This window comes from Lolium perenne, chromosome 1 (assembly GCF_019359855.2).
Source record: "Lolium perenne isolate Kyuss_39 chromosome 1, Kyuss_2.0, whole genome shotgun sequence".
Classification (NCBI taxonomy): Eukaryota; Viridiplantae; Streptophyta; class Magnoliopsida; order Poales; family Poaceae; genus Lolium; species Lolium perenne.
In genome coordinates, this window is record NC_067244.2 from 220,662,775 (window position 1) to 220,733,448 (window position 70,674).

Below are 70,674 nucleotides of genomic sequence, written 5' to 3' on the forward strand. Positions count from 1 at the left end.
TTCCATATGATGTCTCGTGAGTAGTTCGTTTAGTTCTTGAGGACATGGGTGAAGTCTAAATGTTAGTAGTGAACTATGGTTGAGTAATATTCAATGGTATGATATTTAAGTTGTGGTGTTATTCTTCTAGTGGTGTCATGTGAACGTCGACTACATAACACTTCACCATTTATGGGCCTAGGGGAATGCATCTTGTATTCGTTTGCCAATTGCGGGGTTGCCGGAGTGACAGAAACCTAAACCCCCGTTGGTATATCGATGCAGGAGGGATCGCAGGATCTCAGAGTTTAAGGCTGTGGTTAGATTTATTCTTAATTACTTTCTTGTAGTTGCGGATGCTTGCAAGGGGTATAATCACAAGTATGTATTAGTCCTAGGAAGGGCGGTACATTAGCATAGGTTCACCCACACAACACTTATCATAACAATGAAGATTATTTAGCCGTATGTAGCGAAAGCACTAGACTAAAATCCCGTGTGTCCTCGAGAACGTTTGGTCATTATAAGTAAACAAACCGGCTTGTCCTTTGTGCTAAAAAGGATTGGGCCACTCGCTGCAATTGTTACTCTCGCACTTTACTTACTCGTACTTTATTCAACTGTTACATCAAAACCCCCTGAATACTTGTCTGTGAGCATTTACAGTGAATCCTTCATCGAAACTGCTTGTCAACACCTTCTGCTCCTCGTTGGGATCGACATTCTTACTTATCGAAAATACTACGATACACCCCTATACTTGTGGGTCATCATTAGGCCTTACAAAGTTGCTAGCCCTAGACAGGATGTTCCGAGGATCAACTTCGTGTTGGTTTTTAGGCCTTGTCTAGGATTGGTTTACGATCATCGTGCGTGGCCGCGAGGCTCAATCACGAGTAGGATGTTCCGATTATGTGGTGAAAACCCTAAATCGTAGTAGGTCGTTTTAGCTTTATTCTGATCAAGCAGGACCACCATATATTCGTACACCTCGTGCGAATCATGGGTGGATCGGCTCTTTGAGCCGATTCACAGGACAACCTGAGAGCCGATCGAGGCTCATATTTAATGTTTACGTGTATGCCATGCAGGAAACTAAGCGAGGCACATCCATCACCTTCCTGACCAGGTATAGGTCAGGTGGCACGCCCTTGCACCAGCATCGGACGTGCGTGCCGAATCTTTGCGGGCCGTCGCTCAGAGGGACCAGGGCCAGCCGCAGTCCTGGGAGCCTCCCGGCTCTACTGTGTTGCCCGTCGCTGCTCGCCGGTGGGTTTCTGACCGCAACACATTCTGGCACGCCCGGTGGGACAATCTTCGACATCAACCACCTCGTCATCTACATCTGAGATGGCGGACGGCACTCCAGTCACGTATGAGGATTTGACCGAGGAGCTCAAGAAGAAGTATGACGAGGTCAAAGCAATCCTCGAAGCCGACCTCATCGGCTCTTTTCACAGAACCCGCTCACATGGCATCAGGTGGAAAGGGTTCTCACCTGAAGGCGCGCTCGATGGAGTGGACCTGTCCGCCCCGTCAGAAGAACGCACCAGGTTCCTGCGTCAGGAGATTAACTTCATGGTAGCTCACTCGCTACACCGCCATTCTGAGAGCCTGGTGAACACTTTGGAGCGTGTCGCTCTTCGGGTGATCCAGGAAATCATGAGGCATCAGTGCTCTCCGTCAGGACAAGCTCTCGGGACTTACCAAGGAGAGATGCCACTCCAGTCCCGTCCACCGCTGCCATTCGCGTTGGCAGCACCAGAAGTGCCGAATTCACCGGCATACGCCGTTGACATGGTGGAAGGCACGTACCCTCGGAGGTGCCAGCCAAGATGCTCGTTCAACATCAACATGGTAGGACTTGGGCACCACCCTGGTAAGGATAGAGACGAGGGCAGCTGCTCTCATAGCAAGGACAAGGAGGAAGCCGTTCCACGCGATCGGCCCCGACACTTCCAAAAAATCCTGGTGACAATCAAGAGGAAGGCCGATTCCGGCAATCGGCCCGTATTATCCGTACCACACGCTCTCCCTGTATTTGGTGTCGACCTCACAGGTGACGGAAAGCTAGGGTATGGGTTTACATCGGCTGATGGGCTAGAGGAAGTCGACATCGGTCCTGGGGATAAGCCGCGACCAACTTTTATCAGCAAGAAGTTAGATTCACATCTCAGGGGTCAGATGATAGCTCTGTTAAAAGAATACCCAGATTGCTTTGCATGGGATTACACAGAGATGCCTGGGTTAGACAGGAGCATCATTGAACATCGGCTCCCCCTTAAGAAAGGATTTCGGCCGTTCCAACAACGAGCACGTCAGATGAAGGCCGAAATTCTGGAAGAGGTCAAGAAAGAGATCGAGAAGATGTTGGCCGCCGGGTTCATCAGGCCATGTAGGTATGCTGAATGGATCTCCAGTATCGTTCCTGTAGAGAAGAAGGACGGCCGATGGCGTGTGGCCATCGATTTCCGAGATCTCAACAGAGCCACTCCAAAAGATGAGTATCCGATGCCGGTGGCAGAAACGTTGATCAATGGAGCTGCTGGCCACAAGGTGTTGAGCTTCTTGGATGGCAACGCCGGCTATAACCAAATCTTCATGGCTCCAGAAGATATACACAAGACCGCATTCAGAGTACCAGGGGCAGTAGGCTTGTTTGAATATGTAGTCATGACCTTTGGGTTGAAGAATGCTGGTGCAACGTACCAACGAGCCATGAATTATATATTTCACGATCTGATCGGCAAGTTGGTGGAAATCTACATCGACGACGTGGTAGTCAAATCTGTCTCCATGGAGGGACACTTGGATGATTTACGACGCATCTTAGACCGAACTCGGAAGTTCGGACTGAGAATGAATCCGAAGAAGTGTGCTTTTGGTGTGACGGCTGGTCAGTTCCTAGGTTTTCTGGTTCATGAACGGGGAATTGAGATCGGCCTGAAAAGTCAAGAGGCAGTGCGTACCATGCAGCCGCCCACCACGAAGAAGGAGCTCCAACGTCTCATCGGCAAGATCAATTTTGTCCGACGATTTATCTCTAATCTGTCAGGACGAATCGAGCCGTTCATAGCACTGGTGAAAATTAAATCTGATGACGAGTTTCACCGGGGGCGCAATGAGCAGGCGTTTGATGATATTAAGAGGTATCTGACAACGCCGCCTGTGCTAGTTCCGCCCCAACAAGACAGGCCGTTCTATATCTACTTGTCAGTAGCTGACACGTCCATCGCTTCGGTGGTGGTGCAACTCTATGAGGGCGTTGAAAAGGTCGTTTTCTACCTCAGCAGAAGGATGTTGGACGCGGAGACAAGGTATCCTGAGGTCGAGAAGCTTTGCCTTTGCCTGTTCTTCACCTGCACCAAGCTTCATCACATCCTTTTGACGGCAGAGATCATCGTCATATGCAAGTCAGACATTCTCAAGCACATGCTATCGGCCCCTGTTTTGAAAGGCCGACTTGGTAAGTGGATGTTTGCGTTGTCGGAGTTCGATCTTCGGTATCAGCCTGCGAAAGCAGTCAAGGGACAAGCGCTGGCCGATCTTATAGCTGAACGGATCAATACCAATATAGCAGCACTATCTATACGTGCATGGGCTATGTTCTTCGATGGATCGGCTTGTGAGGATGGTTGTGGCATCGGCATTCTGCTCGTGTCGCCTCGGGGGGCAACATACTCCTTTTCCATCAGACTATCTACCCCTTGCACCAACAATGTCACTGAATATGAGGCAGTGCGTAAGGGAATGGAGTTGCTGCTGGAAGTCGGGGCAGAAGCAGTAGAGCTTTTTGGAGACTCAAAGTTGGTGATTAACCAGCTCACGGATGAATATAAGTGCGAGAGTGAATCGCTTTTCCCATATTGGATGGAGTGCCGTGAGTTGATGACACAGTTTCGGTACATCAACTTTAATTGGGTCCCAAGATCCCAAAACACCGAGGCCAACGATCTCGCTCAAATGGCGTCAGGCTATAAGGACATATCAGACGGGTCAGAAGTTCAGGTGCAGTTCTTGGAACAGGATGATTGGAGAGCCGAAATCTTCAATTACTTAAAAGATTCGGCTCGGGGGGCACCTAAACGGATAAGATACAAGGCCATGAAGTATGCCCTCATAGGAGACGACATGTTCTACATGACGTTGGAAGGGTTACTACTCAAGTGCTTGGGACCAACTGAGTCTAATCGGCTCTTACATGAGGTGCATGAAGGCGCCTGTGGAACTCACCAGTCGGCTCATAAGATGAAGTGGCTAATTAGGCGATCAGGGTTTTATTGGCCCACCATGCTTGAAGATTGCTTCAAGTACTACAAGGGGTGCCAAGCGTGCCAGATGTTCGGGAAGATTCAGATGGTACCCGCATCAGCAATGAACCCTATCATCAAGCCTTGGCCGTTTCGAGGGTGGGGCATGGATATGATCGGCAAAATCCATCCGGCGTCGAGTAAAAAACATGAATGGATTTTGGTTATTACAGATTACTTCACCAAGTGGGTGGAGGCCGTCCCTATGAAGAAGGTGAAATCAGAAGATGTGATCAAATTTGTGAAAGAACACGTCATTCATAGGTTCGGGATTCCCCAAACTATCACGACCGATGGAGGTTCGGTCTTTATTTCTAAAGAATTCAGAAAGTTCTGTGATGACATGGGGATTAAGCTGATCCGATCATCTCCATACTATGCTCAAGCCAACGGGCAAGCTGAAGCGTCCAATCAGAGCCTGATCAAGCTGATCAAGAGAAAAATTGACGAGAACCCTAGGGATTGGCATGAAACGTTATCAAAAGCTTTGTGGGCCTACCGCATGTCATGCCATGGAGCTATAAAAACTTCGCCATACCAGCTCGTCTATGGACAGGAAGCCGTATTACCTTGGGAGATTACGGCTGGATCAAGACGTGTCACGTTTCAGAATGATCTAACAGCTGAAGAATATGCAGCTTTGATGAGTGACACTATTGAGGATGCAACAGAACTTAGACTTTGGTCGTTGGAGAAGATTAAAAAGAACAAAGCCAGGGTAGCTCGGACATACAATAAGAAGGTGAGACCAAAGGAGTTTCAAGTTGGTGATCTAGTATGGGAAGCCGTGTTGCCACTAGGAACCAGGGATAAAACATATGGCAAATGGTCTCCTAATTGGCACGGTCCTTACAAAGTCATCCAGGTTCTGAAGGGCAATGCCTACATGCTTGAACAGTTGGATGGTGCGAAGTTCCCAGTGGCCGTCAATGGCCAACATCTCAAGAAGTATTTCCCAAGCATGTGGGATGATGGGCAGTGAGGTATGGAGGCCGATTTTAAATCGGCCAGTTATTTCCCAAGCATGTGGGATGATGGGCAGTGAGGTATGGAGGCCGATTCTAAATCGGCCAGTAAAAAAAATCACAGCCGATGCACAGACATCGACTTGAGAAAACATGCGGAGACAACAGTATGCGAGTATAGCCGATGCACGGGCATCGACTTCAGAATAATAAAGCCGATGCATTGCTATCGACTCTAGAGGAACAAACTCAGTTAAGCAGGTTAACAGATCGGTTTCAGACCAGAAGTCATGCTATTTGGGATGAATCTCCTAGTGGGGTTGCTGAGGAGTTTAATCTGCGTTTATAGTACAAGCCGATGCCCTGCCATCGGCTCTCTGTACAGCAACTTCGTTCGACGATCGGCAAAGTTGACAAGAAAGCAAAATTAATTGGGGAATATTTTCTTCATTAATAGTGGGATTTCTTACAAAGAAAGAGCCGATTGCTCAGGAAAGAAAGAACAAAGCCGACTACTACTACTAGTCCCTAATCTAAGGGCCGTTGCTGCCCTCGTCGTCGTCATCGCTGCCGCCGGCGTAGCTACTGATGGGCTCCTCATCGTTGCTCCCGTAGCCTTCTACGGGAGCCTCGTCTTCCTCATCGTCGTCATCGCTGTCGTCGTCCCACCAGGCGTGGAAGCGCTTCGCCGGTGGGTAACCTTCGAGGGAGTCGTCGTCGTCCTCCTTCGCCTCTTCCTCGGAGGAGGTGAAATCGTCCCAGGAGAAGCGGTCGTCCTCACTCTCCGCCTCCTCCTCCCCGTCGACGAGGAATTGAAGGTCGCCCTCTCCGTCAGTCAAGGATTTGTCATCCTCGGACCAGATGGAGGAATTGTGTTCCTCCTTGTCCCACGTCGTTGGGGCGAGGATGTCATGCGCCGCCAACGAGCCCCACTCTGGCGTCGGCTCACGGAAGGGAGATGATACGTAGGAGGGGTTCGAGGAGGCAGAAGAGGAGGAGGAGGAAGAAGACATGGCTATGGAGGAATGGGGGTTTTTTGCCGATGGCTAGTACAGAGCAGGAGGGTGAAGGGGCGAACTGCTCGACGCGGTTAAATAATGGAGCCTAGTGGAGATTTAATGCCATTGCAGTTTCCGAGGAAGTGATGCTAAAGCTATCAAATCTTACAGAGAAGTTGAGAAGGCAAGGCATCATGATGAAGAATATTGCGACGGTTCTGCTCTGCCACGACATGACCCGACGAAGAAAAGCAGAGTGATTTTGGAATTATCAATTCCAAATCCAGGGGGGCATGTGTTATCACCAGAATTTGACCGGATCAGAGGTGGGCCGCGATCAAGATGGGCTTGAAGAATATACATGGAAGAACATACGTGAATCGGCCTTATATGCAAAGTTTGGGCTAGTTTGCCCGTGTATCTGTAATATAGTAGGATATGTGTTGATTAGTTAGAGTTTGGCTCGTGCACGGTTGGGATTATTCTCACGATAGAAAGTCTACGGACTATAAATATGTATCTAGGGTTTATGAAATAAACAACAATCACGTTCACCACAAACCAATCTAGGCGCATCGCCAACTCCCTTGTCTCGAGGGTTTCTTCCGGTAAGCATCATGCTGCCTAGATCGCATCTTGCGATCTAGGCAGTACAAGTTTATCCGTTGTTCATGCGTTGCTCGTACTGAAGTCTTTTTGATGGCGAGCAACGTAGTTATCTTAGATGTGTTAGGGTTAGCATTGTTCTTCGTATCATATGCTGTCGTCGTGCAACCCTTAGACATCTAGCCGCCCTTACACCTATCTTAGGTGTAGGGGCGGCACCCCGCTTGATCATTATTTAGTAGATCCGATCCGTTATGGTTGCTCCTTGTTCTTCAAGGATTAGTTTAATATCTGCATAGTTAGGCCTTACAAAGGGTTGAAGGATCCAGTGGCACGTAGGGTGTAGTTTGCTGGCCCTAGACAGGATGTTCCGAGGATCAACTTCGTGTTGGTTTTTAGGCCTTGTCTAGGATTGGTTTACGATCACCGTGCGTGGCCGCGAGGCTCAATCACGAGTAGGATGTTCCGATTATGTGGTGAAAACCCTAAATCGTAGTAGGTCGTTTTAGCTTTATTCTGATCAAGCAGGACCACCATATATTCGTACACCTCGTGCGAATCATGGGTGGATCGGCTCTTTGAGCCGATTCACAGGACAACCTGAGAGCCGATCGAGGCTCGTATTTAATGTTTACGTGTATGCCATGCAGGAAACTAAGCGAGGCACATCCATCACCTTCACGACCGGGTATAGGTCGGGTGGCACGCCCTGCACGGCATCGGACGTGCGTGCCGAATCTTTGCGGGCCGTCGCTCAGAGGGACCAGGGGCAGCCGCAGTCCTGGGAGCCTCCCGGCTCTACTGTGTTGCCCGTCGCTGCTCGCCGGTGGGTTTCTGACCGCAACACAAGCTTGATAATGTTGGTGGGGGATTTTGTTCGGTGCATCCTTCTAGTGTAGTTGCAAACGCACAAGAAGTTGCCGTGAATGCTTCGAGATTTGATGAAGGCGCTTTGAGACTTCGAGATGAGATTGTTCATGGAGGTGCAAGTCCTATGGACATCATTTTTGTAATAATCTTTGCCATCGCGTGGATCAAACTAATTAGACAAAGTCCGAGAAAGCCTCGACACCATTTTCTTTTGGCAAGAGTGCAATATTTGCGGTGTTGAGCCGATGGAAATTCTCCGCATGAAGGTTCTAGAATAGATGAAGCATCCTCATAACATCAAATTTGATAGGCGGCCAACAAGATTTAGAAGGGACCCATAAAGCGATGCATCCTGGGCGGATGTTTTTTGGGAAATACTTGAAATCAGTCGACCGATTGAGGGGAAAAGATCGGTCACTTGTCGTGCACGCCATTCTTTCCCGTGGTCCCGGTCTGCGCAAGTGACTGGCTCCCTTCCCGCCTACTGCTAGTAACTGCCTTTTCTACTCTGTGTTAATGCGTCCCAAGTAGTGGTCTATTGGACCTGTAGGCATATGGCTGGTAGTCCATGTCCGCATCTTTTTGACTTTTCCAATCGTGTAGCTAGCTTGTACAGTTCTACTACTAGTACTAGCTTGCTAATTTTGTCTTCTATAATCATGCTACTAGCTAAGATTATACGCCAAAATTATACTGTTAAAATAGTTGGGGATTTTGTTACAATTAATCTGTAGCAACCATTGCTACAAAAATATTACTTTTTTGTTGTAATAATTTGTGATTTTGTGGAAGTTGTTGAGGATTTTTGTAGTAAATAAACCTACAGCAAAAAAATGTTGTTTAACAACTTATTTTTATATGCGGGGTGATGCTTTTTTTTGTTGTAATTGTATATATGTTTTATACACGGGGCGATGATTTTTTGTTGTAACTGCATATATATTTTATACGCTGGGTGATGTTTTTTTGTTGTAATAATATATATTTTCTATACGCGGGGTGATAATTTGTTGTTGTAATAGTATATATATTTTATATGCGGGGTGATGATTTTTTTTGTTGTAATGATATATATTTTCTATACGTGGGGTGATGCTTTTTTTGTTGTAATATTTTTATACTTTTTATACACGGGTGATGATTTTTTGTTGTTGTAATAGTATTTTTTGAAGTGTGGTGATGTTTTTTTGTTGTAATAGTATATTTTTTTTATACGTGGGGTGATAATTGTTTTGTTGTAATACTCTCTTCCCTAAGAAAACTGCTCGTAAAACTGTTATTGAAAAATAAGTAATATAAGGGTGATTTCCTACAATTTCACCTGAAATTTATTATGCAATATGAATCAAAAGTTGTATACTACAGTGTAAATTTTTTACAATCTAGTGCATGCACCCGTTAGCTAGCCTGCGGAAGCTACCATTGTGCCAGGCATGCAACAGTTACAGGATTCGGTACGCACACGCAGTCCCAATGGGGGATTCGGTACGCACGCTCGTTTGCTGTTGAACTCCCATGCCGATTCGGAGTGTGCGAGATCAGGACGGGTTGGGACTTCCGGTTCCCACTTCGCACACGCTCGCACGGCGACGGCGGCATTCATCAGCAACAGCACCCATCTCGTCCCGGCCGGGCACACAACACACAGCACACATCACATCTTGGCATGACAGAACCAATTCAAGCAAAATTTGTGTTCTTCATAATTAAACTACTCAAAGAGCGGGCGCTACTGCGGGATCAGACACACGGATCAACACTTTCACACTGATTTCATGATAGGAGTACTTACTACACATACATGCATGCGCGGATATACGACCATAACGAAGCTAGCACACCGCTAAATGACGATCCACTGGTCAACATTTGCATCACCAATCCACTACTAGCTAGCTACTACAGTACTGAACTGTGGTAGCACCAAATCGCTAACCCACAGGATCTTGTAACTAGGCTTGTCGGCGTACGATCGTCGATCACCAAATAAACGCCGCGGCGGCAGCAAGGGTGGCGGCAGCGGCACCGGAGACCCTCCAGTCGAGGCCGCGGCCACGCGGTGCAGCTGCGGAGCTATGATTGTGGTGGTGGTAGTAGCGGTAGTGGTGGTGGTGGCTCGACCTCTTTGACTGGACGACCATGCCGTCGCCTCTCCCGCCACCGTGGCCGAATCCCGCACCACCGTTCCCGACGCGGCAGCTAGCGCCCTGGAGGAGCGCGGCCAGGCAGAGCAGCGCCAGCAGCAGCGCGCACTGCTTCCTTGCCCTGGCCCTCATGGTCGATATCGCTCGTCTTCTCCTAGAGAACTGTGGCAATGCCTAGCTAGCTCCTCCGTCGATCTCGCTCGTCTTCTCCTCCTCCCGGTGCTGGTGTGCTGGTGAATGCGCTGCGCGCCCGCTTATGATTAACTGAACTAGAGGTGGAGGAAGGACCCGAGAAACTTCCATCGGCGTGCTGTTGAGTTTCGCCTCGACGCGCATATATACACGGCTAGCCGAAACCTAATCCAACTGGACTCCAACTCCTAAACTAGCTCACGGCAGAGACACTTTCAAACATATATTTTTGCGAACATGATAGGACTTGCACAGCTAACTAACACGAAACCGACTTGGACTAGGACTCACTACGCCTCGAACTAGCATATCAAGCCAGCGAATCCACACGGCACTAGGTCTAGCAGGCCATATGCATGTGGACACTTTCCTAAATAAAACTAAAATCCTAGTAATTAACTTAACATTAACTCTAAAAATCTTCTCCTAATTTTGACTCGGTCATCCTCTTGTGCCCCTTTCAATCTTTTCTCCGCGGGCTTCACATCACTTCTTCTTCATCTTCATCGTTATGTCCGTACATTTAGAAACACACAGTGCACCTCCTTAGCTCTGCTATGTTGTGCCACTGCTATTGATCGGCCTCCCACACTCGGTTCGCACATATATGCCAGCGTTATTGCGGTTCCGACACTCGGTTCGCACTATAGTCCTCTACTCTTCTTTTACTTGCCTACAATAGCCTATCTTTCTACTGCCGCACATCTCCTTGCTTTACGGTAGTTTTTCCTACCACCGTTCGCATTCGGTATCGCATCGAACCCATGCTGGCCACAACCAGAACGCTCCACGAGGACATAGACACAACTTAGAAAACATCGTGCACACCCCCAAACACTTGACGCGCTTCAACTGCAACTTATCTCAACGGAGACAAGCACTTGAACACAACAACGACTTACATAGACGACGACGCTGACTCGGCATGCAAACTTGCACGCCCATGACTCCTTGCCTCATCTAACTCCCGTGAAGACGGCTCCAGCTCTTCCATGAACGATCATCCACACCTCCAGCTCTTTGCTAGCAACAACTCCCCGCCATCTCCTCCGTGTCGCTCCACCGAACCGCGAGGCGCTAGTATGGGTTGCCACCGGGGCAAGGGTGGATTCAAATCTTGAACCTCATGACTAGGTCTAGTAAGTCATGCACGTGGACACTTTCCTAAATCAAACTAAAACACTAATAAATTCAGACTACGGTATGTTAGAGTGTAATGACCAACCATCTCTCTTAGTTGGGACTTTTGGTTTAATTGGCTAGTGCAACAATCTTTCATGATATCAGAGCCAAGAGGTCTTAAGTTCAAGATCCTGCTCATGCAGTATTAAAAACAAAAGAAAAAAAGATTTTGCGATCTGCACCGAACCCACACTAAGGACTAAAATAGCCTAGACGTGTGCCTAGTCTATTTTCATCAGTTCGGGCTTTTGGGTCAATTGGCTAGTGCAGCAATCTTTCAGGTTCCAATATTTTCCAATATGGTATCAGAGCGGTTAGCCTCACGGTGCCGATCCTAGTCCACCCAGCACTTATGCATCGCGCCGCCCCTGGGGAGATCTCTCCTTGGGGGCACGGCACCCGATTTTGATCAAACGATCAGATCGGTTCTTTAGACTAGATTAGATCTAAATTTTCAAATTCCCAATTTTCCCAATTCCTAGGTTAGATCTAATTAGCCAAATAAATTCCCAATTTTCCCAATTCTTAGTTCGGACTAATGGGTGAATTGGTTAGGTGCATACAACTTGAAACCAGAGGACGAGGGTTTAATACCCAACAAAAGCAATAAAAAAGAGAATATTGCGACCTACCCCCATTCCCGTTGCGCATGTCAAGACTCCTAAAAAAGAGCATAGACGTGAGTGGGAGTGTTAGAGTGTAATGACCAACCCTCTCTCTTATATCAACCATATAAAAACAAATGAGAACATGAAATAACACCGCATCAACATGTTATCATATGATCAAAACGTCAACTGCACCACCTGTATAAATCACGAGTAACAGTCGCTAGTCGGTTGCATCCAGTAGCAAAATCCTCTCACTTCCTTATTGGCTATGTAGCCAGTGGAGTAACCTGCATAAAGGAAATTTAATTACCGTCATTGTTATAGATATGATCATTTGGTATGCTCCATATAGACCAAAGTAAAGCACGTACACCAATTTGGATTTGCGCTTTGTCTTTCTTTGCGTCCCCCGCTAACTAATTTTTCAAACACATTTGTGATATTAATATGGGGAATTATATTGAAATGCATATGTACAATGCACCACAACACTTTTGCTACAGAACATGATGTATTAAAAAAGACCTTGATCGAAAGAGTTTTAGTCTTTCTCTTACCCGTTTAGGTATTTCGGAAAGGTATAGCATGGACATTGGAAGGCTAGTCAAAATTGAATTAATTAGCACCAGCCGATCCCATATGAGAGTAATTTGACAAGTATTTTGCCCACCTTACTTGAACAATCACGTATATACATGTTAATTTGTATACCTATCTATTTAGCAACACAAAAATGGCTACATTGGTAGGTAGACAACTCAAGTATTTTCACTGCTCACGGATTGTACTTGTCAAGTTGTTATCACGCAAACCCTCGACAAAGGGTCTTCTACATGATCCACGTTTTGTTTAGTGGTATTTCAGTGGCTTTTGTGAAGTTGAGGCACCTTTTTGTTTTGTAAAGTTTATGTTAAGAAATTTGTTTTTATTTATCTTTGTTTTTTCCATTGCAGTTTTGTTTTGGTGTACTACTAGAAAAATCTTCGACATATTTTTATGGACGGGGAGAGTAAGTACTAGCTAGTTGCCTCGAAAATAGCTAATGGAACCCGGGTACGGGCGAGGATGAAAACCAACAAATGAGAGAGCACCACGTGTGTAATGTATTATACCATGGGTCAGTATTCGGCTACTTTCCAGTCCATTAGCAGACTTGGTATTCACCCGAACAGCATTAAATGCCCGGTGAACAGCTTGCGTCTATAATTGCAGCGTAGCACAAACCTGCACCACACTACCTCCTCTTCAATTCAATCCCACCCACCACCACCTCGAGCACCTCTGCATTTCTTCTTGAGTATGCGAGCTGCTTCATCCTCTTGGCCAGCAGCACCCGTTGATCCATGGCCAGCAGCTCCATAGCTAGTGAAATGTACAACAGCTCCCCTAGCTCCAGTAGACAGTGTTTTCGCTGATATAGCTCGTCCGCAGCAGTAGGCCCGTCTTCTGCGAGAAGCTCACAGTCATGCGGTCGGATCTGTACCGATCCTCTTGAGTGGTGATGTTTCTTTTGGTTTCTCTCTTTTGCATGTTGGATTTCTACATATTTATTTTGATTTCAGTCCGATCTGGTACAGAGAAGTGTTGAATGGTGTTATTTCTTTTCCCATCAAAATGGTTCGGCGGTGAATTGTATATGTATTTTTATGTTGTTCATATACTTGTCCAGATCTCATCGACGACTGAGCAATCGTGTATTTTAGTTCATTCATCTGATTGACCAGATTTGAAAAAAGAACTATGGAATATGCACGATTCCATTTTTTGGTTGTTCCCAGATTAATAATTTAGATTCCCAATTAGTTGAATTCTATTTTTTTTTTACTTTTGTTGAATGGTTCTTTCTAAAAATTTGATGTTAATTAAGATAACCCTTTTCACTTTACGTGGGTAACTGTGTTTTCTAATTATTGCTTACTAACTTCTGTCGAATGCTCGAATGCTTCCCATCTCGAAAAATGATGTCATTTCACTATCTCTTGTTTACATGTGTAATGTGCTAATTGTGCTGCTGTTATTGTTATAAGAGGGAACCATTAGTACAAAATACTTGATTTGAATTAGTACAAAAATCACATTTTTTACAAGCTGCACCATTAGTACAAAAATGTTCATTTTTATTAGTCCAAACTATTTTTTTTTCTTTTTGCACCATTTATATAAAAAAGTGTGTTTAATTAATATTTTGTGTTTCAAACTAATCATTTTAACTATCTCCACCATTTTTTAATTGTCGTACCTGCCAACAAATCTTTCCATATACTAAAAAAATAATGCTTTATTATTGTTATAATGGGGAGAGCCATTAGTACAAAATGTTTATTTTGAATCAGTACAAAATGAAAATTATGTATTTAATATTTCGTATTTTAGGATTTTAATATTTTACTAGGTAATTGTTAATCTTACAAATCCAAATTGCTGCTAGTAAAATATCGGAGGTAAAAAAAATTACTCGAGAATTCCTTAAGGGAAAAATCTAGATGCAGAATTCTTTGCCATCTGTGTTTATTACTAATACTATGTGTAGTTATGGAAGTAATCCAATTTAATTTGTCGACATGTATTTTCTCTTTAAGCAGTACAGCCTTCTCATTAATCATTCATGTACCACGAGATTGGGCTGCAACGTCGCCCTGTAGAGACTGCTCGTACCAAGTCACGTTCTACTGTAGTATACAAATTAACTTGGCAATCAATGAGACCCAGTGATGTAAATGATTGCATGCTCTAACGGGTCCTCACCAACTTAAATTGCAGTTAAACTTGGGTATCCAGCTATTAAAAGAGAGTAAAAAACACGTATAGACTAATCGCTATATTAGGTGCTAATTGTCAAAGATAATTCTGGGAAGCGTAACCCTAATCAGGGCCGCGTGGTGCATATATATATTGGACAGATTACATGGTCCACCTTGTCATCAAGGGGTACAAATACAGGAGACCTACATACATACGTGTACAGATATACAGCTACTTTAACACCCTCCCTCAATCATAACTTATCCAAGTTAAGATTGCGACGAAAGACTTGTAATTGTCTTGTAGCCAGTGACTTGGTAAAACCATCAGCCACTTGATCTCCTGAAGGAATGAATCGAATGTCCAAAAGCTTCCGAGCAACTCTCTCACGAACAAAGTGATAATCCACCTCAATATGCTTGGTCCTAGCATGAAATACTGGATTAGCAGAGAGATATGTTGCTCCAATATTATCGCACCATAAGACTGCCGCTCGAGGCTGCGGCACCCCCAACTCAGTGAGTAAAGTCTGCACCCAGATAACCTTTGCAGTAGCATTACCAAGGGCTTTATATTCAGCCTCAGTACTAGACCTGGAAACTGTAGCCTGTTTCCTAGCACTCCATGAGATCAAATTAGTCCCAAAATATACTGCAAAACCACTGGTAGATCTTCTATCATCTGGGCAACCTGCCCAATCAGCATCAGAGAAAGCACTGACCAATGTAGAGGAACAACTACTAAACCGTAGTCCAAGAGAGACGGTACCCTGCAAGTACCTCAAAATCCGCTTGACTGCCGTCCAATGAACTGTTGTAGGAGCATGAAGAAATTGACAGACTTTATTAACTGAAAACGCAATATCAGGTCTTGTCAAAGTAATATACTGAAGAGCTCCAACAATGCTCCTGTAGCGTGTAGAATCATCAGGGCTCAACGCTTCACCATCAACCAAGGACAACTTGTCAGACACCGACAATGGAGTATCAACAGCCTTACAGATAGTCATATTCACTCGGTGAAGCAAATCCTTGGCATATTTTTCTTGAGACATAATGAGACCATCATGAACTGGTTTAACCTCAATGCCAAGAAAGTAGTGCAACGCCCCCAAATCTTTGAGAGCAAAGTCAGCCCCAAGGTCACGCAAGAGAGCATCAACTGCCTTCTCTGAGGAGCTAGCAACAACAATATCATCAACATAGATTAACATGAACACAGACACTCCCCCTTTGTTGTAGAAAAACAGAGAAGTATCAGCCTTGGATGCAGAAAAACCAAGAGACTGAAGTTTAGAACTGAGTCGGGAATACCATGCTCGAGGCGCCTGTTTGAGCCCATACAAAGCTTTATCGAGCTTGCACACATGTCCCAGTCGAGACGCATACCCAGGTGGTTGTCTCATATAGACCTCTTCTTCCAGAACACCATGCAAAAACGCGTTCTTCACATCTAGCTGACGAAGCGTCCACCTCCGAGACACTGCAATAGACAGGACTAAACGAATAGTAGCCGCCTTGACAACAGGACTGAATGTATCCTCATAGTCAATCCCATAGCGTTGCTTGAATCCTTTTGCAACCAAACGAGCTTTATAGCGATCCACAGTGCCATCAGCTTTACGCTTCACTTTATAAACCCATTTGCAATCAATGACATTTTGTCCCCTAGCAGAAGGAACCAGATGCCAGGTCTTGTTCTTCATGAGAGCAAGATATTCCTCATCCATAGCCGCTTTCCAGCGAGGATCGGAGAATGCTTCACTAGAACTCGTAGGTTCACCAGTGCTGCAAAAATTGCCAAAGCGAATACGATCATAACGGATAGTACCATCAGTGAACTCTTTAGGCCGGGAAATACCACTCTGAAGTCGAGTATGGCGGCGTTCCTGCACTGGTGCAGCAGTGGCTACAGGAGCTGCAGCCACAGAGGATCCAGACTCTGCTCCAGAATCAGCAGAATCGGCAGTATCTGGCACAGACGATCCAGAGAACCCTGTGGCAGACGGTGTGTGACCTGCAGGCGGCGTAGACAATCCGGGCGTGCGGGAGCTGTCAGCCGACAGGGACGGGAGAGAATCTCCACGGCGCGACGCAGGCGAGTGCGGGGGCGCCACGCCGGACGCACGCCCACTAGCAGAAGGGACCAGCTCCGATCCCGAGACGCCTGGCACGGAAGGATCCTGAGCACCTGGCGCTGGCGATCCCAAGGAAGATTGCGCCGGCGCTGATTGACTGGCGCCAGAATCTGCATCGGTTCTCGTTCCAGAACCTGAAAAATCAGTAGAAGCACCTCCAGGCACAGAAAAATCAGCAGATTCAGCAGGAATAGTAACAGTAGGATTATCATCAGTGTTAGCCTGTAAAACACGCTCCTCGTGACCATGCAATAGAGAGGGTTGCAAATGAAGAGGAAGAAGATTAATTTCAGCCCGCAATCGAGCGCCCGCATTAGAATGAAGTGAGGCAAACGGAAACACCGTCTCATCAAAAACAACATCACGTGAGATATACACACGCCCAGTGGAAATATCAAGACACTTGTAGCCTTTGTGAACATTGCTATACCCAAGAAAAGCGCACTGTTTTGAGCGGAATTCTAGCTTGCGCTTGTTATACGGACGAAGGTTGGGCCAACAAGCGCACCCAAAAATCCGTAAAAAGGAATAATCACTCTTATCACCATGGAGACGCTCAATAGGTGTTTGAGACTGAATGACTTTGCTAGGGAGACGATTGATGAGATAGACCGCCATGAGAAAAGCTTCATCCCAAAACTTGAGGGGCATGGAAGCATAGGCAAGGAGCGAGAGACCAACCTCAACAATGTGGCGATGTTTACGCTCAGCAGGTCCATTCTGTTGATGTGCATGAGGGCAAGAGACAAGATGAGTAATGCCAATGCGCTGGAAAAAGGAATTGAGTTTTTGATACTCACCCCCCCAATCTGTTTGCATGGCAATAATTTTCTTGTCAAAGAGGCGCTCAACAAGATGCTGAAAGTCATGAAACTTCTGAAATACATCAGATTTATTTTTCAACAAGTAGATCCATGTAAACTTACTTAAATCATCAATAAAACTAACATAGTATTGATATCTCCCAACAGAATCAGGGGCTGGACCCCAAACATCAGAAAATACAAGTTCAAGTGGAGATAGAGACACACTAGAAGACTTGGGATATGGTAGTTGATGACTCTTGGCCTGTTGACAAGCATCACAAACAGACTCTTTATTTGACTCACTAAACGGAATTTTATTATCTCGAAGAACTTGATGTACTACACTCGAAGAAGGATGACCTAGACGTCTATGCCAAAGCGAGGATGATGACTTGGCGACACCATGTGCTTGCCGACCCAGGGATGAGGTAGAGGACTCCATGGCCGGCACAGGATAGAGACCATCAACACAGCTACCTTGGAGCAGAATTCTCCTCGTGTCCTGATCCTTAACAAAAAAAAGAATTAGGCCAATACTCAACAAAGGCATGATTATCTTGAGCTAGACGACTAGTTGACAAGAGATTTTTAGTGGCTTGTGGAACATGGAGAATGTTTTTGAGATGCAGGTCATGGTGAGGAGTATGAAGAACAGAACTACCAATATGATGAATATCCATACCTGTACCATTTGCTGTGTGGATTTGCTCATTCCCATTGTAGCGCTCCCTCACATGGAGCTTGTCCAGCTCGCTGGTGATATGATCAGTCGCCCCGGAGTTGCTATACCAATTTGTATCAATGCCATATGATCCAGATCCAACAGCTGCACCTGCTGACCTCTCAGGACCATGATAGTTCTTCTGGAACCTTTTCCAACAATTCAGCGCTATGTGACCCTCCTTGCCACAGACTTGGCAAACCGGCCTAGGACCCTGGTCACCACCTCCATTGTAGCGGTACCCTTGCTGATTGTTATAGCCACGGCCACCATTGCCACGATTGTCATAGTTGTTGTTATTAGGGCGCCTGTCGTTGCCGCGGTAGTTATTCCCGCGCTGATCATAGCCGCCACCGTTCCCGCGCTGGTCTTGGTAGCCACCGCGTCCACCACCACGGCCCTCCTGGCCACGGTATCCACGACCTCCTCGAGTCGCGGCGTTTGCAGAAGATCCACTTCCTGGAGTTCGGTTCTCAATCCGAACCTCGGCGGCCAGAAGCATTGAGTACAGATCACCAATGCTGACAGTCTTTTGTGCCTTAAGCAGTGCATTGATGGAAGCAACAAAGCCGTCATAGTCTTCATCAAGGCCGGCTAGAACATACGATATAATGTCATCGTTGTCAAGAGGCTTGCCGGCTGTTGCCATCTCATCAGCAAGACTTTTGATCTGTCCAAAGAAGACAGAGGCGGTCTTGTTCTCCTTCCTTGTCTGATTCAGACGAGTACGTAGGTTGACAACACGGGACCGAGACTGAGACGAGAACATCTCAGTAATTGCGCCCCAGACACCGGCGGCGCTAGTCTGTCCAACCATCTGGACAAGGATCTCCTTGGTCATGTTCCTCAGAAGGTACCCGAGGACAAACTGATCCTGCGCGATCCATCGCGCGTACTCCGGGTTCGGGACGGTCACCTCCTTCCCGTCAGTTCCTGTGGAAGTCACCTCCTTCGGCGGTTCCACCGCCGTCCCATCGAGGTAGCCGTACAACAGGGCACCACGAATATCAGGGAGAATCTGGGCCTGCCAGAGGAGGAAATTGTCACCATTGAGCTTCTCGGTGACCACGCTGTTGAGGATGCCAGAGGTTGAAGACGACGAAGACGTTCCTCCAGGCATCATGGCGACAGCGTGAGAGGAAGGCGCGCGGCGGCTTGAACGACGTCGAGATTCCGACGCGGCGGCCGCGCAAGCACGAGACGAAGGCTAGATGCAATCTGGGAAGCCTCGCTCTGATACCATGTCAAAGATAATTCTGGGAAGCGTAACCCTAATCAGGGCCGCGTGGTGCATATATATATTGGACAGATTACATGGTCCACCTTGTCATCAAGGGGTACAAATACAGGAGACCTACATACATACGTGTACAGATATACAGCTACTTTAACACTAATCTCAGAGCAATCATTGATGTGTGTGATATAGACCTCGCGCGTTGCCAGGTTCCGAACGTGCGCGTCGCTAGTTGCCTTCGCAAACGCTGGCACGTACAGTAACATGCATCAGCATCAGCGCCCGTCTCGTCCCAGCCGGGCAGAGAGCACAGCTCAAAGGTGTTCATCATTAAATTACTGAACAACGGACGCTACTGAAACACGGACCAAGTAGTGTCACACTTTTTTGCGTCTACAAGTAGTGTCACACTGATTTCGTGATAAGAAATATTTACACATGCACATGCACCCACAGATCACCTACAGCTGAACTAGCACCGCTAAATCACGATCCACTCGTCAGCATTTGCATCGCCAATATATCCACTACTAGACGGGCAGTACTAAATGGCTAGTCCACTCGATCCAAGCTTGCAGGCGTACGATCGTCCATCAGCGCTAGCGCCGCGGCAGTAAAGATGTCGGCGGCACCAGAGACCCTCCAGTTGAGTCCACGGCCACGCAGTTCAGCGGCGCTGTACGTGTGGTTGAGCGGACGACGGCACCGGCGATGATGGGAAGGGCGGAGCGGGCTCCACTCTCGCCATTGCCGCTGAAGCCTCCACCTCCCCTTCCGCCCACGCCCTGGAGGTGCGTGGCGAGGCAGAGCAGCACCAGCAGCAGCGCCCAGAACGTCTTCGGCTTGGCCCTCATGGTCGCCTCCCCTAACTAAATTGGACGGGCAAATGGCAGCGGGCACCGGGCAATGCCTAGCTAGCTCCAAGCTCCTCGATCTCTCTCGATCGTCTTCTCCTCTGGGCGTTGGCGTGGTGGTAGACTGGTAATGCGCTGCGCCGTGCCTGCTTATATGATCGATGATACTGAATGGAGAGGTACAGGACGAAGGAGCCAAGGAAACTCCATCGGCGTGCTGCTCCGCGTTGGCAGAGTGGAGTGAGTTTCTCGCCATTGGGGCCATTGCCTTGTTCGTGCTACCACTGCTGCTAGGTGTGTGAGTGTCAAGTTATCAACGCTTACACACGTCTGCCTTGGCCGGAAGAGGCAAAGAGTACGTACGGGCGTGGCCGCGCTCGTCGGGCTGATATTTCGCAGTCATCCGCATCGTAAACCTCTCGACGCGTAATGTGAAGATTCCTAGGTCCTGCGTATCAAGGATTCAAGAAAATATCAAAACGTCCAGGCCACCGTGGATCCTTTTTCACGGCACTGCAGCGAAAAGAGAATAGGAAGATCGTTGAGAATGGCGGAGTAGCTAGCTCTTTAGTAGGGACGGTGAGGTTCACGCAAATAGGGGCACCCTACATTGCTCATTTTCCTTTTTCTTTTCTTTGCCCAGTTCAAAAGGTCCTGCTCCGTCGACCCGCATTCTAAAAGCTCCGCAATCTGGTAAACGAAGCTCGACAATGCAGCAGACAGGCGTCACCGACTCCCTCGCACATTGGCCGAACGCACGCCCCCTATAACTAGCGCGGTGTTGGAATCAATGATACGACAATAATAACCATAAGTGCAATGGTCCTAAGTCCTCAATATATTTCTCAATATTAAGTTATTGTTTATAAACCCATCTATCTTTGCCAGGTGCTTTACAAGATTATTTCAGCAAATGCTATTGCAAATAAAATGAGAGGTTTTTTGGATGAATTTTTTGGAGAAGATCAAAGTGCTTTTGTATGTGCTAGTGTCCTACGAAAGTGTCCACGTTGAAATCAAGAAGAAGTGCAAGAAACCATATTGTGCAGTGAAACTTGAGATGATAAAAAACATACGATAGACTGGGGATGTCACTATCTAGAATCAATGTTTTTGAGGCTAGGCTTTGATGGGAACATTGTGTGTCTGATCATGAAGTGTCTCCTTGATCAGATGTGCACTTAGAGTGAATTAATGGAGTATATTGTTTCCATTTTTTGTTTGTTTTGCCCTCCATAGGGTTGATACAAGGTGAACCAAAATCGCCTTATTTATTTCTAATATGTGCTCAAGGTTTACCTCTTTGTTAAACTAGTAGCAATGCACGCGCACGCCCGTCTGAAGAAATTCTAATCTCTATATGTAAAATAGTTTCTTTAGGGCATCTCCAGCGGCGCGACGCATTTTAGTGTCCGCGCGCGTCCGTTTGCGTCGCGCAGCGGACGCTGAAATGACCGTTTTCGTCCGCGTGTCCGTTTGCGTCTGGGGTTGGCTCCAGCGGTCCGACGCATTTTTTTTTCTCTTTTTCATTTCAACATACTTCCAAATATTACAAATTGGAAGATTATTTTACACAAACTAATACATAGTTTGGAACATGGTTTACACAAACTAATACATAGTTTGTACCATGGTGGACACAAATATAAATATTTTAAAAATAGAAACCAGTTGTGTTGATTTCCGTATGTTCGCTGCCAAGAAATAACATTCGAGGGCACACCCAGTCACCCAAACTGGAAAATCCAGCGGGAGGATTGACGGTGCCCTTGTTGGTTCTACCGATGAGGCGAACAGACAGAAACCTTCCACTATTGGCTTCGTCTGGCCGTAGCCAGATTCGCTGCAAAGAAAGAACACTCTACGTTCTAACTATCGGAGTCCGACTCGGATTCGCCGGTGTGGTAGTGCCTGCGGCAGGCCGTGTCGTCGAAGACCTTGACGACCATCTCACCGTCTCCCTCGTAGAGGAAGGTGAGCTGGCAGCCGGGCTCGAGCGCCAGGTCACGGGCGAACTTGCCCCACCCGGTGTGCAAGTACATCTTGCCCTGCCCGTCGAACAGGACCTCCACGGCCCAGCGGCAGAAGTTGCAGCTGGCCTCCCGTAGCTGCAAATGCGCCGGCTCGACGCCGTCGACGAACTCGGCGAACTTGTCCGGGAGACGCTTGATGCCGAGCGGGTCGTCATCGATGCGGAGGAGGAACTCGAAGCAGCGTCCCTCCACGTCGGAGGAAGACGAAGAGGGCGCAGGCGACGGTGAGCGTGGGGCCGTAGCTGCTCCACCACGGCGGCCCCTGCCCCGTCCCCGGGGCCATCCAGGGCCGCGGCCTCGACCGCCTCGCCGGCCACCAGGACCCGCCATGGTCTTCCTCGCGGGGCTGGCTGCGTCGCAGGAACACCTAGGCGGCGGAACGCTGGAGCTTTGTGACGGCTAGGGTTTCTATGGAGGGAGTGGATGAGGAAGAAGAAGGCGCGGCCCCGTTATATAGGCCGGAGGCATGCGGTGGCCGCGGGACGCGTGGCGACGCCATTAACGTGGTTGGCGGAGGTGGGCTGCGGCCGCTCGGCAGCCGAGGCGCAGACTGCCGAAGCGACGCAGCGGCGCCAGTCGCAGGCGCGTTTGAGAAGACGCATCGACGCCGGGTCGCTGCCAGGCGGGCCCGAGGAAACGTCTGCCGGATACGACCGGACACTTTCGGCGTCCGCGCAGTGTCCGCGGAGACGCATCCGAGGCGCATATTTGGGCCAGGTTTGCGTCTCCGCGGACGGCCCGGTCACTTTGCGTCGCCCCGCTGGAGAGGGTGCCAGACGCATTTCCGATCACGGCGGATGAAAACGACCATTTGCGTCGCGCCACTGGAGATGCCCTTAGGTCACACACGACTTTCCTCCAACATGATATATCACTATACTTCTGGAAACGACCCTAGGCATTATTATTACTCTGCTGTGGTCGGTGGTTGTACTGCAGCACTTGTCGAAAGCAATGCACGAACCCTACTAATAATTAAATGTACTTAAAATTCAGAAAATCATAAAAATATAGCGAGGTCTGGTTACTCAATGCTTGAGTCTATTTTCTTAAATCAAATTCATATAATAAATAAGTTACATAGTTGTAACACCGAAGTGTTGTTAGAGATTATATAAATGAAGACTATAAAAAATATCTAGAAGAAAATATTTTTGAGGTGGCCTTAGCTGATCTCCACTACTATCAACATTTGCTTTATCAATCCGATACTCCCAAATAGTTTCTCCTTTCTTTTCTTCTAGGTGCATCATGCTCGGTGACCCAAAGTTCAGTGAAAGAGGTGCACACCACCTGCTGCAACAGTCCTGCACATATGTACCGGTTTAAGAGAAAGGTCCCAAGCCATGTTCAAAATATGCAAGCAAGACAAAAGGGGCATTCAAAGAATAAGTGAACCAATGTTTCATCGAGTGGTAGCTGACACAGAAGACATGATAGATAAGTGTTATAATGTCGTCGATGGAGAAACTGCAAGTTGATCATCCAAGAGAAGACATGGAAAGATTAGAACCTTCATCGCACATCTGCTACTTCCTCCTCTCCGGCTGTCTTCTCGTGTACAGCAGGAGGATCTTCCCTCGGATGTGTAGCGCGCGAAGGAATTCCCTTCACAAGAGCTTTGCAGCAGGAGCACACCGTGGTCTCCCCTGCACTGTCTCTACTCTCTTTCTTGTTCCAAGAAGACAGGCACCCCTCGCACATGTCGGCGGCCTCGGCGACAAGCCGGCTGTGGCGGAGGCAGTACCCATCCCGGAGATCTCGGCTGCGTGGGCGCCGCAGAGCACGCCCCGCAGCCACCGCGCGTCGCCCGCCGCCTCGTCATCGTCCTCGTGCGCCGCCCCGAAGAGCCGGTCGACGCGGGCGCAGAGGAGGCAGGGCGGGCTGAGGCCGAAGTAGGCCGCGAAGCGCGCGACGGCGTGGGAGAGGAGGCCGTTGATGAGCAGCAGCGCGATGAGGGTCCACTCCAGCGCCGGTTGCGCCAGCGCGGAGGTCACCCTGTGTGTCCTCTGGTGGAGCGCCGACGCGTACTTATGCTCGCCCCGGCCGTCGACGCCATGGCTCCCCTGTGAATCCTAGCACTGCTGGCGCGACATGGAAACCCGGGCGCGATCTTTGCGTCGGGGCATGGACGTCGCGTGGGAACTTGGAAGGACGGGGGCATGGGGTGGATCGAGGGGGCAGGAATCAGCCAGTTTATTTTCTCCTGTTTCCTTCGTCTGCCCCGGCCTGCTCCGCCAAACTAATTGTTAAGCGCACCCAGAATAATTAATTAGAATAATCTGTGTGGTTAGATCACCGTTAAGTGGGCCAATCTTTGGTACTAATCTGTGTAGGTACACATATTGGGGTGCCTCTAAGAAAGTTTATGTTTGCTTGTGTAATAGTAGTACAGATAATTATGAGGTTTATGTCGACCCAGGAATAAGAGTGAGAGTGTTCGGTCACCATGGGTTAATAAATTTCTTTCACCAATGATATTCTTATATTTTTAGTGCAATTTTACCAAGTGCCCAAAGAATCAATGAAATATGGACAAAACAACATGGCAACGCCAAATGCAAGCGTTATTGTGTGGTGGATTGTTTTCCTTTCTAGCATGCATGAATGGTATAACAACATTGAGAATCTCCAAGAATCTTAGAATTAAAATATTTTATCTTTCGAACCACTAACCCGATTAATGATCCTTTTCACTTGTTTTAGTCGCAAATGAAATCTTTGATACTCCGTATTAGACTCCACGCTCTTAGATTGTTTTAACATACTGTCAGAATATTTAATACGTATTTACCATATTATAATAGATTGGATGGTAGGCCCATGTATGCTAGTATGCACGAATTCAAAGCTACACAATATTAGTTTGTGTGGAATGATATCATGTCTTAGGTCTTAGACACACCAGAACACCAGCTCTTTAATTGTATATATCATTGCAATATCTAGAAATATATGTATTAATCAAGTAAAATTATCGTGGTTATTATTTAGTACTATTTTTTCAATCTGAATACCTTAGTCTGGCAACTGCTACCACGAAAAAATCACGGAAACACAGATCTCTAATCGGAATAATAGTTTAGAAGATAAATCATTTTTATTTTTCAAATTATTAACTAATGTGGCGATGTCCACATGAGGTGGCATATTCCTTAATGCATGTATGTGCTCTCTATAGGGAAAGAAGACCTTTAAAACATGGTGATGCATGCACAAGGCAACCACCTTCATAGATATATTTTTTTCCAATATTGAGCATATATGTTGATTGCTCCGGGTAGAAGATTAATAACAAGAAAAACTCAATATATTTCAGCATGAATGCTTTGCGGCCTCTTCAAGAGAGCATTAAGTCCTTATTGGTAGTACGGTGGGAGCTTTCACCAGGCGGTATTTGGGTCTACCTAGAAAAGTAGACAAGATCACTAGTGGTGCTTTTGATCACATCAGAGAAAGCTAAATGTTCATAACATCGATGGTCTAAAAAGCTTATGTATGAGCATATGAGGAAAAGTTATTCAAACCTCTCATTCAAGCAATCATGTCCTTTTGTATGAATTGTTTCCTATTAACAAAGAAATTTTGCAAGAGTTCGATTTCAGGTATGACGGTGGAGGACACGAGGGCAGCGAAGCTCACACGGTTGTGCCAAGGGTAGTCGAGATAGGGAGATAAGAGTGAGAGGGGTTTCCTGCCTAGATGACCACAAGATTAATTTCCTAGTTTCTAAAGTGTTAAAATGCAAAGTTCAGCGACGTGCCAACCGACCATCATCACTCTCAATTTAGTACTCCATACGATACATAATGAGTGTCGTTGGTGTAGTACAACTTTGTCCTGGAGTCCTAATAAATTAGTGACATTTATTATGAATCGGAGAGAATAGTCGAGGCATGTGTTGAATTTTTAGAAAGTATTTCTGAAGTAACAAGATTTTTTTAGTTTTAATGAAATAACAAGATTTCATTACACCTTTCATTCATTTGATGATTGTAACTACAACGGGCTAAAGCCAACCTAAAGTATATATTAACAGCCAAAGTGGGCAGTGGGAGGTCATTACAATGAGTAAAAAGCTAGAAGGAAAGAGGCTAACAACATCTTGAGAGGAAAATTGGGGGGCTCAAACATGTTACACCGATGAATAGCCGTTCATAAGATACACCATAGTACCTCTCTCGCTTCGGTTGTGCGCACAAGGCCACACCACAACACAACTTGGCCATTTCTTGAGCTAGGTTCATTGGGGTTCCTCGTCAAATGTAGTACTCCCCTCGGATCGATATGAATTATCTCTAATATGAATATATCTAGATATATTTTAGTTCTAGATATATCCATGCTAGTGATAAGTAATATATGAATTGGAGGGAGCACTCCATATGAAAGAACTAATTCGAGCAAAATATGTACATTGCGCAACAGGTGCGACCACAGAACGCACAAGGACCTGATTTCGTGATACGATCTAGTCAGATGGACATGCATCCAGAGATCAGCCACAGCTAAACTAGCAAAGCTAAAGCACGATCCACCCACTGGTCAACATTTGCATCACCAATCCACCAGTACGAGTACGTACATATGCAGATGAACATACATATGCAGATGAACATGCATCCAGAGATCAAGCCACACACCTATAAACTAGCAAAGCTAAAACACGATCCACCCACTGGTCAACATTTGCATCACCAATCCACCAGTACGAGCTAGCTAACTACTTAACTGGCAGCAGCAAATCGCTAATCCACTACGTACGTAATCTTTTACCTAGGCTTGCATGCAGGCGTACGATCGTCGATCACCAAATGAGCGCCGCGGCAAGGGTGGCGGTGGCGCCGAAGACCACCCTCCAGTTGGGACCGTGGCCGCGCGGTTCAGCCGCGGAGGTGTGGTTGTGGTGGTAGTCGTCGTCGTCGGGGTGGTCGTCGTCGTAGTGGTGGTGGCGGCGCGACCTCTTTGACCGGACGACCACGCCGATGCCTCTCCCGCCGCGGCCGGAGCCCTCGTCACCCTTCTCGCCCTGGAGGTGCGCGGCCAGGCAGAGCGCCAGCACCAGCAGCAGTGCGCACATCTTCCTCGCCTTGCCCCTCATGGTCGCCTCCGCCCTATATCCGGCCCCTAGCTAAATCGGCTTGGCGAACTGTGGAACGCCTGCCTAGCTCCTCGATTGAGCTCGCTCGGCCTTTTTCTCCTCTCACTGTTGGAGTGTTGGTGTGGGTGTGGTCGAAGGAAGCGCCGTGCGCGCTTATATGATGAACTCAACTGAACTGAACGGACAGGGTGGAGGAAGGGGCCGAGAAGCTTCGTGGTTGTGCTGCTGCCTTTGGAAGAGTGGGGCAGGTCGATCGGGTGTGGGGTGAATTTCTCGCGCGCCATTGCCTTTGTTCGATCGTGCTAGCTGCTAGGTGCTTCGCCATTGCCTTTGTTCGTGCTAGCTGCTAGTGCTAGCCTGCTAGGTGCTTGTCAGTATCAACGCGCGCGTACACACAGACACAGATGTCTTGGGCTCCTGGCCGAGAAAATTAAAAAACCCACCACGTTACAGCCAAGTGTTTCAAAAAACCACCACTATTCGATTTTTTTCAAAAAACCACCAGTCTACAGGTAACGTATAACAAATACGTCCTAACAAATAGCACTGATTCGTGTCTAACAGTCGTTTAATGGCCAAACTGACATGTTGGTCCCGCTGCTAGGCTGACGTGGCAAGCTGTGACGGTCAACAGAGTCGGACTGGTGAACACACACAAAATTCTGGGCTTTTTTGCAAATTACCACTGGCCTGTCAGGTCCATCTTTGTCCATATCTCTCTTCTCTCCCCCACCCCCCCTTCTTCTCTATCAACGGGAGATAGCACTCCGCGCCGCTGGTCGCCGGCCAGCCGCCGCTAGCTCGCGCCTCCTGTCCGGTGCCTTAAACTCCTGTCTGAGCCGCTCACGGCCGACATGCGGCCTCATCGTCAGCGACGCTGGCGAGCCCGCACGGGCAGGAGGCCGAGGGATGGCGGCGCCGGCGAACCTCCACATGGATATCTCACCGTCCACGACGCAAGAGAGGCAGCACGGGCAAGAGTCTGAGCAGGGACAGCGGTGACGGCGAGCCTGCACATCGAGGCGTCCTCACTGTCCACGATGCCGGCGAGCCCCCACGGGCAGGAGGCCGAGGGATGGCGGCGTCGCCATGAAACATCACCGCCGTCGGGGAAGAGGGGCCGCGCGCTCGCGTACTTCGTGGAGGAGCTCCGTGGTCGGGAGGAGCAGGGAGCGTCGAAGGCGAGCAGATCAGCGGCGCGGCGGCGACCGACCGAAGGCGGGGAAGATAAGACGTCCACTCCAGGGGGCTTCTCCCGTCAATTCCTTTTGCAGGAAGGACCACCGGGACCGGGCTGGTGCGGGCGGGGGCACGCAGGAGCGGCGATCTCCGGTATGGGGTCGGCGATTGGGAGCGGCGCCGACGGCGATTGGGAGCGGCGCGGGCAGCCTATACAGAGGCTCAGTCAACTCGTATACAATTTTGGGAGCACAGAAAAAAAGACAGAAAAAATGAAAAATAAATTAAAAAGAGAAAGAAATAAACTGTATAAGAGAGGAGAGGAGCTGACGTGTGGGTCCCCCAAAAAATTTATAATGTACGAAGGGCTTTTCTGCAAAGTGCACATGCCACGTCAGCCTAGCAGCGGGACCCACATGTCAGTTTGGCCATTAAACGACTGTTAGACACGAATCAGTGCAATTTGTTACGTGTTACCTGTAGACTGGTGGTTTTTTGAAAAAAAATCGAATAGTGGAGATTTTTTAAAACACTTGCCCGTAATGTGGTGGGTTTTTATAATTTTCTCCTCTTGGCAGGAAGAGGTAAAGAGTATGTGGCTATTATCTGTGGCGTGGCTCGCGCGTCAGGCATATTTTGCACCCGATCATCCGTACTACGGTATAACCTTTTGAAGCGTAATGTGAACAGGAAAAGAAGATCGTTGAGCTAGCTCTTTAGTAGGGACGGTGAGATTCGCGCAAGTACGCAAGTACGTAGCTAGGGGGCACACTAGGTACGTACCGTGCTCGATCATCTTCCATTACTTTCCTGCAAGTTCGGAAAACCTTGCTCCGTCAACCCATGTCCCAAGTCTGAACCGTGATGTGGTACATAAAAGCTAGCACACTGACCAAACACGCCCGGACGTCCCGAACTATCTAGCTAGCGAGGTGATGCTTTGGAAACTCAACGCAGGACCCCTTCTTGACTCCGACTACTAGTGCTTATAGACATTCAAATCCGGATCAACCGTAAAAAACGTGCATCGTTATAGGAGGCATACCCGTACATAGGTTTGTATGCGTCGTATTTGTACATATCGATCAACAACAAAAGAATATGAGAAACTCAATTCACACATGCTTGCACTAGGATTATTCAGCCCTGGTCAGATGACCCTTCTCTACGCGAACCAGGCAGCGGCAAGGACCGGGGCAACGACGAGCGCTCCCACGTTCCAGACGCGGCCCCGGTCACCGGCAGAGTAGTCGCCGACGCCGACGCTCGTCTGGTAACTGCGCGCACTAGTAGAAAACCTCACATCCATCTAAGCCATTGGTACCGGTTCCCTTACGAACCGGTACCAATGGGGCCATTTGTACCGGTTTGAGGGCTCAGGTGGGCGAGGGGCTTTCGTACCGGTTTGGGAGGGGCTTTCGTACCGGTTCGTGTTAGGAACGATGCGAAAGGTCTTCGGCCAAAATTCAGACGCGTGGTGGGGCCCGGGCTGGACCTTTGGTACCGGTTCGTAACACGAACCGGTACCAAAGGGTACCCAGCCATATCAAAATCGCCCGGCTCGTCCCGAGCCCCCTGGCTCTCATTTTTCTCATCTTCCTCACACTCTAAATTTTTCTCCACCTCTCACACACTCCAATAATCTTTATTTTTCTCCACCATTTTAACAAGATTAACGGCATACATCTATCCAAGGGTTAGCAATATCATCCTTCCTTCCGGCGTTCCTAATTTAGCTCAGTTCTTTGGTAGTTTTAACTCGTACTATTTTTGTAGTGCAATCAAGGTGTTCGATGAAATGCCTAAGTTAGTGATTTTATTTTTTTATATGCAATTTGAGCTGAAATTATGGTATGTTTTGTAGGTTTTAATTAGTATCATCCCCGTCCTCACCGCCGTCGATCGCTAGCGTCGTCCCCTAGCCGGCACGGTACCACCTCGGTGAGCCCCTCTTCTTTTTTATAAAAATAACTTAGTTTTATGTGATGAACTTGAATATTAATTAAGTTGGTCACTCATATATCCATGATGTTGTGTACTTAATGATTTTTGATATACATATAAAATGCGGATGAGTCGACAATGGATGTACGGTGACCGGTGCCATCCCGAGTTCATTCTTGGCATGCATTATTTTCTCAACGTGGCTGAGGCAAACAGGCGGTCGAATGGTTTCATGTATTGTCCATGTAGTTCCTGTAAGAATATGAAGGATTACTCTACCTCGAAGACCCTTCACGTCCACTGTTTGGAGAATGGTTTCATGCCCAGCTATAATTGTTGGACCAAGCACGGAGAAAGAGGAGTTATATTGGAAGACAACGAAGAAGAAGAGGATAGTGACAACTATCCCAGCTTATTCACCGAAGACGGTGGTAGTAGAATGGGGGAAGATGAAGCTGAAGAAGAGCTCATTTTCGATGAGCCGATTTTTGATGACCCGGATGACGATTTGGGTCGGGCCATTCTTGATGCGAAGATGAACTGCGAAATGAAAAGGAGAGGTTGAAGTTGGAGAAAATGTTAGAGGATCACAACAAACTGTTGTACCCAAATTGCGAAAATGGTCGAGAAAAAGCTGGGTACCACGCTGGAATTGCTGCAGTGGAAGGCGAGAGAATGGTACTTACGACAAGGGATTTGAAAAGTTGCTGAAAATAATAAAGAAGATGCTTCCGGGGAGAACGTGTTGCCCTCTAGCACGTACGAAGCAAAGAAGGTTGTCTGCCCTCTAGGATTAGAGGTGCAAAAGATACATGCATGCATCAATGACTGCATCCTCTACCGCGGGGAGTACGAGAATTTGAATGCATGCCCGGTATGTAGTGCATTGAGGTATAAGATCAGGCGAGATGACCCCGGCGATGTTGAGGGTGAGTCCACCCCAGGAAGAGGGTTCTGCGAAGGTGATGTGGTATGCTCCTATAATACCACGGTTGAAACGTTTGTTCAGGAACAAAGAGCATGCCAAGTTGTTGCGATGGCACAAAGAGGACCGTAAGAAAGATGTGATGCTGAGACACCCCGCCGACGGGTCGCGGTGGAGAAAAATCGACGAGAGAGTTCAAGTCATTTTCAGATGACGCAAGGAACTTAAGATTTGGTCTAAGTACAGATGGCTTTAATCCTTTCGGGAGCAGAGCTCCGAGTCATAGCACCTGGCCGGTGACTCTATGTATCTATAACCTTCCTCCTTGGTTGTGCATGAAGCGGAAGTTCATTATGATGCCGAGTGCTCATCCAGGGGCCCGAAGCAACCCGGCAACGACATTGATGTGTACACGAGGCCATTGGTTGAAGAACTTTTAGAGTTGTGGCGTGACGAAGGTGTACTGTGTGGGATGAGCACGAACAAAAGGAATTTAACCTACGAGCGTTGTTATTTGTAACCATCAATGATTGGCCTGCTCTTGGTAACATTTCAGGGCAGTCAAACAAGGGATACAATGCATGCACACACTGTTTAGGTGAGACTGATAGTATTTATTTGGGAAACAAGAATGTGTGCACAGGGCATCGTCGATTTCTTCCAAAACAACATCACGTAAGAAAGAGAGGAAAGCATTTCGGAGGTGAGGCAGATAACCGAACCAAGCCTACCCGCCCTAATGGGGAAGTTATATATGATATGGTCAAGGATTTAGAAGTGATCTTTGGAAAGGGTCGGCGGACAATCTGTTCCGCATGATGTTGACGGACACGTACCCATGTGGAAGAAGAAGTCGATATTTTGGGAGCTACCCTATCGGAAATTCTTAGAGGTTCACTCGCAATCGACGTGATGCACGTGACGAAAAATCTTTGCGTGAACCTCGCTAAACTTCTTGGGCGTGTATGGGAAGACAAAAGATACACCGGATGCACGGCGGGACCAGCAAAGTATCCACGAAGGAAACAACCTGAATCCAGAGAAGTATCAAGGTCCTGCCGGCTATGCTCTTACCAAAGAGGAGAAGGAGATCTTTTTTGAAGTCCCGAGTAGCATCAAGGTCCCGTCTCGGCTTCTCGTCGAATATAAAGGGAATAATAAACATGTCGGAGAAAAAGTTTCAAAACCTAAAGTCTCATGACTGCCACGTGATTATGACACAATTACTTCCGGTTGCATTGAGGGGGCTTCTGCGGAAAATGTTCGAGTACCCATTGTGAAGCTATGTGCGTTCCTCAATGCAATTTCTCAGAAGGTGATCAATCCACTTACTCTACAAAATTTACTGAAGGATGTGGTCCAATGTCTAGTCGGCTTCGAGTTGGTGTTCCCACCATCCTTCTTCAATATTATGACACATCTCCTAGTTCACCTGGTCGAAGAGATTGGCGTTCTCGGTCCCGTATTTCTACACAACATGTTCCCCTTTGAGAGATTCATGGGAGTCTTAAAGAAGTACGTTCATAACCGTGCTAGGCCAGAAGGAAGCATCTCCAAGGGCTATGGAACAGAGGAGGTCATTGAGTTTTGTGTTGACTTTATTCCTGACCTTAAGCCGATCGGTGTTCCCGAATCGCGCTATGAGGGAGACTGCGTGGAAAAGGCACGCTAGGAAAGAAATCAGCAACGTGTATGGACGGACATTCTTTCACTCAAGCACACTACACGCTTCTACTTAATTCCATCTTGGTGGCTCCGTACAAAGAGGAACACAAGGAGATCTTACGCTCTAAATACCCGGAGCAACGTGAAGATTGGATTGATGGAGAACACATGAAGACTTTCGGCGGTTGGTTGCAAACACGTCTCATGAATGTCACCGATGACGAGCAGCTGTACTTGTTGGCCAAGCAACCATCTTCTACTATATCGACTTTTCAAGGGTACGAGATTAATGGGAACACATTTTACACTTTCGCCCAAGACAAAAAGAGCACCAACCAAAACAGTGGTGTCCGCTTTGATGCGAGAAGATGGCAATGGGAACAAGGTCACATATTATGGGTACATAGAGGAGATATGGGAACTTGACTATGGACCTAATTTCAAGGTCCCTTTGTTCCGGTGTAAATGGTTCAACCCGAAAGACGGGGTACAGGTAGACCCGCGATGCGGAATGACTACGGTGGATTTCAAGAATCTTGGGTACGACACCGAACCATTCGTCCTAGCCAGTGAAGTGGCTCAGGTTTTTTATGTGAAGGATATGTCTAGCAAACCGAAAAAAAGGAAAGAAAGGCAAGAGGACACATCATACGATGAGCCAAAGCGGCACATAGTTCTTTCAGAAAAAGAAACATCGTGGGAGTAGAGGACAAGACAGACATGTCGAAGATTATAATAAGTTTGACGATATTCCACCCTTCAAGGTAAAAATTGACCCAAGCATCATCTTAAACAATGAAGATTGTCCATGGTTGCGTCGCAAGAAGAAGAAAGGGAAACGAGCGAAGAAAACTCGGAAGACTAGCTAGCTACATATAGGGATCATAACTTGTGTATCTCAATATGGAAATCACTTTTGTGTAATGATGTTCTTGTATGTAAGATATTAACAATGGAGATGGTTGGCTTGTTTTACTAGTTAAGTCACGCGGGCTTGCAGGGAAATTTTCCGAGGCGGAACTTCCGAATATGCCATATATAGGGCATGTGCACCAAGGGCATATTAGAGAAGTTCCGCCACGGGAGATTTCCCAACCCTTTCCGCAACATTGTTAGAGGAGATGGAGTCTTCCACGGGCTTGCAGGAAAAAATTCCGAGGCGGAACTTCCGAATATGCCATATATAGGGCATGTGCACCAAGGGCATATTCGAGAAGTTCCGCCACGGAGATTTCCCAACCCTTTCCGCAACATTGTTAGAGGAGATGGAGTCTTCCACGGGCTTGCAGGAAAAAATTCCGAGGCGGAACTTCCGAAGATGCCATAGGGCGTGTGCACCAAGGGCATCTTCGACAAGTTCCGCCACGGAGATTTCCCCAACCCTTTCCCCAACATTTGTTAGAGGAGATGGAGTCTTCCACGGGCTTGCAGGAAATTTTTCCGAGGCGGAACTTCCGAAGATGCCATAGGGCGTGTGCACCAAGGGCATCTTCGACAAGTTCCGCCACGGGAGATTTCCCAACCCTTTCCTCCATCCATGGTGATGAAACTCTCCATCCATGTTGGCTTGTTGAGCTGCTTCCCATGGTGTCTCGATGCTCCTGTTATAGGCGAGAGCGTCCTTATCTGCCGACAGCCTTTAGTACCGGTTGTAGACACGAACCGGTACTAAAGGTTACCCACGCGTCCTTATCCCACCGACGGAGCGTCGTGCGCTACATACTTTATCTCATCGAGCAGGGCGTCCTTATCTCGCCGACAGCTTTAGTACCGGTTGCACCCACCAACCGGTACTAAAGGTTACCCACGCGTCCTTATCTCGCCGACAGCCTTTAGTACCGGTTGCACCCACCAACCGGTACTAAAGGTTACCCACGCGTCCTTATCCCACCGACAGGCGTCGTGCGCTACATACTTTATCTCATCGAGCAGGGCGTCCTTATCCCGCCGACAGCTTTAGTACCGGTTGCACCCACCAACCGGTACTAAAGGTTTGCCTCGATCTGTCTTCCCGCCTATTTTCTTCCCGCGCTTTCCACCGGTTCCCGCCTCTGTCTTCCCGCCATTTTTTCACTATATATATGTAGGCTTGGCCACCATTTACATATCACATCTAGACTCATATCTCGCAAACCTCATCATTCTCTCCCATGGCTTCCATCGCATCTCTAACCCCCGGGAGGCGGAGGCGCTTTGCGCCTCGAACTACCCCTGCCCGCCGGGCTACCGCGTCCCGACCGGCTGGTTGCTAAGCGTCGGAGGCGTACCGGTCCCTCCAGTCCCTCTAGGTGTGGCGCGCGAGATGGCCATCACGAACCACTACTACTTCGAGCTCACGCCAGAGCAGCGGAGGAATCCCCAGTGGCATCCCGACTACGGCCCGACTTGGGAAAGCTTCTTCATCAATCGGCGTGAGAGGGCGCTTGCCGAGCACGAGGAGGGCGGCCCGCCTCCTCCGAACTTCATCGTGGCCGGCCGTCGGCTGTGGTGGCGCGGCCGGACTCTCCAGGGCGTCATGGCCTACCGTGGCCCCCGCTGCGCTACCCTCGGTCCCAGCCCACGCGTGCTCACCCGCCGACGTTCGAGTACCGCGACCCCGATGCCCGACGATGATGACGGCGACTACGACGACTACGGTGGCGAGTACTACAGGGCTAGGCAGAGTATGACCGAATGACTCCAACAAGAGAATTTGGCCATGTATCTTTAATTTTCGGTTAAACTATGTATTTTAATTCGAGTTCAATCGTAATAAAGTTTCCCGCGGACGGCGTCGTGGCAAGAGTAAAGAATAGAAATAGATAATATATAGAAAAGAATTAGAAAATATGTAGAAAAGAAATATAAAAAAGGATATAGAAAACAAATAGAAAAGAAAACAAACGGAAATAGAAAAAGAAATAGAAAAGAAATAGAGAAGAAAAGAAACAGAAAATAAAAAGAAAAGAAAAGAAACACAAAAGAAAAGAAAAAAACATAAAAGAAAAGAAAGAAGAAACAGAAAACAAAATAAATAGAAAAGAAATATAAAAGAAAAGAAACACAAAAGAAAGGGGAACGAAAATGAAAAGAAAAGAAATAGAAAATGAAAAGAAATAGAAAATGAAAAGAAAAGAAATAGAAAATGAAAAGAAATAGAAAATGAAAAGAAAAGAAATAGAAAATGAAAAGAAATAGAAAATGAGAAGAAAAGAAAAGAAACACAAAATAAAAGGAAAAAGAAACAAAAGAAAGAAGAAAACAAGAAAAGAAAAAAGAAACAAAGAAAAAGAAAAGAAAACAAGAAAAAGAAAAAAGAAAACAAAAAAACCTTTAGTACCGGGTGGTACCACCAACCGGTACGAAAGGTCTTTCGTACCGGTGGGTGGTACCAACCGGTACTAAAGGCCCATCGCCATGTTTTAGACTTAGCCGCGCGACAGCAGAGCCCCAAATCCTCTTCTTCCCCGCGCGACACAGAGCCCCGACGCCGCCGACGACGCCGACGCACCCACGCCGCCGACGCACCCACGCCGCCGCCGACGAAGCCGCCGCCGCCGACGCAGCCGCCGCCGCCCGCAGGTACCTCCCGGCCCTCTCCTCCTTTTCCGCCGCCCGCATCCACGCCTCCCCGCTCGCGGCCGCCGACCCTTTCGTGGTCAGCCTCGCGCTCAAGGCCTGCGCCGCGGCCGGCGACGCCGGCCACGCCGCGTCGCTGCACGCCTTCGCCGTCGGGTCCTCGGCCGTCTCCTCCGTCTTCGTCGCCACCGCGCCAGCGCACGCGCTACGCCAAGGCCGGCCGCCTCGCGCCGGCGCTCGGGGTGTGTTCGACGAAATGCCAAGCAAGAACGTGGTCTCGTGGACCACGCTCGTGGGCGCGCCGACGCGGGCGGGCCGACGCCACGACGCGCTCCGCCGCTTCGCTGAGACCGGCGGAGCCGAGGCAGGTCGCGCAGTCCGCGGCTGTCGGGACCGGCGCCGCCGCACGCGGCGTGGCCGTAGGCGAACGCGTTCGGGTACGGGGAGATGTCGTAGGCGTCGCGGGCGCGGGACGACTGCGTGGCGGCCAGCAGGTCGGCGAGCACGTAGGCGAGACTCTCCGCGAAGGGGTCCCCGGCGCCGTACACCGCGCCGTTGCACCGCACGGACAGCGGCGTCGTGTTGGGCGCGCCACTGGCGGCCCGCGGGGAGGAGAGGACGAGTAGCAGCGCGACGGTGATGAGGACCTGGTCCTCTCTGTTGTGCGAGGACGCCATGGCTTCGTCGGATCTTGGGCTACGGGTGTGTGTGGTTGTTGGTGCTCGCGGTATGTGATTGCGAACAGCATCTATGCATGTGATAGGACGGTAAGGCCGGCCGGCCGGCCGGCGGATGGTCGTTTTCACGGGAGACTGCTCGTGTGTCCGTTTGCTTGCCTCTTGTATGATCGACCATGGGCGGACACACAGGGTGGGCCGGGTGGGCCGGCGCTCCGCCGCTTCGCTGAGAGGTGGCTCCGGGCGGTGAGCATGGCGAGCATCATGAGCTTCGCGGCGTGTCGGCGGCGATGAAGCGCAGGTTCATGGTGTAGGGGTCGTTGGTGGAGATGAAGTGGAAGGAGAGGAGCGGGACGGCGAAGAGCGCCACGAAGTGTGGTGAAGTGTGGGGGAGTGTTTTATTTAGGCGAGATGGCAGCTCTGGTTGGACCATCCCTTGTTCCGTTGCTGTAGTGCTAGGCGTGTATCCATACGGCGAGGGGTGTACGGTCGATATATAGACAGCCGCCGCGACATAGAGAGAAGAGCGAGAGGACGAGCGCCGAGTGTTAGGGTTAGGGTCTGTAGCGGTGCCGAGTCCGTGGCGGTGCCGCCGCGACATAGAGAGAAGAAGCGAGAGGAGGAGGGGGAACACCGTGTCTAAAGTGGCCGTGGCGGTCCGTTAGGGTTTTTTTGCTTTCTTCATTTCAATTGTTATCCATCTAGCAATCTGTTATATGATCATTACATGATGAATGAAATACAATTGCTTTCTTAATTTTGCGGTGACATTGAGGTATGGAGGACGGCACCTTCGTCCGAGATGAGGAGGGGGAAGAAGCGGTGCAGCGATTGATCTATGAGAGTGCCCGTGGTCCGGAACCCGACGATGGAGATGACAACGAGTACCCCGACTTTACGAATGATTTTGGCGAGGGACTTGAGTCTGAACAAGTTAGAAAAGACAATGAAGTGTCCATCACAAACTCCGGCGAGGTGTATATCTATGTATCAATTAGTCTCGTGTTCATCCCTAGATGCATTCATTTATTTGTATTGCACTTATTAACGAATAATTTTTTCTTTTAGCCTTACGGATCATCGAGCAAGTCTGTTAGAACAAAACGAGGCCCGACGCGGGTGCTAAAGGGCGAGGGCAGGTTAGCCCTCACGGCATTCAAGGCTAATGGTGAACCAGTGGAGCCCAAGGAGTTTTGCCGCAAATTTACAAGTCAATCCGGAGTTATTGTGAGGGACCATGTACCGATCAGCATTCAAGAGTGGCATAAGCCGAAGAACCCGGAGAGTGGTGCTACTTATGTCAACGACAAAGCATGAAAAAATTTCTTTGGGAAACGCTATCGACAAAGTTCAGCCTACCGGAAGACATGACGGAAGGCCGAAGGATAAAGTCAAGGAATGGACATGGAAGAAGATGGCCATACAATTCCGTAGCTTCAAGAAAAATTTATGGGACAAATATAAGAATGAAGATCCAGTATTCGATGATAATACCGAAAATCTAGTGAAGATAAAAGATCACCGGGCCGCATTTAAGGAGTATAAGAAATCGTCTAAGTTTGTGTCCCGATCGAAGAAAAATACCGAAAATGCTGCAAAGAAGAAACTTCCGCATCATTTGGGGTCGGTGGCTACAAGAGTGCCATTCCGAAGTGGACAGCGTTTGAGAATAAACTGATGGATCATGGAATCACTCCACGTACATGGGACCGGCCCGAACGGTCCAAGTTCGGTTGTTCGCTCATGGGGCAGGGTTGGACCCAAAGACAGGGTTGATCGTTGCGAAGGGAAAATGGAAGGAAAAAATTGAGGCAATTGTACCGAAGCTTGTAGATGCAATTGAAAAGGTCGAAAGGGAGAGTACATTCCCGATCGAGAGAATGACGAGCTGACACTCGCTACGGGGAACCCCGAACATGTTGGACGGGTACGAGCTCGCCCAGGTCTCACCATGAAGGAAGCGTGGCCGGACAGCGGCGACACTTATAGAAGCCGTTCGCGAAAGAAGAAGAAGGACGCCGACATTGTAACGGAGTTGTTATCTAGGGTGGAGGCTCTTGAGAGAAATCAGAGGGCACCCGATCACCGCTGTTTCTACGGGATCCACAAGCCGATGCTGCCCCATCTCAGCGAAGAAGCAGTGTCGGTTCCTCGCATCTTGACGGATGTGGAGGAAGCTACCCCGTGGATTATGTCACGGAGAAGACAGATTGCGAGCTACATATGTTAATCAGGACCGCGTCGGTTAAGGTGGCGGTCGGCGATGTGTACCCACGTGACGATGGAGCAATGCACCATCATATGCCCATTCCACCTGGTTGTGTTCGTGTCGGGGTGGATGAAGTTGTTTCGGGGTTTGAAAAAGTGGAGCTTGATATTCCTAGAGGTGAAGATGAGAGGACACCGGGCGATGTCAAGCACGGTTTCGCCCTATGGCCGAAGAAGTACGTCGTCCTTTTGCAAAGGCCACCGACTCCTACACATGAGCGGCAAATGCCATCGACTCCTCCTGGTGGCAGTCCTGGTGAGCAGCCAAGTCCACACCTACCCGAGAGGGACCCCGGCGTGAGTCCACCATCTCGAGATCCTCCGCGTAAGACAGCGTCCGTTAAGCGGAACGGTACGCCGCCTAGGAAGAAAGCTAGAAAGGAGAAACAACCGCCGCCTCCCGAGAAGTTACCTTGGGAAAAAACTCCAGGAAAACGCGGAGGCCGTTAAGGCCGAGGTGAAGAAATTTTGCACCGAAAGTGCCAGAGATACCTTTCGAGAAGACACTAGATCGGGAGAAAGTTGTGCGTACCGTTGACAATCTATATGACCCCGTACCATCGCCGCCATCCGACTATGCGCGTTCTATTGAAAGGTCGTATGACAAGATGATCGAGGCGACAAAACCCGTTAAATCGGGTATCGTGAGATAAAAGGGATACACAAGTGTCTACCAGCTCGGACAACAACCCGTTCAATCGGTCGCCCCTCTCAAGGTGTTTGACGGGAAGACCGTTCAAAGTTCTCGACAAGACGCAACCGATTACGCCTTAGCTGAACGAGCATATCGCTTGTTCAAGGGAAAGATTTGGTCGAGAATCTCAGGCAGGTACCAACATGTATGCGTAACTTGCATTCTTGGTACCTTATGGCCTCTAAGGAAGGGATCGAGACTATCATGGTGCGAGTTAGGGAAGAGCACTACTTCCGGGAGTACCGTGTGAACGTTGACTTCGCCGAACTCTTTCGGTTATACAATCTCCGGGCCCTCGACAAATCAATCATCGATTGCTATTGTCTCGTAAGTGATTTATTTATTTAATTTGAGAAGTCGTTCATTGTCCTGCAGATTATAATCTTTTGTGCGCTATATTATGCAGATCGAAGATGCTCGAATGCAAAAGGGACGATATCACGGACATTGGGTTCATTGACCCGAACACAATGCATGTCAAAACCATAGATGATCCCCTCTATAACAAGGATACACCGCAGACTTTGCTAAGGTTTTTGAAGCGACAACGTGACAAAAAGCTAATACTTTGGCCTTACAACTTCGAGTGAGTCTTACTTGTCTTATAACACATTATATTTTGCTCACCGTATGTCAAAATTTTAACTAATGACTACATATTGAAACGTGCGTAGGTTTCACTTTATTCTTCTCGTCATCAATTTGGAAATTGGAGAAGTTGAAGTCTTGGACTCACTAACCAAAGAAAAGGATCTATACGTGTCTTGTTTTTTAATGCTCAGAAGGTAATTTGAATTCTTATCGGTTTGTTTCGTTAATTTCCTGCTTTGAACTAATTGATGACTCTTTTATGCATTTTCTTTTGTCGAGCAGCGTATGGCAAACTTTCATCAAGGAAGATACGTCCCGTGAATGGCCACCGAAGCTGCGATGGCGTGCGAAAGTAAGTAGTACTACCTAGGTCCACACACCTTTCAATTATCATACTTGACTATTGTTTGATTGAATTATATTCTTGTAAAGAAATGCCCGCAACAACCTCCGGGGACCGATCTCTGTGGATTCTTCGTTTGCGAGTTCATCCGCAGAATTGTCAACGAGAGAACGAATAATGAGAGAAATAAAGAGGTACAAAAACAATCTTCACAAATTTGTTTTGTTATCATAAGTTGTGCCGAGTTTCAGTAATAGTTGTTTCATGTATTCATTTGTATCTTATTCTTTTATAGTTGGCAAGAAAGCGGAACAAGCTCTCAATCGATGACCGCTTCATAGCAATAGGCGAGGAATTGGCGGGATTTTTCCTTCGGGACGTCATACCACCACTCGCAGAGCACCACAATGAATGAAGATGTACATGTTACATATATCGTTGACTCGAAGAGTACCACTATGCTACATGTAATAGACATATATAGAGTACGCCTCGGAGAGCACCACTATGCATGAAGATCGATCTTCATGCATAGTGCTACTTAATTTGCGATCTCATGCAATAACATGTGTGTTATATTATATGCACCAACTTGCTATGCATCATCTTGATCTTCATGTACTACCTAAACCCAAACGCGTTTCTGGTGCATCGACGCGATATGAATCAAACCGATATCCCTAAACCTCTCCAAAACCCTAAAAAGCCAATTCTCTGCCGCGGCAGAGATTTGGGAAAATTCCCTGCCGCGGGGGGAACCTTTGGTACCGGTTCGTATTACCAACCGGTACCAAAGATCCTCAGCCCTGAGCTCTCCTGGTGGCCCACGTGGAGGCCCGTTTTATACCGGTTCGTAAGCAACCGGTACGAAAGGGGGGGGGCTTTAGTGCCGAATAATTTGTACCGGTTGCAAAACCGGTACGAATGGCCCTCTGGAACCGGTATAGATGACCGTTTTTCTACTAGTGGCGGGACGTGGCTGAACCCGCTCCCATGGTAGGCGCCGCCGCCACAAGAAACGCCAGGGCCTCCGCACGGACGGCCCGGGAAAGTGGCGGTAGGCTCGTGATTGAATCCGAGGACGCCGCCGTGGCCGCAGCTGAAGGTCGCCGCGACGGCGAGGAGGAGCAGCAGCAGCACGCAGAGGCGCCGCGTCGAGCGCGCCATGTCGATCGCTGAGAGTTCGTACTAAAACGTGGTGATTGGTATATCCAACGGTTTGCTCCGACGGCTATCGATCGGTGCGGTGTGTCGCTGGTACTTGTAGTGCAGGTGCCTGTCGGGGCACACGCGCGGCTAGCCGAAGGCCGAAGGCGAACGGTGCTCGGATTTGGTGTACGGTCAGGTTTCGGAACCGGTGTAGAACTCTGTCGCTGATTCAGTGTTTAGTTGATCACGGAGCGTCCACACCCAGAAGACCAAGTAGCAACGACTTCCGTCACGGGACCAGCCAAATAAGGCCCTGTTCGGTAGGGGCGTTTTTTGGAGTTTTCAAGTGTCTTATCCCGGCCCAATTTGAAACCGCTAGAAACCACGATTGGGCCGTTCGGTAGGCCGGGTTCAACAGGTTTCAGCCCGACTGACCCTCCAGATACTCGTCGTTACTCGTCGGATTGAAGGAGATCAGAAACGCTCGTCCCCCCTCGCGTTTTCTTGCTCCTGGCGACGAAGGGGATTGGGTGTGGGGGTGTTTTCACCAAATCCCCATCGGGTAATACTCAGGAAACCACATTAAACCTCTCCTACCGAACAAGGCCTAAAGGGAAAGTACACCTTGGACCCGTCTCACTCAAAACAATTCTCGTTCAATTTTTGGAGGATACGATCTGTTTTATTTTTTCCTATATATATGCCAGCCGTGTAGTTTTCTACATGTGAGATGTATACACGATTTTTTTTCTCGGAAAAATCCTTTATTTTCGTGTGACACAATCAACAAAATGTGATGCAAACACATTCCAGTGATTATTGTGCATGGCATTGCGATCCTGCATTATTTTTCCATTTGTGCATTTTACAAATCCCGCTAATTCAAAAAGGCCTACTTGGTAGGGTTTCTATACAATACTAGTTTATTTTCAAACCATTCGCAACAATGACACCATGGGACACGTCGTCATCAGCATTGGCATCTGCGCCGCGGTCTTTGCGGTGTTGTGAGTGGGTGGAGAATGTCAAGATAAACAAGATTGGAAGACTAGAAGCTATATTGATGACTCAAGTCGAGTTTGAGACTGCTAAGTAATGTGGAGATGGGGCCCTTGGTTGCGACAAAAACAATGCTACACGGGCTGCTATGTGAACATGATAATGTTCCCATCTAAACTACACATGCCTGTGAGCCTAGTGGTTGGTGATTTACAGCAATGGCCTTGGCTAGGGGCGAACTTTATTTATGGTGGTGCTACTCAAGCGCAAGTCTCAATTTCCAAGGTAGAATCCTAAATCTGACCTATATCTTTACTATTAAACGGCAATGGGTCGTACATCGTACTTCGTGCATTTTGTATTGAGCCCCTCAAGAGCAGAAATATTAATCCGCAGTCCAATAGTTTTTATCCACTCGCCTCCACCTGATCCTCCGCCTCCTCTCTCCTCTGAGCGGCGGTGACAGATGGGCGACTCATTGGCGTAGCCCCGAGGCAGCCAGCCATCCGGTGATCGGCCTGTTCGTGGCACGGACGGTGGCCGCGTGCCCAGGGATGGAGCCAGGAAGGAAGTATAAGGGGGAGCAGAACTAGCTAAAATCACACAAATAAGGAGCTGTCATGGCTTGTGTTCAAATAAAAATCATGAGCATGGGGGGGGGGGGGCGCACGCCCCCCCATCCCCCCTTGTCTCCATCCTTGCGCGTGCCGACGGGAGACTGCGAGAGATACAGAAGCTTCCGGCGGTAAGCTGCGACCTGCGAGGCAACCACCCACCCGACGACAGGGCTATTCATGTTGCAGCGTCCCAGCACAGCTGCTGGAGCCTGGCAGCAATGCCAATCACTTTCTTGTTGAATGCATCGTCTCAAGAGTTCGGACTTTCTCCAGGATAAAATCCTAAGATATATTCATCAAGTAACAATGATGATTGCGCATTGTTCCTTTCATATAGGCGTCACATTTGGATTTCCCTGTGTGAGTCTCAATGCGGATATGGACCATCTCAGGGCGACGGGATAAAAAAAACTCAAAAAACTTTGATTTAGCAAAAACCATATTATTGCACCATTTTTCTTGTTTGCAATTAGGAGATAAACGTTGATAATATAATGTGAAGATTTTTAAAATAGTCGGCTTTTATAACTGTCAAAGCAGGGGAAAAAGAGAATAAAACGATGGAGATGAAGTTTCCGCAGAAATAAGAATTGAGAAAAGCATTTTCACCCACGTCGACGCCGATGGGAATGTGACTTGCTCAACTCCGGAACAAAACCCAAAAAAAGAAAAACAAATCTCGCTGTTTTTTTATTACAGTAGGTAATTTTCGCTGCTTCTTGTCCAAGTCAGCCAGCGCCGGGCCGTGTCCAAGCTCCAAAAGCCCACACACAGTCACGCCCAACTTCGGACTCATCACACACGGCCTCTCGCCGTCTCGCCGCCACCGCGCTCCGCAGCCGCGCTCGCTTCCCCGCAGTCGCCGCTCGCTCTCCTCTCCCCGCCGTTGCCGATCGCTCTCCTCTCCTCTCCCCGCGTTCGCTTTCCACTCCGCCTCCGACGGAACCGCATTCCCGGACCTAGGGGTGCGGGGAGGCGATTCGCCGCCGAGCAGAGTAGCGGGGGAGGCGAGCGAGCGAAATGGACGAGGATGAGGTGGAGCAGGAAGAGGAGGAGGTTGCCGAGACGGGGATCGACTCCCAGGTGCGTATCGACTCGATCATCCCGAGTTCCCCGCTCCCATCGCCGTATGTCGAGTGTTTTGTTACCGAATCGCGGCTGCGGTAACCACAATTTCGTGCAATGCCGTGCCCTAATCTGGAGTGTAGCCGGAGTCGATGGCGGTTTTCGCTCCCGGCACTTCCCAAACCTGTATGCCTGTAGCGTGGATCTCCATCGCATGACTGCTTTTGATCTGATGCCATGTGCCAGTGCTCTGATTTGGTTTATCTAATTTTGGTACGAGGACACTTGTACCCACGCAGTTTGGCGTGTTATTTTAGTAGAACATGCCTTTTAGCTTAGCAATTGTTTTCAGGACTCAAGGTACGGAGCGTATTGATAATTTGAGATGATTGTCGCTTTGCGGCCTTAACTTATAGATTTGGCTTGTTCCCGTATTGCAGGCCTCATCCTCTTACACAATATTATGTCCATTTGGCTAGAGTTTTATAGTAGAGCAATAGACTAAGGAGTGATGGAACACTCACCAGACGAATCGATCATGATGAATGTTGGCTGTGCAACTATTTCAGTTCAGAACCTGTTTTCAAATTGAGTGCATGTTGCGGGCACTAGAAAGCTGTTCTGATGGAAGGTTGCCTGCTGCTTTAGACCAATTGTGGAAGCAAAGCCTGTAAAGGTCGAGGGATAATTTTCTTGTGATTAGGATGAAGTGTTTATGCTGCTTCATTACTGGGAATCCTTGTTCTGCATTTGATGGGGTTAGACACAGTGTTTGTATTCGACAGGATAACTTTTTTCAACGAAGCTAAAGGGGACCTTAATATTACTTTAGATTGCAAACTTTGTTGTTATTTCTTATGTGACTACTCCCACCAATCTGAGCCTGATTTGGGAAATGCCCTAAAGTGTCTGACTTGATTGGATCAGTCTCTCAAGCAGGTGGAGTTGTGCATTCGTGTAATAGAAAATCTCCTATGTTACGTGTTATTTGGCAAAAAAAATTCTGAGTGTTGAAGTGCTTCTGCACATCTGAGAACTGAATAAAAAGCTAAGCACAGAGGAAAAAGGATAACAAATGATTGTTCGTCTAGACCAATTTAGAGTTGATCAGATAAACAGTGCTACTGACGGAACCATATTTCTTTACTGTAAAGCAATTCAGAGTGTGCTGTGTCCACCTCTGAAGTTCTTACTACTGCCTTTTTAAAGCTTATTTTCACATTTTTCAAGGATAAGGCATCAAGATTTCAGTATAAGTAATATTACTACATTGAAACATCATTTTTTTTAGAAAAGACTGGCATAATTGTTAGGGGCCTACCTTTTGTCTTGATATGCATGCACTGCAAAGAATGGAAGGCTTTGGATGGCTTACTTTGGAGTTTCTGTTACTTTGTTCTTATTTAGTAGACTGTTTCATGAATTCATATGTAGCCTGAAATGTAGTTTCTGTTTCACACTCAATGATCTGGCGGATATGATTCTATCTGCGTATGATGCTTCAATAACTTCTCATAAAATTATTCACACATTCTTGCTATACAATGTACTTACTGATATTCATCTGATTGTATTGTAGGTCCATATGGCTTGTGTAATGCAAGGACGTAGGTAAACTATAGATGTATATTTAATATATTTCGATTGTTTTCGTCATTTTGTGAGCAAGCTTCTTTTTTCGAGAAAACGCAAAAGCTTTCCGTTTCAATTCATTGATAGAAAGAGTTTGGGACAGCCTAGAGAGGCAACACATGGGGTACAACACGATACTCTACACATTAGGTCGGGGGGAGCAGCACTGCTAGACCTGAACCGTGAACTTGACCCCAGCGAATAGGGGCAACTGACAAGGATGGCGCTTCTTTAGGATAGTTTATGTGGCAAGTAAACATTTATCTTGTTTACCATTGCACCAAAATTTTAAATGCTAAAATTTCACGGTGTGCGGCAAGCTTCTTTAGGATAGTTTCTGTGGAAAGTAAACTTTTCTCTTGTTTACCATTGCACCAAAATTTAAATGCTAAAATTTTATTTTGTCGATTACTAGCACATCAATGTATTTGTTGGATCAGTAGAAGATACAGCATGAGCGAACTGGTTATAATCCCTGTCACTTTCATGTGATATCAGGGTTGGAGTGGCATACTATGATTCAAATACGCGCCAGCTTTTTGTATTGGAAATCTGGGAAGACAGCACCGAGGGATTTCCTCTAATTGACCTTGGTATGTTGTTTACATCAATACTATGGTATTGTTTATATCTTTTGAAACCAAAGTTCCAAGTTACATACCATGTATACTATTTATTAATAAGGAAAAATTGTTTTGGTAGCAAAGTTTTCAACATTTCCACTGTGAAGTAATTTCAACATGTAGTAAACAAACATAATTGCATATCTGAATCCCTGTATTGCTTGATTTTGGATCAGTGAAATGTCAAGCAAAACCAAGCACCATATATGCAAGTACAAAGACGGAAGAAGAACTTTTGTCGGCTTTACAACGAAATGGTTTTGACCCCATTCACTTCTTCAGTTGATATCTTAAGCTCTGTTTTTGATGGTTTTGCATGGAATCACACAGATAATAATGATGAGGCCCCTGTTGTGAAGCTCATGAAAAGCTCGATATTCAGCTATGAACAAGCCTGGCACAGGTTAGTAGCTCTCTATACTGTTTACCTGATCGCTAGACCAGGAATTCCTTGAATGCATTGAAAACTATGGTTGCTGCACCTTACAATATGATGTACATGAATATCTTAAGGATTAGTCAAATTGGGTGATACTTATCTGCTTAATTATTGGATATGTTGTTTCAACTGCTATTTGCTCCTTCTTGAATATGTAAGTTAATTAAATAAGTTTACCAAAAGATTCAGTCAAAACTTGATTATGGCTTAGCAATAGTATACAATGATGAGGGCTTTTCAACATAATTGTTTTGTCAGTGAAAAATCTGTTAGCTGAATGACTGCAGTTGAATGATTTTTTTTGTTTCGACGTTGTAGAAGGCTGACAAACTCATCCATGGAGGTGCTTCATAACTTATGATATGAATGACGAACTTCTTTGGTTAAAAACCTGACAATCTTTTCTGCAATTGGAAATCTATTATCACTGACTGGAAAGTTCGTCGCAATTGGGCCGACTCTTTCTCCATCTCATGCATTTCCCAATTATTCAAGCTGATGAACTGATGCTAAATTTTCGTTGTATTGCATGTCTAAATTACAGATTAATATACTTGAGAGTTGCAGCAATGGATGATGGGTTAAGTGTAAAAGAGAGGATTTGCTTTGTAAGCGATCAAAACTAGAACCTTGCCACTACTGTTTTCTACCTATATGTTTCACTTCTCAATAGATTTAAAAAAGGCCAGTTTATGCCTTGATAAACTCTTGCTCAGCGTGGTGTTCAAGACATCTATTTTTGTTCTATTATTGTTTCATTCATTCTATATCGCCTTGGATCTCGCAAATTATTTGTATAGATAGAAGTTAACTTTCGTCTTCTTGTAACTTATGGAATTTACTTTTATAATATTTTTAGTTATTTTATGGAACTTTGCGAACCGGACATGCTTATTTTCTTACAAAACCTGTAATATATAATTAGGATCCTCATATGGATACGTATCCAATTCTTTTGTGTTCCTTTTTAAACTGATTCCCTTCAGTATATCCTTTAGGATATCCTATATTTGTCACACATGAAGAGCTAATAAACTGTAGTTACTTGGTTTTTGACCTTTCTCTTGGCTCTCAAATCTTGTTAAATCATTTTGTCAATGCACAGTTAAATCATTTTATGTTCTACTTGCAGCTTAATTCCATGATGGATCTTGGAAGTGATGTTCAAGTTCGTGCGGCTGGAGGGCTTCTTGCTATATTAGACAATGAGAGGCTTCTTGATACACTTGAGCAAATGGAAGGCGGAGCATCCATCGCGATTGATTCTGTGGCACAGATATCATTTTATCCTTCAATCTGTGATTTTATTAGACGAGCTTAACATGATGTTGCGGTGAATTTTAAATTTCATCTTCCACCATGATACCTTATTTCAGGCCCAATATATTTTTGGTTCATACTGTAAGCAACATAAAAAATTTATGTAGCTTCACTGCCACGGTGGAAGCAACTTAGCAATTTATGTAGCTGCGCTGTAGAGTAACTTTATGTCATAAATAGTGACAATTCTTTATATGGTTAGTTTGGCACTGTGTACCTTGACATGCATCACAGAGACAGATACCTGAAACTTGATGCAGCTGCTCATGAGGCACTACAGATTTTTCAAGTAGATAAGCACCCCAGTTACATGGGAATAGGAAGAGCCAAAGAAGGGTAAGAACTGAGAATCTTCGATATGCGTCTTGTACTCTTAACCTGCTTCCAGTGTGTTTAATTGTAGTTATAAACTGCAGGTTTTCAGTCTTTGGTATGCTCAACAAGGTAAATAATTTTGGCTTTTGGGCTTTGGCTTATAAGCCACAAAAGCACCTATTTAGGTGGTCTTTTGCTTAGAAGCCAAAATACGAAAAGGAAAAAATAAGCTCAATGAAACAGTCCCTTACGCCTATTGCTTTCCTTCACTTATTTTCTAACATTTACTGATCTGTCCTAAATGTAGTGTGTGACACCTATGGGAAGACGTCTCTTGAGGTCAGTTTCCTGCCTTTGCTAGTTATCACTGAAAGAAGAATAAATAACATGTTCTTAAGCAGTAATTATAATTATGCTTCATTTTAGGGCATGGTTCTTGCGTCCCATAATTGATATCGAGGTCATAAATAATCGGCTCAACACAGTATCCTTATTTGCACAACACATGATCTTTCATCTCTTCGGATTCACTGTTGGCCCTGTATTTCCTAGCAATTCTAGATTTCGTTCTTCCTTTGCTGTGAAGAAGTAATGTCTGTACTGCGTGGGACTTTGAAGTCTGTGAGAGATATTCCCCACATGCTCAAGGTGCTATTTGGTTTTACTCTGCTTATGTAGATTTTTAGATACTTTATTTCTACTGTAGTCTATAAGCTATCTTTGTATATATCTCATCAAAAGTTATTTCTTGTACTAACTTAATGAATGAATTTGAGATCCTCAGACATACTATTTTTGCCTGAAGTAGAAAAGGCAACTCAAAAGTAGTTCAAAACAGTTGAATCATATGTTCATTTACAATGTCATGGTTATTCTTAGTTTCTTCGAGCATGCATTCTGTCTTAGATTTTCAGATATGTGCAACTAACGTTTGCCTTTTTTTCTGAAGAAATTCAACTCTCCTAGTTCCATCTGTACAAGCAGTGATTGGCACACATTTCTGAAGGTACCCCAAAAAGCTTTAGTTCCAAGTTCAAATATATGTTATCCTGGCACAATATATCTCCTGTCGGCCTTTCTAGACATTTGCTCATTTATGCCTACCGTACTATTATCATACTCTGTCCATATCACAAATAGTGTCATTTTGAACATTGACACAGTCTTCAAGATTTACCTTTGACCACTACTTTTACTATATATATGCATAAAACCAAAGAAAATATTATTGAATAATTTTTTTGAGACAAATCTAAACATATGACTTACAGGTTCTTAATCTGAATATTCGAAACTATATTTATATTTAACACTTCAAAAGCTTGACTTAAGACACATCCAAAACAACATATATTTGTGATATGGAGGGAGCACTTATTAATCCAGCTATCTGTCACTGCCCTGTTTGTGTGTATTTATCTCCTTTCATTTCTCTTGGTAATTTCTTTTTTACGGCTCTTTTTTTTCAGTGCCTTTGCTCTTTGCTTCATATAAACAAGATTTTTGAAGTAGGAATATCAGAGCATCTGGCAAATAAGTTGCAACATATGAACATTGACTTGGTTGAGAAGGTACTATTTTCCGAGCAGGGGCTATCAGTTACACACACTAACTAATCGAAGTTTTGAACTAGTTTCATGATGACACAGTAAGATTTTTCTTTGTTCATGGATGCTTATGTTTTCAGGCAAATTCTTCTATTACAGAAGAGCTGGATTATGTATCAAATCTGGTTCGTACTCATACGGAAATTTGTTCATGTGTTTTACCCTTCTATTTGACTTATAATGATATTCGGTCATCTTCTGTAGGTGACGTTAAACTATATATGGCTCTGCACACGTCTGCTTACTCGTATCTCTAACTAGGCAATATTAGTGAATTATGTGCGTGTGTGTGGTCAGCACTTGGGGTTCTGACATTATGTAGCATAAATTTGCATAAAATGATATATAGATACTTTGTATGAAAAGTTATTTGTGAAATTTGTTGCTTCAGACCTGAGCAAACATGTTCGACTTGGACGAACACATATGCAATCATTGCTTCATATCTTTTTCTTTCTCTGAAATAGTCACCGTTTACATTTCCGTTGAATTTGTGGCTCCGTGCAGTGAATGATCGCTATCTTGTTGTTATAATCTTGTCCTAATAGTATATTAATATTTGATCCATGCAGAGTGTGGCATTTTGGAGGCCGAGCTATATGTAGCTCTTTATTTTCAAACACTAAAAATTCATTTTTCAAAGTTTCAAAAAAATCCGAAACAAAACTAGAAGTTTGCAAACAAATTTGTATTCTAGGCTACACAAAATTGACAAAATCTGACAAATTTTATAGTCTCGAAATGTGCACTATTCATTATATAATTTGAAATAGTTTGTATTGAGATTTTTCACCATTGTAGTATACAACATTGGCTATCACTAGAATTTTTTTTCGGACTTTTTGAAACTTCGAAATACAAATTCTGAGTGTTTGCAAATAAAGGGCTACGTGTAGCTTGGCCTCCATTTTAAGTTTTCCATCCACCCAAGGCATATTTTGTTCTTCAGGAGGACTCTAGGCATGCTATTGTTGTCTCATAGATCACAGATTGATGATTTCTATCTATTATTGATTATTGATAGGTAATTGGTGTCATTGACGTGCAACGGAGTAAGGAGAAAGGCTATGAGACAGTGGTGAAAGAAAATTTCTGTGACGAGGTCAGGCCTTGTGGTGCTTTCTCATCCTGGCTTTGTGTTCTGTTATTATAAATTATATATACTTTATAATCGATCCCATACTTTATAATTAAGAGACTTTTAGCTGTAACCCATCACACAGTTATCAAACTCTCATCTCTTTATGCGATACTTGGAGCAGGCTTATTGCTTTGCCTTGCACATAACCAGTACTTGTGGTATTCATCATGCTCACTTGTTGCAGTTGGTGATTGCCATATAACATTATTTAAATTGGATCTATTTCTCATTTCTCGAACAAAAACATAGTTGTGTTTCCTTATGCTAAATACATCAGTGGCTCATAGGGATCTGGTAGAATTGGGGTGATAGAAACAGATTTTCATATGTGGGTACCATTTGAAGTTTGAACATCCAATCCTCTATGTGATAATAATTGATCATAACATGAAAATTTCTCAGCAACTTCTGCAGTTCTTCTAAATATCTTGATTTTTTCCTTATAAGTGTGATACTTGTACATCTTGTGTATTTCTGTTTTCGCGAAGATATGGGCTGGTTCCTCTAACTAAATCACCCTCCTTGTGGAATGCAGCTGGATGAACTGAGGATGGTGTATGAAGGATTACCTGACTTTTTGGAGCAGGTGAGGGATCTTTCAAACTGAATTTACTTTGATGCATCAACAGTTTATGCATTTATTCGGTAACTTGTCACAGTTTAGCTGCTTCTAGGTTTCAGGAAATGAAAATGCCTCCTTCCCTTTTTCGCTTCAATGCAGGAAAGCTCCGTTAATTGTCTACGTACACCAAATAGGTAGCTGTTTTGTTCATCCCCGGATACAACTTTGTTCTTATTATGCTGCTTAATTTGGTACCATCTCACCCTCTTATGTGATGTACATTGATATTGCATGCTCAACCACTGTCCATTTTCTTTTGTTTATGCTACGAAAGGTCTCGTTGTCTACTATATTAACATTAAATATAAACAAGCATTCTCCTCATTCTTTTGTTTATGCTATGAAAGATCTCTTTATCTACTTTGTATTAACATTAAATATACATAGGACTTCGTACTAATGAACTAGCATTTCTTAGAAACCAGCGTAATTGTTTGGCCATCAAGCATTTTTTGTGGTCCAAAGATCATCTTATAAGAGAATATCTTAGTTTTTCTACTTGCCTGCCTGTTGCACCTGCCCAAACTGGACCTCTCCAGAGCTATTGATTCCGTCTCGTGGCCTCTTTGAAGTTCTCAATTGCATTAGTTTGGGGGACCTATGGAGGGAATGTATGAAAAACGAGTGGGACCAAGGAAGTTCTAACCCACACCTACACCGTCATCTATGTTGGGTTAGAACTTCCTTGGTCCCACTCGACTTTCACCACTTGCCGAGAGAGAGGTGGGGGCAAGCGTGTGGGTAATTAATTGGCTGGATGGGTTTCCTGGGAGAGCAAGAGAGCAAGTAGAAATTTTTGAGCCCCTAATCAAAGTGGAGGCCCTGTGCAGGTGCACACTCTGCACCTGCATGTGGTACGGCCCTGGCTTGCAATCTAACGCGACCCTCTTTCCCCTATGTTATTCTTCATGCCGTTGATGCCCTAAACCGTCTGCTCAATCGTGCCAGTTCTCTTGGAGTGCTGGAACAGCTCAATTCTTGGTGTGCCATGACGTGTGTCTCTCTTTATCCTGATGACCTGGTCCTGTTCTGCCGCTCTCCATTCAGGATCCGACCGCCATTCCTGATATTTTGGCGCTCTTCTGAGAGGCCTCCGGTCTGCGCACCAATTACTCCTAGATGTCAGTAACGATGATCCGTGCTCCCCTGATGAGGAGGCTTTGTTGTCCTCCCTTCTTGGTTGTCGGCTGCAAGCTTCTCCGCTGATGAATCTTGGTGTCCCTCTCACGGCAAGCCGCCCTCGCTGCTCAATTCCAACTCATGGTTGATCAGGTCACCAATCGTCTTCCATCCTGACAGGCACACCTGCTAAACAAGTCTGGGCGCCTTGGTGTCCAGGACCTCGAGTGCGCTGATACTGCTCTGTGCCTTCACTGGCTCTGGCCCCAAGCCACACTGATGGGGCACGCTCTTGGAGCGGCCTGGAACTGCATTTTTCCATGACAGATTTCTTCACCTCCACCTTTGTGATTGTTGCCAATGGCGCTACCTTGCTCTTTTGTAAGACCAATGTCTTGATGGCCACGCTGCCTGTGAGGTCGCCGCCGATGACTATTGCTGCAGGCTCTCACTACCTTGACTGGACCCTTGATATCCGTGTCGTCTTGACTGTCCCAGCTCTTGCGCAACTCGTGCTGCTCTGATGTGCAATCTTGCAGGTACGTCTCAGTGATGAGCCTGATCACCTTATTTGAAAATGGACAGTGAGCGGTATCTACTCAGCATACCCTTGGTACTGAGCCTCCTTTGAAGGCTCCATCCTGTGCCAAGCCTGGGAGCTCACCTGGTGCTCCTGGGCACCCTGCAAAGTCAAGGTCTTCTTATGGTTGGCTCGTCTGACTCTCTGCTGGATGGCCGACCGGCTGGAACTCCGAGATATCCCCCATAGTCCAACCTACCCTCTCTGTGCCCACGCAGCCTGAAACCCTGACACATCTCCTGGCAGCTTCCCTTTCTCGTACCATGCCCCCCTCCCCCCGGTCGGTAGGCCATGCTTGTCAAGGTCGAGGTAAGGGCGCTGTTTCAATGGTCTTGCTTACTACTTGGATAATTTGGAAGCACCATAGTGCTTGCATCTTTAAAGATGCACGGCATGTGTTGCGGAGCTTCTTAGGCAGACTGGGGGAGACTAGGCTCTGGGCTCATGCTGGTGCCCTTGGCCTCAGAGCAGGGCTGCCCACAGCCTGTGATGTGCATTAATCTAAAGTTTGAGTCGGCACATGAATTGAAAATATTGGTAATATGATGCTGAACTTTTTTTTTCTGGTTGTGATTTACTAGTTTCTTTGTCTAGTTTGCTGTAGTTCGAACTGGAATCTTAATGTTGGTAGGTGGTGCTTGCAAAAATATATTATTCAATCGGTCATACTAGAAACTAAATGTTTTTGAAGTTAGCACTCATGAGTTTTCCATTTATGATGCTAACAGGATACTTGATGTGTTTTTTTGATGAGAAGATAAGTGATGCCTTGTTAGTAGGACTTCCAGATTTTGAATTTGCGGTAAGCTGTTTGTCATTTTTTATTTTTTTATTGATAATGTGTAATATTTTTATGTTCATCAGTTTTCAGAGGACAGGGAGGAGAGAAGGTTCTACTATCATACTCAAAAGACAAGAGAGCTGGACAATCTTCTGGGAGATATTTACCATAAAATTCTCGGTAGCTTTCAACAATTTATTTACTTACTATTTGATTCTTGCCCCACTGGTGTGATTTCTTATCTGATGACATTTAATGTTGGTGCAATAATCATATTTTCCCTGATGATAAAGATGTAGCCATTCTATGATTAGGAATAAGTTTGTCTTGAACTTGGTGTTCGATGGTTTAAAGTTACAGTCCATGAATAAGCAACCAGTGAGTATTTCACCTTAACAAAATTATCTTTCCATACTCTCCAGGTATTTCATACCTGTGAATTTTGGAATACAACTTTATATTCATCTACCAAATTCTTGCTATGCTATCTTTTGTTCCAGTATTTTCTGTAGCTTAAGTTTACATGTGATTTATTTTTGAACATGAAATTTACATGTATGATAACCCTTTTAATATTTTCCAAATTAAGTTTTCATACCTTTTTTGATAGTTTTTATATTGAGCATACCCCACCTTAGCAAATATAGAATGATATTTGACTTGGGCCTGGTCGCGCTGACAGACATGGAAAGAGCAATCATAAGGGATTTAGTATGCCGCGTTCTTCAGTTTCTACCTCAACTGACAAAAGCAGTGAACTTTGCAGCAGAGCTTGATTGGTATGCATAAATTTGTTGCACATATCAACTTGCTGACAATACGGCTACCTAATGAGCTCCTCTTGTTAATGTTACATCAGTATTTTATCATTGGCAATTGTTGCTCGCCAAAATAATTATGTGAGGCCCATCTTAACTGAGGATTCTATACTTGAGATACAGAATGGAAGGTCAGTGTTTATTCGTTTTCTTTTCTCATGTTACTTGTTAGCCGGGTATTACTGACAGTCTTATGGTTTGAGGTTTCATCTAGAAGTTCCTAAATTTACTCCACATCAATTTAGACATGTTTTGCAGGAAATGACCGTTGACACATTTGTTCCAAATGATACTAAAATGCGCAGTGCAGGTGATTAGTTCTCAAGATATGTGAACTTGAAACTTACACAGTACTTCTATTGTAAAAACTCGGATTTATGACTATTTTTTTATCCCAGGAAGAATAAACATAATAACTGGACCTAACTACTCAGGGAAAAGCATTTACATTAAGCAGGTAATGTTACCTGAGAAGTGCTTTATGTCCCCAAAACCAAATTGCACAAATGCTGAAGCTGTATTGGCCAGTTCTGGATTAAAGAGTGGCTGCAGCTCAGATATTTGATATGTTTTCAATTTTGTGTTTTTTTCTTCTAGGTAGATCATGGAAGAACTTCTCTTCCTACTCCCATAAACTCAAATGAGCAAAGCAATAAAGTTCAAGCTGTGTTGGGTATTTGCTTTCAGGTTGCATTGGTGGTTTTTCTTGCTCATATTGGAAGCTTTGTTCCTGCTGATTCTGCTGTTGTTGGATTAACAGATAGGTTTGTGTTTGTATTGCATGTTTATATGTTGCTGATTAAGGGCATTTATGTGTATTACTGTTCCAGGACAAAGGCCAAAGGACAATATGTGTATTGTTCATTAAACACAGTTATAGTACTAATAGTATATTTGCATACTGATAATTTTAATAACCTTTTGTAGGATATTCTGTGCAATGGGAAGCAAGTCAATGACAACTGAGCAGTCAACCTTTATGATTGATCTACATCAAGTTGGAACAATGCTGAGGTATCATAGTTGTATGCACCTTTAAGTTTGTTATCTAGTGATCCTGAACATGCAAATAAAGAAACTCTGCAGGCATGCAACATCGAGATCATTGTGCTTATTGGATGAATTTGGTAAGGGCACTTTAACAGAAGGTGAGACAACAGAAAATCTCAAATCCTCCTTCCATCCTCAAAAAAACTCAAGATTAGATGGCTCATTTTCTCCGATTCCATGCAGATGGTATTGGTCTACTTGGAGGGACTATCAGTCATTTTGCAAATTATGATTATCCTCCAAAGGTTAGGTTGCCAGCTTGGTAAATATTACAGTTGAATATAAATCTGATAGTATTGCCTGTATGATCTTCTTTGCAGGCACAATTGAAGTTACTACCATAATTTCATAATTAGTTAGCTCAGATTTTCCGCATTGCAAGCTTTGTTTTTTCTTTTAACTTCTCTTTCAGTTATCAGGCATTTGATGTCATTGGTTACTGGACATTAGAGATTTTAATAACGGTACCGGAACAGTAACCATTGTCAGGTGGCAGATTTATGCATTTTTAGAACTGAATCATTTCATTCAGGATAGACAATAGCTATATACTCCCTCCGTTTCATATTAGTTGTCGCTGATTTAGTACAAAATATGAAACGGAGGGGGTATATTTTGTAACTTGGAAATAAGAACTTGATGTTAGTATAGAACTGAGTGCACACTGAGCGTTTTCAGATCAGATTGATTTTTTTTATGCTTTCATGCATGAGGAACACAGTATTATCCGGGTATGGCTCTATATTTTTTCTAAGGGAAGACCTGGTCCTTTATTGATCCTGCATCCTATAACATATTTCCTATATAAGAGTTTCTTCTGTATGGCATTTTTTTTTTCTTGAATGCTATGAACATTGTTAACACATTAGTTCTTCTGATTGACTTGTATATCTTGCAACCAGCTTGATCCAACATGGGCATGCTATAAATTTACTCTATTCACAAATGAGGGAAATATTATAGTATTGTACTATTGAATGTGTTGGGATCTGATCTAATTGTTGCAACCTTTGCAGGTCCTTTTGTCAACACATCTGACGGAGATCTTCACCGAAAACTACTTACCACAGGTTAATATCTAACTGTTGATGTATAGAAACGATTATGCCCTTTTACACTTGGCATTTCCAAACCCTGGTTATAATGGTCTGATCTCTTTGATTAATCTAGAGATATTTTGCAGTCTGAACATATAAAATGCTATACCATGAGTGTACTGAGTCCTGATGGACAGGCAAGCAACGAAGATATCATATTCCTTTACCGGTAATTATAAATGAAAGCTGCTATTATGTATTTTTCCTTTTTGTACTAATTTCTTATATAACTTATAATACCCATGGTGAAGACTTGTACCTGGACAGGCGCTCTTGAGCTTTGGTAAGCTTAGTACTACATTTATATTTATACAATGACCATGGATACTTTTGAGTCAGATAGAAGTAACTCATCTTTTCTTGCAGGACTTCATTGTGCACAGCTTGCTGGTATGTACATGGAGTAAAGAGTAAACTTTATTTAGCTGGCAAATTACCATAACATGATAAACTAATATAATTTCATTTTGAGGGAAAGGCTGAATTAATATATTTACTTCGCATTGTTAGTTACCCTTGTTTGTCTGAAACTCACACGGTAAAGTGCTGAGTGTCATTTTCCTTAATTTACATCATGACATGGACAGTTCCAGGAGATACTTTGCAAAGAAACTGGACACTATTACTGTCCGTACAAAGATTATTCTCATGTTTGACTGTTTGCAGGTGTCCCCGATGAAGTTATTCAGAGAGCTGCTAGTGTCCTGGAGGACGTCCATTCCAAGAGACCTATAAGGCGCATGATCTGTGATAAATTGGTGGCAAAGGACCAACAATACCAGGTATGACTTCAATGCGTGTTTGTCAGAAAAGATTGTTCTGATGGTAGGCTGTTACATGCAAAAGGCACAGTCAAGTGAATATGATGTGTTTTTCTTCGAAATTTCAGGATGCATTGGCAAAATTGTTGGCCTTCGATCCGCGCAGTGGTGATCTGAACAACTTCTTCGAGGAAATATTCCCCCCTGAGCCGTAGATTAGGCTGATTTAGAGTTAGAAGAGTGACTGTAAATATGGAACTGGTAGACCGTTGAATATAAGCCGTGAAAGCTCGAATGCTATTGGCTACAAATAATTCACTCCATCAAATGAGTACTAATCAATATTGATCATAGAGTACTTTAAATTAAAGTACTCCCTTCGTCCCATATGAAATGTTTTAACTTTATCTAAATTTGAATGTATATGGATAATATCTAGATATGCCCAAATTTTAATAAATCTATACATCGAGTAGCTAATGTTTTGTGTACCTTGTTCAAACGAATGAGGCATGATTTACAGTTGTCACATATGGCCTGTCTCGCTGATATAATATCTCAGAGTGTACCGTAATGTAGCAACGCATAAACTGGCGATCTTGGACTAAACCAGAGATATCATTTAGAGACGGGATTGTTCTGGCCATTGGGCATATAATATGCCAGAAATAAGTGATTTAACTTTATGTGCGGATGTAACTAGACTCATTTTAGTCTTATCCATATCTGTAAAAATTTAAATAACTTATTTTCAAACCATTCTAGTGTATAGAGGTATCTGCATTATATGATATTGTCCCTGTAATGCTTCCTCTAGTACAACTTAACAGGTATACACACAGTTTAAGATAAACTTTAACCATTAATTTGATCAAAACAAATATGAATCATGCGTCTACAAAAGCTATACCATTATATCCGTATTAGAGAAGGTTTTCACTGATATATTTTTTATGACATAACTTCAAAATTTTCACTAAAATAATGATCAAAGTAGGAGTAGTTTCTTAAACTATGTACGGCTCTATTAAACTGATCCGATGAAGTATCTGAATTCCCTCTCATGGTCGACTGCTCAAGAGGTCAAACAACTCAAAACGTGGCCATAAATATTTGATAGGCACTTCAAGAAAAACAACACACGTGGGTCTCACCTCACTTCCTTAGCTCTTACTCATGTCTTATCTTTTTCTTTCAGTTGTTAGCATAAAATTACTACTCCTATTTTTCTACCTAAATTTACCAAAAAAAAAAGGTTTTGTTAATGTGAGCTCACAAGTGGGTTCAGTCCATGTCAGCAAATTGGCCCTAATAATGAATCCCACGGATTAGAAACAGTATCAATTCATTGTTAGTTCGCGTTCACTTGAGAAACAGCAGGGATTTGGTTGGATCAGCCCAAGCTCCGGCACTGTATAAGACAATCTGAAAATGGTTAAAGGTTAGACCAATATATTTTCAAAGTTAAATAGTATTGAAGAGGTAACAATCTGAATAGTCAATAGAAAAAATTAGAAATGTGAGAAAATAGTTCCCATCAATAAAAAAAATTACTTCGGGACATTAAGTGTAGGTATATAAACCTATAGAAACCAAATATCCAAAATGGGTATATGGTACCAGGGAAGCAAATGACATTACCAGTATAGAAGAATTGAAATTTCGGAGGACAACACCGCCCGCCGACAAGAAGCTCAGGGAGGTGGGCAGTCGACTACTGCTAGCTGTCGGAGAAGCCGTGAAAGGTGGATGTAATCATGTAGCTTGAGAGTTGAGACCTGTTCCGTTCCTTTAGAGCATGTGTACGCAAGTAAAGAAAGCCGCCTAGTGTTTACTACTTTTGTAGGGGTTGATCGTCATAACTCTTTAATTTGGTACTGGTATTAGATGTCCTGTCCTGAGCTTATGACGGTCTGATTGCGGCGCTGATTCTGTTGGGACTCGCTGATTCATCCGCATGATCACCTCTTAATTAGTTTCTCTCGGGAATGTAGGTGCGTAAAGGCTTGTGCGTGTGCAGTTAAATATGGAAAAAGTCTAGTACTCTCCATTCCGATTTGCTAGTTCTTCATGTACTTTTATAGAATTGATGCAGTAGCCAACTATCCAAAAGTGCAACTGGAAGAGAGGATCGATATCTCAAAAATACAAACTAGTTAACACCAGGTTGGAAGCCACCACACTAGTGATGATGAGAACGATGGCGACGGTGCCCGTACCTCTTTCGCAAAGAGTTCTATGCCACCAGCTGAAAGACGCATGTTGTGCTAGACTATATGGCCGGACTAAGTTCGAGAACAAGCACAAGGGCAAGGAGCCCGTGGAGGAGAGCGAGGATGCAGCCGAAGATGATGATGAGGAGGATGATGAGGAAGACGACGAGGAGGAGGACGATGAGTGATCCTTGGGACGAGTAGTATGCTCTTCTCCCTTTTTGGTGTCTCGATGTCAAAGGGGGAGAAGTTGTTCTATTAGGATACTCGGGAATTTGCATGGGTGGGCATCATATGCTTGTGGTTTCCTTTTTTGCTTCTTGTGCTATGATGCCCCACTCTCTAGTTGAAATTTAAATTCCTTTGGAAATTTGGTTTGTAATAACTTATTTAGGTGGCTACGGTAAACTTTGGGAAACTTTGCCCATATCTATGTGATGGTTGATATCGTTCTATATTCTATATCTATCACCATCTCATTTTTGGATTTCTCAAGCCTAAGGTATGGATTTCAAATCCAAAAACTAAATCATCTTGTGTTATGCCTTGCTGGTGTGTAAAAATGGGCAGGAGCTTCTCTAAAATTGATGTGTATTTGTATTCAAATGCAACTATGTTATATGCAACGTTTGAGAGGGAGATTTTCTCTTATTTTATGATCTTATCATAATATCTATTGTGCTTGCAAATTCTTGTGTTGTCATCAAACACCGATAAGGGGGATATTCAAAGAGCATTCTCTATCCCTAGTGTTTTGTGTGTTTGATAACAACACTTGAATAAGAATTTTACCATATGTGCTCAAGTGTGTAGGAATCAATTTTAGAACAATGGATGATGACCCACATTTTGTTTTGTCTTGTATATGGTTCCTTTGAATTGGGTGTATGATCTTTGCATTTGGTGGAAGAGGACATGTGAGGAGAAAGCTACATTGTTGTTGATTTAAAATGAAGAACTGGGATTCTCTCCAGGCTTAAGTTCCGGCCCCAAGTGGCCGGAAGTTCCGCCCATTACACGCTAAGGATTTCAACGGCAAAAGTCAAGGCCGGATATTGGACCAGAAGTTTGGGGCCGGATGGATTTTCCATCCGCCCGAAATACCGTGTGTCTGCCAAGGCGTCCATCTTGGCCGGAAGTTCCACCGGAACTTTCTGGCCGGATGTGATTTACATCGGGCCCAACCTTCATCGACTAAGGACCATGCGTGTCATCTTACAGAAATGGGCCCGGAAGTTAACTCCTTCCGGCATCAAATGTCCGGGCCGGCCAAAAGTTCTGCCCCTGCCCCAGTTCCTAAGAAGACCAGATATTCTGGGGGGGGGGGGGGGGGGGGGGGACTTCCGGGGTTAATAAACCCGGAACTTCTGTCCCCTCGGGCACTGCAATGGCTAGAAGAGTCGTACGGGCTATAAAAGGGGGAGCGTTCTTCTTCCTCAAATCAGATCTGAGCAACACGAGGACTTTCTCTCTCCTCCATTTTTCTAGAGCTCAAATCGAGTGGATCTCCCTCCCTAGCCAACTAAATCCCTCCAAACTTGGGGAATCGAAGGAGGGCTAGATCTACCTATCTATCCAAGAAATTTCGTGATTCCACCTCTCGTCCTTTGTGGACTTGGAAACCCTAGATCTCCTTTGTGGGAGTCCTTGTTGTTGGAAGAACATCTCGTCCTAGTTCTTGTCGTGACTAGTTCGTGATGTTGTTGGGAGCCTCCGTCCTTTGTGTAGTTTGCCCCAATCTTGTGTGAAGGGTAGACACCTCGACCGACATTGATTAGTGTAAAAGTAGGTACACCTTTGTGGTGTGCCTATGAGGAATAAGGTGACGTCTTTTTGGCGGTTGGCACTTTTGTGGTGCCACAGCTCCTCAATGCAGACATACCTCCTTTTGTGGACGGAACTACGGGAAACAAAACTCGTCTTCTTCGTCACCGCACAATTTCCCTGTTGTACGACTTTCTTTTACACTTGGCTTGCATTTGTGTTTTTCTTGCTTGTGCTTGCATCTCATATAGGATCACGTCTACCATTCCGCACTCACCGTTACGTCTCCGCAACCAACCTAAAAATTGAAAAAAAAAATTGGTAGCTCCTACTCAACCCCCCCCACCCCTTCTAGTCGCTAGTTTATCCTTTCGGTGTACCAAGGTTATTGTTTTCTTAGTTTATTCATCCTCTAAGTTTACCATTATACACCAAAGCTGTATGACGAGTCGCTCGAAAAAATGTAAGCGAGCCAAGACCCCAACTAGTTTTTGGTACCCCTGCCTTATTCGTCTTAAAAATCACAAGTGTCGGATGAAATCCCAACTAGTTTTTGGTACCCCTGATCTGATGTATGCATGATATTTTTGTTATCTTTGCATTCGTACCAATAAAAATTAAGCAATAATCTTTATTCGCTCATTCATATCGCATAAACCATATAACATTACTTTGTACAACCTCCAGGTCCTCCATAAGAGAACATATCATTGATAAACGGGCCCAAGCCGTAGCATTTATGGTGAGATAAATAAGCACGAAGGCCCTTGCGACCTGGAGCAGGTTCCGAGTCAGCTTGGCCATTAGTATTCACGTATTTGATGTCCCGAACAAATGCTGATGTTTCTCCGGGCCATTGCCCATTTCCCATTGCAGGACTAGCATCACCAACAACCGATCGAGTGAAACCACCCCAAGTAATGAGATTGGCATGGTCCGCCATATTATTAAAAATACGTTTGGGCCAATATCCCACACGGCTAAGGTTTTGGCTATCATAGCCAAAGTGCAACCACCAATCACCATCATCTTTACTCTACAGTAATAAGGTTAAACATGATTTAGATAATATTAAATGATTATATGTGTTTGAATAATCAAATGACGATCCAATTCGTCCACAAAATGTCACATCACAAACTACACATAAGTGCTCTATGGAGAAAAGGTCGACCTTAGAAATAAGCACTTGGAAAAGTTCCATATAAAAATAAGATTTGGTCTATAATTAAATGTTTTAAGTACTTACTTTAAATATCTTGATCGTGAATTTCGTTTGTCCACCGTTTGCCTCTATCGTATCTCCTGGAGTAATTGGAGCATAATTTACGGGCACAAAACCATCACATTCCAAGTTTGTGCATCCAGTCGATTTATACCCATCAGCCTATTTATATATAACAGAATATCACAAAAAAAACACGATAATAAGATTTTTTACTGATCTATACATGTGGATAACTAATTACCGTCCATAGAGTATGGAAGTGTGTTTTGCTATCACCATATATAAACGGGTTAACCTGCAATGAATTTAAAACAACTAAGAAAATAAAAAAGGTCGTAGATATAAATCATAGAATCTTTGGAATGCATAAAACTTCAATAATCCAGATATAGTGAAGAGAAAGTAACTTACTTCCCATCCGGCACTTGCAGAGTTGATGCTACTATAGTCACCCCTTTTCTGATTTGTTACCCACATTGCTGATCCGATTATATTGTTGTTCTTTAAAGTTGGAAAACTATGTACATCAAATGACCCCATGCCACCGGTAAGCACAGATTCAGGGGTTGTGTTTGAGTCATAGCATGCATACTGCAAAAAAGTAACACAAGTCTACAGGTAAATAACACAACATGAGAAACATATGACTACTCAAATATTGCAATCATATTACTAGACTTTTAACTTACATGATTAACCCCATTTTCTGTGCCAGTCCTTGGGATTAGCATGCTGCTATTTGACGATGATTCTTTCTCGAATGAAATAACATTCCGGAGATATGCATTCTCAAACCATGAGAGTGCACTAGCATGGTCTGAAAGTACCATGAACAATAGAGGTAATAGTTGTCGAAGTTGCATAGCTTGTATATATTATTCAAGAGCAAAAATTGTGCCTTTTCTTTTGGATGAAGAGGCTTGCAAAAGATTATGAATGAAATGTTTGAGTTGTCAGGAGTTTATATAAAGACGACCCTTATACATCCAAAGACGAAGATTACTTAGCTAGAAAGAATTCATTGCATATCTAGAAAATTGTGTAGTAATTAATGTATGGACTATATAGTATACATTAATGAAGATAATATAATAAATATGCTACCTTATATATCTGAAGATTTGCAGGAATTATTGTTTCTAGATATATAAGATTGGAAATAATTCATAGAATATTTATAAAGGTATGTGTAACTAATGAATGTAATATATATACTTTGGACATAGATAATTTATCATATATAAAACACTTGGAATTAACTCTTCTAGATATAGACATATTAATACATCCACATGTCTCGTGCTCATATTAGTCCCGACCAGTTGCGGCCCAATATAGACTAACATGACAAGGACGCGGTTGGTAGCCTCACCCAGTAAGTGATGGGGTGAGCACTGCTGAGTAGAAACATGCACTCGGTCAAGTTGTGCAGCCTGTTTGGTGGCATGATGAGTTTTGGTTGCATGGGTTGGGTTATTGTCCCAATTTCGTTTGGTTGGCTGTGCATCTCCATTTTGTCCCTTCTAGTGCAAAAGAAAGTTATTTGCTTTTTTATACATGTAAAATGTATACATAAACTTTGTAGTTTATTGTGTCAAAATAATTATTATTATGTAACTTTATTATATTTATTGGTACTAACCTATTAGTAGTTGCAAAAGTGCACACGTTTTTGTTTCATACTTTGTTGTGTAGCAAATAGGCAAATATGAAAGGAACCCGCTCATTATGGTGAAATCTAGTTTCCCGGAATATGTCCCTGCAGAACACTTTTCAAAGATTTTCCACGTAAACCCCCAAATACGATGTCTAGTGAAAAAGTTGCAAACCAGAAAATTGTAGGAAATTTTCTGCCCATGCTTGCGGATATAAAATTCGTCCCAAAAGGACTATGGAAGCTCATCCTAGAGCCCAGTTACTGTGGGAGTTCAGATGGAGTTTTGGGATTCCGAAAGTTGGTGACGTGATTGACACAAACTCTTTCCATACTTGATGGATTCAGCCAAGCCATGACTTTATGGGTTGATAATGAACACTGGGAAGTCCTAGGAAGGTTCTAGAGGTGCCCAAGAGCCCTTTGATCAAAGGGGCATCAATCTCATAGCCTAGATTACATCTCCACCTCTATATATTAAGGGGAAACCCTATTTTCGAAGGAAGCCACACATATCCACGAAAATCATGCTCCTTGGCAGCCACCAAGGACGGGGAGAAGCTCCTCAAGATCAGCACCATGGCCAGGGAAGAAGTCGGGGCACTGCTACAAAAAAAGCCTAGCCGTACGATTGCTACTAGTGGCGCACCACTACACATGTACCCCCCGTGGACCGCCTTTTCGGTTTTGACAAAAATAAAATAAATAGATATAAATTTCCAAAACTAAAATCCTTGGAGATGCCCATGTATTATGTCATCTCATTTCAATGAAAACTAACAAACATGAATTTCGATTTTTTGTTTTTTGCAAAACCGGTCGTGTTTCGGTAAAATGGGATTTCTGGTTGCATACGACCTCCGATGAAAAACAAAATTGTATGAAAATGTATCAATGCGAAATTTCCTATCCGATTTTAACTCCCTCAGAGTGTTGAGACATTTTTTAGATTCCCAAAAATCGAAAAGAAAACCAGACTTTTTTCAGGTTCTAGATTTCGGAAAGAAATTTCGAAAAAAGAAAAAGAAAATAGTAGTGGCGCAACATGTAGAGGTGCGCCACTGCCAAGTTCCCGCCCTACAAATTTTGAAATGGCCGGACACTTACCCCCTTCCTCCTCCCTCCTCCTCCACACATTGCATTCTCCTCCTCCTCTTCTCTCGTCTCCTCCTCCTCTCCTCTCCTATCCTCCTCCCCATCCAATCCTCCTGCCTCCTCTCTAGCGACCTCCTCCAACCCTCCGGCGACCACCGACGATCCTCCTCCTCCAACTCTGGCCTCCTCCACACCTCCTCCTCTCCTCCTTCTTCTCGTCCTCATCCTCTCCTCGTCCACTCAGCCGACCCTTCCTCATCACAGAGAACGTGAAAGATGCATACTAGAACGAAAACCGAAAAAACGCAAAAAATAAAAAATCCAGATCCAAATTTCAAATTTTTACCGGTGGTGAACCTCTCTTTTGCTTAGTAGCGCACGTCGACGAAATAGCAGTGGCACACCAGTGAGCTAGTAGTGGTGCACTAGGTGCTACGCCACTGCTAAGCTAGATAGAAATGGCGCACCAGTGGTGCGCCGCTGCTAATAGTTAGCAGTGGCGTGATAGCAGTGGCGCATCCAGGTGTGACACTGATAGCCATATGGGGTGCGCCACTAATTGCCTGTTTTCTAGTAGTGGGGAAAGGGCCCTCGATGCATCTCAAGCGCAGGAGATCAATTGTAGCACTTTTCAATAAGAAAGTTTGTCGAGAACACGAGGAGTTGAAGGTATTGGTTAGCGGAATTTACAAGCAAACAATAATTAAGATACAGTAGTTTTTGGTGTTTTGAGTGTATAGTTTGCAATAACATAAAATGCAGAAAGCAAATAGCAATATGTAAATGCTCTCAATGAGAGAAAGCTCAATCCTCTATGCAGCAAGAGTACAAGCTAAAGTGTGTGTGCTTATATGAGACAAATGTTCCTGTGGGCGGCATGGATTTACTAGCATTAGAGTTCTACACAACATGGTAAATATTTTGTCAAGTTTCATTCTATTAGGGGCGGAGCCTAAATTAGGTGCAGCCCTAGATGTGAGAAAATACACCCCTTATGATGGGTCCTAAAGCCATTTTCATGTGCAAGTATAGGAATCATTAAGACATAAATGTTCCAACATAGCAATAAGATCATTGGTCGCTGACATAAACCCCTCTAATGCAACTCATAGTATTGGAAAACGGTTTGTGTCATTCCGTCCCTTCCAGCACTCATTCATTACATTAAAGAGTAGCCCTATGAGCCCATATAGGTGAAGTAATATGCAATCGATGTTCGCATAAACCATCATAGAGCAACATAAAAGATAAAAAAACTTGACCAAATACTCATTGCACATCATATAGAATCATATCCAAATGATCCTATGCCCTCGGGAACATGGGGAACTACTCACAAGTGTCAAACATGATATGGACCAGAGGCATAATGGTCAATCTGAATATATATTATCTCCATCAAATAAAGATAAAGTACCAATCACAAGCATGCAACTAGCCTCAAAACAATATCCGGGGTTCAATTCAACACAAACTATGAAGGGTATGAAGTCGATCTCGAAGATGGTGATGGTGGTGATGATGATGTTGATCGAGATGTTGAGGGAGATGCCTCCCCCCAAGCCAAGGAGGAGTTGTGATATGATAGCCTCGATTGCCCCTTCACCGGAGGCACAGGATCTGCCCTCTCCCGGAGTAGGAGAGGACTTTTGCCTCCGCCGCCGACTCAATATATCTCGGGAAAATATGGCTTAGGTTTTGGCACGAAACAGAGGCACCTGTTGAAAGGGGACCCGAGACGATGCCCAAGGGTGAAACAGGCACGGGTGGCTCCTCTCGCGTGATTCTTTCGCCCACGGTGCTTCTTCGGGTGAAAAATTGATCAGGTATTTTTCCCTTGATTTTGAGGTGTCTAGAAGGTCCCTAAAATAATAAAAATGAAAATGGAGTTTTTGTGCCTCCCAAGAATTAAATACCAAAGAATGGGACTTTGTAGGAAAGTCCTGAAAATCAACTAAAATGCATAAATAATGGTGTATGATGGCATATGTGTGACAATATTGATGATGTAAAATGCACATATTAGGCCTCTGCCCCTAGGGCAGCCGCCACCCTAGGAGGGCGCCGGGGCGCTGCCGCCTCCTGGATGCATGTAAAATGCATACATAAACTTTGTCCTTTATCATATTGAATTCCCACATATTTGCAACATATATGATGATAATACCAAGTTTTACATTGATTTATGGGGATTTACCAATGCTCCCCTTCATTTGGTTTATAACTCTGTAGAACATGAAAACCCTATTGTGTGTATTTTTTACTTTCAGAAACCTATACGGAGTCAAATTGACCTGGAATTTTTGGAGCGTAACTTTTTCATCGGGAGAAGCACCCTGCGACCTGGAAGCACACCTGGATGGGCTTGAGGTCCAAAAGAGCCCAGGTGGCGCGCCCAATCATGTAGAGCACGCCCTGCCCTCTTTCGGCTGTCGATCGTCCAAATCGCATGATCTTTTTGCCCACCGATGTATTTTGACCTAAAAATCACTATATATATGGCCCCGAAGAGTTCCCGGGAGGAAAGTGCCGCAGAAATATAGAAACACAAAAACGAAGGCTGCATCAAAGATGATTGGAGGGGGAAACTCCGACGGGATCACCACCGTAGGGATCTCCACCTTCAACGTCTTCACCATCATCACCATGATCAAGGGAGAGTAGTCCACCTCTGTACTACGGGTTTGTGGCAGTAGCTTGATCTATTTCTCCCATGCTCTTCACAGTTCTTAGTGCCATATGAGCTGCCTCACATGATTATGGCCATATTTGTAATACCTATGTCAACATAAACACAAAATACAATCAAGCTCTTAGCGTTTACAGAAAGGCCCCAACTGAAGATTGGAAACACAAGCGAGTCCCTCTCCACCAAATAAGATCATATCATCGCTAGGGCTGCCCTGGTCAATCCTCTGAATGAAACAAGCCCATAGTTGGCAGCCTAAATCCGTCGTTCTAGTCCGTATAGGAGTCCCCGTCCGAAGAGTCCATGTTTACAACAAAAACCAATTAATTCAGTATTTCATAAATCGCAATGACCATTAGGATAAACACAAAGATTAAGATAGGAGCATGTACCATAGGTCGATGCGCATCCAAATAGTCAGCTCCGGCTGGCACCATGGTGGAAATGGTATCGACGACAACCCTTGTCACATCCTGCAGGCGGTGCACGGCGTCGTCATGCTCTTCACTGTAAACTCGATTGTATAATTGGGGATTGAACCAAAATCACACTGCTCACGCCACACAAGAACATTGTACTTCGGCCACACGCACGCCGCCGACCTAACGCAATCAGCGATCAGGCTTCCCACCACGTAGTTCCTCTCTGAAAGGCTTGCACATATGTGTGCGAGACGAACACGGTACCATCGTTCCCGTAGTAGATGACCGGTCATCTTGGCTCGGGCAGTGCCAGCACCGGCATAATGAATGCCCTCGCGGTGCCGTACAGGATCATGTCCACACGAATCGAGTGGATTTCTCTTAGGTAGGCAATGAGCGCTGCTAGCGAGGCGACGAAGTCGCAACCGGCCTCTGTGGAATCGCACAGGCCGTACGGACACACGATCTTGTAGTTGTGGAGCTTGTTGTAGGCGACCATGATCCCGCACCCATCGTGGGGGAACTCAATCTTCGCTACCACC

At 45.2% G+C, this 70,674-nt stretch overlaps 4 protein-coding genes and 1 long non-coding RNA gene across 11 annotated transcripts; 2 read left to right on the forward strand and 3 right to left on the reverse strand.

Annotated features, from left to right (window-relative positions):
- Window positions 1–13,091: 13,091 nt before the first annotated feature.
- Window positions 13,092–19,386, reverse strand: LOC139834188 (uncharacterized). Its single transcript, XM_071824616.1, has 3 exons — window positions 18,225–19,386; window positions 14,924–16,870; window positions 13,092–13,303 (listed from the first exon to the last, which is right to left on the reverse strand). Exons 1-3 carry the CDS (start codon window positions 19,384–19,386, stop codon window positions 13,092–13,094), a joined length of 3,321 nt encoding a protein of 1,106 aa, XP_071680717.1.
- A 4,114-nt stretch (window positions 19,387–23,500) lies between these two features.
- LOC139834190 (uncharacterized) lies at window positions 23,501–27,488 on the reverse strand. Its single transcript, XM_071824621.1, has 4 exons — window positions 27,199–27,488; window positions 25,405–25,417; window positions 23,901–24,453; window positions 23,501–23,694 (listed from the first exon to the last, which is right to left on the reverse strand). Exons 1-3 carry the CDS (start codon window positions 27,486–27,488, stop codon window positions 23,998–24,000), a joined length of 759 nt encoding a protein of 252 aa, XP_071680722.1. The 3' UTR covers window positions 23,501–23,694; window positions 23,901–23,997.
- Window positions 27,489–40,876: 13,388 nt separating this feature from the next.
- LOC139835140 (uncharacterized) lies at window positions 40,877–41,733 on the forward strand. Its single transcript, XR_011750858.1, has 5 exons — window positions 40,877–40,984; window positions 41,073–41,183; window positions 41,272–41,341; window positions 41,422–41,526; window positions 41,628–41,733. It is a non-coding gene; the product is annotated as an uncharacterized lncRNA (long non-coding RNA).
- Window positions 41,734–44,846: 3,113 nt separating this feature from the next.
- On the forward strand, window positions 44,847–59,437 carry LOC127327334 (DNA mismatch repair protein MSH5). Of its 7 annotated transcripts, XM_051354110.2 has the most exons (34): window positions 44,850–45,180; window positions 46,742–46,773; window positions 47,293–47,387; window positions 47,594–47,674; window positions 47,748–47,820; window positions 48,401–48,464; window positions 48,989–49,140; window positions 49,411–49,512; window positions 49,593–49,620; window positions 49,799–49,830; window positions 49,918–49,975; window positions 50,053–50,139; window positions 50,441–50,497; window positions 50,961–51,062; window positions 51,179–51,223; window positions 52,123–52,200; window positions 52,775–52,825; window positions 52,914–52,995; window positions 55,289–55,362; window positions 55,425–55,521; window positions 56,024–56,120; window positions 56,201–56,290; window positions 56,405–56,469; window positions 56,558–56,616; window positions 56,847–56,923; window positions 57,087–57,173; window positions 57,246–57,307; window positions 57,393–57,454; window positions 58,226–58,279; window positions 58,393–58,475; window positions 58,558–58,589; window positions 58,673–58,696; window positions 58,973–59,088; window positions 59,196–59,437. In XM_051354110.2, the coding sequence occupies exons 1-34, from the start codon at window positions 45,118–45,120 to the stop codon at window positions 59,280–59,282; spliced, it is 2,448 nt and encodes an 815-aa protein (XP_051210070.1). In that variant the 5' UTR covers window positions 44,850–45,117; the 3' UTR covers window positions 59,283–59,437. The 7 variants fall into 7 exon arrangements, 3 of the variants coding, with proteins under 3 accessions (XP_051210073.1, XP_051210070.1, XP_051210071.1); XR_007868485.2 differs by lacking the exon at window positions 58,558–58,589 and having other exon boundaries at window positions 44,848–45,180; XM_051354113.2 differs by lacking the exon at window positions 51,179–51,223 and having other exon boundaries at window positions 44,849–45,180.
- A 4,274-nt stretch (window positions 59,438–63,711) lies between these two features.
- On the reverse strand, window positions 63,712–65,737 carry LOC127338842 (protein neprosin-like). The gene is made up of 6 exons (XM_051364812.2): window positions 65,617–65,737; window positions 64,962–65,089; window positions 64,684–64,863; window positions 64,514–64,567; window positions 64,294–64,431; window positions 63,712–64,080 (listed from the first exon to the last, which is right to left on the reverse strand). The coding sequence occupies exons 1-6, from the start codon at window positions 65,735–65,737 to the stop codon at window positions 63,712–63,714; spliced, it is 990 nt and encodes a 329-aa protein (XP_051220772.1).
- Window positions 65,738–70,674: the final 4,937 nt, after the last annotated feature.

What these genes read in the sequence shown, in the direction of transcription:
- LOC139834188 (XM_071824616.1), bottom strand. Translation starts at nt 19,386, where the DNA reads ATGATGCCTGGAGGAACGTCTTCGTCGTCTTCAACCTCTGGCATCCTC. An exon ending in CCACACAGCAAATGGTACAG is followed by an intron (nt 16,871 to 18,224) that starts GTATGGATATTC and finishes CTGATTTTTCAG; the next exon opens with GTTCTGGAACGAGAACCGAT. An exon ending in AGGAGATCAAGTGGCTGATG is followed by an intron (nt 13,304 to 14,923) that starts GTTTTACCAAGT and finishes AGCTTCTCGCAG; the next exon opens with AAGACGGGCCTACTGCTGCG.
- LOC139834190 (XM_071824621.1), bottom strand. Translation starts at nt 27,488, where the DNA reads ATGAGGGGCAAGGCGAGGAAGATGTGCGCACTGCTGCTGGTGCTGGCG.
- LOC127327334 (XM_051354110.2), top strand. Translation starts at nt 45,118, where the DNA reads ATGGACGAGGATGAGGTGGAGCAGGAAGAGGAGGAGGTTGCCGAGACG. An exon ending in ATGGGAAGACGTCTCTTGAG is followed by an intron (nt 49,831 to 49,917) that starts GTCAGTTTCCTG and finishes GCTTCATTTTAG; the next exon opens with GGCATGGTTCTTGCGTCCCA. An exon ending in TCATTGTGCACAGCTTGCTG is followed by an intron (nt 58,697 to 58,972) that starts GTATGTACATGG and finishes GACTGTTTGCAG; the next exon opens with GTGTCCCCGATGAAGTTATT.
- LOC127338842 (XM_051364812.2), bottom strand. Translation starts at nt 65,737, where the DNA reads ATGCAACCAAAACTCATCATGCCACCAAACAGGCTGCACAACTTGACC. An exon ending in ACCAACCGCGTCCTTGTCAT is followed by an intron (nt 65,090 to 65,616) that starts GTTAGTCTATAT and finishes TGGTACTTTCAG; the next exon opens with ACCATGCTAGTGCACTCTCA. An exon ending in CAGAAAATGGGGTTAATCAT is followed by an intron (nt 64,864 to 64,961) that starts GTAAGTTAAAAG and finishes ACTTTTTTGCAG; the next exon opens with TATGCATGCTATGACTCAAA.